This window comes from Tenrec ecaudatus, chromosome 2 (genome assembly GCF_050624435.1).
Source record: "Tenrec ecaudatus isolate mTenEca1 chromosome 2, mTenEca1.hap1, whole genome shotgun sequence".
Classification (NCBI taxonomy): Eukaryota; Metazoa; Chordata; class Mammalia; order Afrosoricida; family Tenrecidae; genus Tenrec; species Tenrec ecaudatus.
Window position 1 is genome coordinate 141,450,516 of NC_134531.1, and position 72,089 is coordinate 141,522,604.

The 72,089-nt window shown below is 44.0% G+C and overlaps 2 protein-coding genes across 2 annotated transcripts; one reads left to right on the forward strand and one right to left on the reverse strand.

Annotated features, from left to right (window-relative positions):
* The first annotated feature begins 23,268 nt into the window (after positions 1–23,268).
* LOC142441006 (F-box/LRR-repeat protein 21-like) lies at positions 23,269–40,730 on the forward strand. Its single transcript, XM_075543117.1, has 5 exons — positions 23,269–23,480; positions 32,668–33,034; positions 34,559–34,681; positions 37,829–38,000; positions 38,873–40,730. The coding sequence occupies exons 2-5, from the start codon at positions 32,669–32,671 to the stop codon at positions 39,514–39,516; spliced, it is 1,305 nt and encodes a 434-aa protein (XP_075399232.1). The 5' UTR covers positions 23,269–23,480; position 32,668; the 3' UTR covers positions 39,517–40,730.
* Positions 40,731–40,880: 150 nt separating this feature from the next.
* LECT2 (leukocyte cell derived chemotaxin 2) lies at positions 40,881–53,843 on the reverse strand. The gene is made up of 4 exons (XM_075543118.1): positions 53,712–53,843; positions 51,772–51,868; positions 46,884–47,029; positions 40,881–41,066 (listed from the first exon to the last, which is right to left on the reverse strand). The coding sequence occupies exons 1-4, from the start codon at positions 53,755–53,757 to the stop codon at positions 40,900–40,902; spliced, it is 456 nt and encodes a 151-aa protein (XP_075399233.1). The 5' UTR covers positions 53,758–53,843; the 3' UTR covers positions 40,881–40,899.
* Between the last annotated feature and the right edge of the window lie 18,246 nt (positions 53,844–72,089).

Below are 72,089 nucleotides of genomic sequence, written 5' to 3' on the forward strand. Positions count from 1 at the left end.
CCATCCTTGCCTCTGAGGGGCACTCTAGCCTTACTTCTACCCAGACAGAATTGCTGGTTCTTTTGGCAGTCCACGGGACTTTCCGTATTCTTTGCTAGTACCATAAGTCAAACCCACTGATTCTTCTTTGACCTTCCTCTGCCAGTGTCCAATCTGTGCATGCACATAAGGCAGTTGAAACGGCCATGGCACATCTCAGTCCTCGTTTGGGTTTTCGTTATACTGAGTTATAATTCACACTGCAGCAATGGGCCTTCCTCAGCTAACACTTCAAGCCCTCACTTTCAGGAAGCAAGGTTGTGTCGTCTGTGCATTGCAGGTTATGAATATGCCTGTTAGCATGTTAGGGGAGAACGAGAAAAAGATTTAACCTCAAAAGATTGCAAAATCAGTCTCAAGTCAACATCATCCACACTGGTTCAGGTGATATTTTCTGCTACCTGTAAGAAAGTGAGGAGAATTCTCTCTGGGAAAAGTAGCATTATTTAAAGAACCTATGATTCTCAAGCACCATGTCTAGCACTTATTTAAAATAAAACCTGCATGCCAAGAAACAGGACCAAAAGAAAAATAGAAAATAGAATAGACCCTCAGGTGACTTAATATTAGACTTGTCTGAGATAACATTGACATAATAAACACAGCAATAAATTCCAATAAATGATATGAGAGAATCCAGAGGACTGAGATCTATTAAAAATAAACAAATGTAAATTCTATAACTGAAAAATATATCCAACATTAGGGACTCAGTATATATGTCTAACACCAAACTGGATCTAAGGACCCTGACAGAATAAGTGGGTTAAGTGTTAGGCTGTAAACCAAAAGTTTGGTAGCTCGAATCCTTCAGTCCTTCTGTGCATGTATATACTAGAAGATTAGTAGCAATACTTTTTTTACTTACCCCCTTATGATTGATATTCCTAGAACATGGGCATTATTTAGCATCTTTGTCTTCAGACAAAGAGTGTGAACTTATTGTACAGACTCAGTACTTTTCAGGAAACACAATCCAGCCCTTCTAAGCACAGACGAACACGAGGTATCTGCTACTGGGGAGCTCTCAGTCTGACACACTTTGCAGAACCTCAATTTCTTCTCTTGTAACACGTGGAGGTTAGACTAAGTCACTTGTAATGTCTTCCTGAAGTCTGCAAGCACCTGATCTTAGGTTCTTGGCGTACCTTTTAGACATAAGGTCAACTTTTCTTTAGCAAGTAGAGTACTCACGTGCTTTGGAGGGCAGGAATCGTGAGCATCTGCCCTACTTGACTTACCTCCAGAATGTTGGCCATCAGAAGCCTTTTCCCCACCCCTCACCCCCCACCCCCGCCACACCAAACGCACACAACATAGAGCCAGACCAGACTAGCTGCTTCCTGAAGCGTCACTGCTGGCACTCCATTGCTTTGGGTCCATTACTGATCTCTCCTAAAAACACACATGACCACCGTGGATGAGCCTGCCATATGGGCGTCATCAGAAGACTTTCTGCACACTGGCTTTGCAAATAAGAGCGGGTTTCTGGGCGTCTGCAGCCGGGCTTTAGACGTGCCAAGAGGCATGTGACAGTGTCAAACTTGAAGCATTCCACACATTTGTAAGGCTTGGTCTCAGAAAGAACATAGGTCTGTACATTCTAGTGTGGTCCACAGAGAGCCCACATGACACTCACACTTTGACCTCAGGAAATCTCGTCTGGTTAACCACCAAGAGATAACTCCACTTCCTCCTCCGAACCTTCCCTGCATGATCTGTTCAGCCAGCACCAGTGTGTGCGGTAAGAACCACACGAAGGTCACTGGTGAATGACCACGAAGTGCTCAAGCTAGATCACCCTGTGCTGTTGTGACCGTCTGAAAGCCGTTTCATTTTATTCTTAAGCTAACAAACAATGCAGCTTTAGAGGGTTGGACACGTAAAGGACGTTGCAAATGTCAGAGGGTTACTTGGTGTTGTCCCCCTGCATTTTCTGTTGAATACCAAATGTGTCCAAAAGCCAGTGAGAGCTTAGATTCTTAAGTCTACAGCATCTCTGCCTCTAGTGGGGCTATATATGATATATAATATATCCCACCCACTGACCTTGAGTGGATCCTGGCTCACAGCAGCCCTGTAGGACGGTGTAGCTGTCCATGCGTTTTCTAAGACTGCAAACCTCGACAGGAACAGACTGCTGTGTCTTTCTCCCACGTGATGTCTGTTAACAACAATCACAGCACTGTTATGGAGGTTGGTTTTTTTTTTTGAGTTTTTGTGTTTTTGGTTAATACCTCCTGAGGTGTTCAAATGAAAGGTACTATTTAATCCTTGACTTCTGAGAACTATAACTTAGTAACCGATTACATGCTGTCTTTAAGCCACAAACCCTGAGCCGTGGTGGCATAGTGGTTAAGAGTTGGGCAGCTAACCACAAGGTCAGCAGTTCAAAACCACCAACTCCTGCATGGGAGAAAGATGAGATTTTTACTCCTACAATTATAGTTACATTCTCATAAACTCACAGGTGGGCACGTTCTACCTTATCCTATAAGGTCACTGAATTGGTGTCACCTTAATGGCAGTGAGTTAGGTTTTTGTGTTTGTTTTAAGCCTAAAATGAAAGAATTCTCTCTGTAAAATCGATACTTGGGCTGCTTTTCCCAGGTCCGGGGTTGAGGGGGGGTTGGGGAGGGTGGGAGTGGCTCTCCGATCCCACGAGCTGTCTTCCGACTTCTGTTCTCTCCTAACCACTGGAGTGAGTTTGTGAGATGAGAAGACATTCAGTCATTCACTGAGACTGAGTACGTGTCAAGTATTAGTCTCAGTTGCGAGAAATACAACAGGGAACCAAAGAGACAACCCTCCCTTCCCAGCTGGGGTTTGCCTTCTTGTGGGAGAGATAGCTAGGGGAGCAACCTATATCGCATGTTAGAGGGTGCTTAGTGCACAGGAGAAGATGAAGTAGATGCCATTGGAGTAAAGTCCTGAAAAAGGAGGCGTGAGTCTTTGTATTCAAGACAGCTACTGAGAAAGCAAGCCAGTCAGAGGGAAATGAGTACCAAGGCCCCAAGGGGAGAGTGGGCCTGGAGGAGCTGAGGAACAGCAGACACCGGTGAGACTGGAGCAGAGTGGGGGGTGGTGGGTGGGTAGCAAAAGATGGCATTTTAGAAGAGTCACTGATTAAGGCTCTTCTATCCTGCAATTTCCTGGGTATATAAGCACAAGCCATCTGAGAAACAGGAAGGAAGAATCCTTGGACCATCGAGAAAGAACAGCCACCGGTGGCGTGCATCTGAGGTCCATGGCTGAAGCGGTGGAGGCAGCCAAGGCCGCGGCACCGAGACCAGAGAGCACGAGGTGCTGAGGCAGAGGGGCGGACAGGCTTCCGAGTCCATGGAAGTAGTGGACCACAGAGGAACAGCTCTTGTCAAAATAGGGAGAAGAAGGATGGAGAGTGAAGACATGTCTGAGTTTGGCCTTGGGACCATTGGCCTTGGGCTGGTGGGGAGATGGGTCTCTTAGGGAGCTAGAGGCAGAACTAGGGGTTGACCCTCTACGTCCCAAAGCCTCCCTCCCCCGGACAGGAAGTTGGAAGCTGCTTCAGGCTGGAAAGCATGCTTACAATCAGGTCTTTGAGACAGGAAGCCAGTACACCTGGGTGGGACCCCATCTAGGCCAGGTGGGCTTGATTCAGCCAATGGGGTCGACCGGGACCGTTGACCACGTTTCCCAGTGGGGGCCCTGAAAAGCCAGACGCGTTCTCTCTCAGGGGCTCTCCCAGCGGCTCCTACACCGTTCAGCTCAGCCAGGCTGTGGTCCCCAGCAGCTCTCTCCCTCTCTGGCTTGTGTTCAGTTTACTGTAATGCATGAAACGACTTCCATCCTTTATTAAAAAAAGAAACCCACTTGGATCACAAACCAGGCTTCGGAGTGAACTCTTTCTTGTGTGAAGCCACTTTCTAAGGCTAACATTACTGAGAAACCTCACAGATTCTCCTTCGTGCGGCCAGGAAGCCGGGTGTGTTGTCCATGCTGTTCATTCATCGGGGGTTGACTGAGCCATTCAGGACTCTGCTCCATAGCAATTCTCAACATATCTCTATGGAGTAATAGCCAAAAGGAATTCTAAATTATACTTAATTTAGTGAAAAATGTTTTTTACATGGCCTCCACAGCTTGGAGGAATCTGAATTTGTGGAAGAACCTGGAATACATTGCGTTTGGGCCAGTTATCATCGGCTTGGCTTTAATTTCACAATGAAAAAGGAGGAGGATGGGCTAGGGAATGCTGTCTGAGAGATGCGGTGATTCATTAATGTCTGCTCTTTGCACAATTTTTGGTAGGTAATTCAAGAAAGTACAGCTAAAGAGTTATACCCAATGGATAATGCACGTCAGTGACACTATTACGAACAGTGTAATTCAAGTATAACTTAGAAATCATGTGCAAATTACTCCGTAAGTTTAGTGTTAGTGAATATCCCTAGATTTGAAATAAAAGCTCTTTCCCAAAGGGAACTGTGGGAATATAATGAGTTTGACTAGATTCTCTTCTGAAGCACCCTACAGTTCTACTCAAAGGAACACAAGACTCAGGGTGGGACTCAGGAACACGTCACCCTCTTTGTTCCTTTCTCTCTCTTTGCATGGCCTCGTGTGATTCTGACGATCACGTTGACTGTTCTGTGGAGAATAGAATGAACTGAGAGACAAAAGAAAGCTATCTTTTTGTTGTTCTGTGTCCCCGTTCCCTGAATTTTATTCATTTTGTTGTTGTTGTTGAGGATGCACAGGGCCAAACATTCACCAACGTAAAAGTCTCCACATGTGCAGTTCAGTGACACCGACTACATTCCTCCAGTTGTGCAGTGACCCTCTGTCTGCTTTTCCAGTGGCTGCTCCGTTAGTAACATGCGCTCCCTGCGCCCTCAGGCTCCCCTCTAAGATTGCTCTGCGACTGTCAATCTGATCCCATACGTAACAGTCAAGACAGACCATTTCATACTCAAGGACTTCAGGCTTATTTCTGGGTTAAGGGTTAAAAAAATATTTCCTGGCAATTGTTTCAGAAGTTCAGGAGGGTTCTCCGTGTCTCCAGGAAGTCTAGAGTCCTTGAATTTGACAGTCTGTTCTGCGTTTCATCAGGATTCTTCATCAGGAATCTTTGAACAAAGGGCTCTGTGACAGCAGCCAGGTACCATGCCACCCTTCGGGGTTCACTGCACAGGAAGGGGTTGTTGATGGAGGCAACCTGCCTCCCATTGCTTTATCTCCTTTACTTTCTGACTCTCCTTTCACCTTGCTGCTCTAGGATGTGGGTGATGCCCCGCCCTGGGGCGGCACTAGAATGATTGGGGCAGGGAGAGGGAGACTGCAATTTAAGAAACAGTGTGGATACCAACACTTCATCTGGGTTTATGGGCTTTGGTACAAATACCTTTAATTGCCAAGGGCAGCGGGGGCGGGGGGGTTGTTTTATTTTTCCTGGGAAGGAGGTTGTAGACCAAGTAAGTTTGGGAAGCCAATGCTGTAGGTAAATCCAGACCAATTGGGGTGCCTTGGGTGGCCACCTGTAAGCTTTTGAGACCCCAGTCATGATGAACACAAGCACAAAACCCATTATTAGGCCAATGACCTGGGTTGGCCCATGGCATTGTGACCCTAAACCTCCAAACCAAGGAGCCAAATCCAAGGAGGTGTTTGACTGTGCCTAGAAGCCTCCACAGTGATATATTTGTTGTTGTTGTGATTGTGGTAACTATATCGTCACCCGGCTTTTTATACATGCACAAGGTGATTACAATTACAGTAACCGGCTGTGTACGCCTACCCTTTAGTCAGTATGAATTTTCCATTACTACGAACCCCTCTGGTCCCCTGGTAATGGTGGATCCCCTTTAGTTTCTGTGTCTTTGCCCTTTCTCGTTTTTTTATACAAGTGAGCTCATACGGTATAAGAGTACATACAAAAGTACTTCTACTGGGTGTCCAGTTCATACATGCATGGGTTTTCCCCAGACAAACATGCTCAAACCTTTTTCTGGGATTCATGGATAACCACAGACAAGTTCTGTCAGTAGTGTAACTGACGTGGACCAAACTGGACTCAGCCACTTCTCCACCTGTGTGAGCCGCTTTTCTTGATATGCATCTCTCTTTATATATGCATGTGCCTTTCTCTAGAGCACCCGGCCTAACAAGGTGCCCTTTAAGTAAAAAAGGACCCATCTAAACAGTGGTTTCCAGCTGCTGCCGGGCCCCTTACATTGAAGAGAGGGAGACCAGCTCAGGAGGGCATGGCGACTGCTTTCTGGGATTCCAGACGTGCAATCGGAAAGGACACAGGGTTTATTATGAAGAAGCTCCAAGAAAAATTTGAACCGCATTGGTGAGGAGAATGCCAGGAAGCTGCATCGAGGAACCGTTGGCCGTCATGTCATCTCATACCGTGTGTATTCTGCAAGGACGGCAAACACCCTCCTAGGAGAATTCAGCGGGGCACCCTTACCCTGTCCATCCTACAGTTCTAGTCTTGTCCCCTCAGGCTTCGTTTGATTCGCCAAACTCAAAGAACATTGTAAAATAACCCAATTTTAGTGTTTCAAGGATGCCAAAGCAACTGTTTTGACTTGGTGCGATCAGGAAACACAGAATCCTTGGGGAAGGAGACCCAGAGAGAGAGAGAGAGAGAGAGAGAAAGAGAGAGAGAGAGAGAGAGAGAGAGAGAGAGAGAGAGAGAGAGAGAGAGAGAGAAGCGCTGCCCTCAGAAGGGTATGGACCTACGTGGAGTGTGTGTTGAGAATCAGTAGCTTTACATTTTTATACTTTGTTTAACAAGGGTTACTATGATCTTGTAGCAGCATTTTCTAACTTGCCATGGCATTTGTCCTTTGGGGTCATGTCACTCAACGTCATAACTTATCTTCAAGTTCTAGTGACACTGTAACATGTAACGATGCTTCATTCTCCTCCTGCTTAATTAGGCTGAGTAGTATTTTATAGTATGTATATACTACATGCTGTCTATCTATTGATCTCTTTAGATCGTTTCCACCAGTCGGCTGTTGGGACTAGTGCTGTGAATCAAACAGCTGTTTGTGTGAGCAGAACACTGGCGGACATGTTTCCTTTTGAGCCTTTGCTTTCAAGTCACTGGAGGATACACCCAAGAGGGGAGCGGATGTTCCAGGTCATATGGCAGTTCTAGTGTCCATTGTTTAGAAACTGTCACACTGTTTTCCACAATGGCTGCAGCGGTCCACGTCCTCACCAGCAATGGAGAAGGGCCCAGTTTCTCCACACCTTCTCCAGCATGTGCTAGTTCCTCATTGTTTCCTTCTTTTTTCCCAGCCATCCTCAACACCCCAAACCAAACGCACTGCCCTCGAAGTCTGGCTTCTGTGTGTGCTAGGTGAAATCCAGCGGGTTCTGACTCACAGCGACCCTGCTGTGTACAACAGCACAAAACCTTGCCTAGTCCCATGCCATCCTGACATTGATGTTATATTTGCGCCATGGCTGTAGCCGCTGTGTGTCAATACATCTTATCGAGGGTCCTCCTCTTTTCCACTGCCCCTCTACTTTATCAAACATGGTATCCCCCTCCCCCCGCCCCCACAAGGATTGGTGTCTCCTGATAGCAGGTCGAAATTATGAGGAGTATTGTAGCTGCACTTCTTCCAAAATAGCTTTCCTTATTCTCCGGGCAGGCCATCGTCCTTTCAGTATACGTGACCAGCATCATTTCAAAGGCATGGGTTCTCTCTCAGTCTTCCCTATTCAGTGGCCAACTTTCACATGCAGATGAGGTGATTCAAAATGCCGTGACTTGGCTCAGGTGTACTTTAGTCCCCCAGGGACATTCTAGCTCTTCAATACTCGTAGCTTACAAGGCTGCAAACTTTTATAGGAGCCAGATAGCCTCAACTTTCTCTTGAAGGGAGTTGGTGGGTTTGAACTACTAGCCATAACGTTAGTGGTCCAATGCTTACCAAGCAGTACCACTAAAGCTCCCTTAGCCATGCTAGTGGGCATGAAATCACTTCTCATGGTGATTTTGATTTACATCTCCCTGATGGCTAATGACAAGGGGCATCTTTCCATATCCATTTGAATATCCTCTTTGGTGAAATGATTATTCCAACTGCCCGCTCATAATAGACTGGGGTTGGGCATTTGTCTTTCTGTTGTTAAGTTGTTGAAGTTTCACATGTATTTTTGGTAATTAGATTATGGCTGGATACATGATATCTGAAGAGAATCTCTCAGTGGTCGTTTCTCTCTTCACTTTTCCCCCATTTTGGTAAACTTGATAAGCAAAAGTTTTGAATTTTGATGAGTTCCACGTATTTATTCATATAATCAGTCATTTGCTGTTGATGAAATGCATTGCATTCAATTCATGACTTCCTTTCCAAAGTTTTTAAAGTTCCATAAGGTAAGTCTGTGTGATCAATGCAGGCAGGGGGACATGAAGAGCAGGTTTTCTCTGTAGAGGAAACATGCCTTCTGTGGTTAACAGAGCAAACATATCCAACAAACATGGGGGGCCTAGGTATGCTCTTCTACTACAATTCAACTAAGACTGAATAGGAAGTTGGGAATCATCATTTGGGGGAATAATGCCAACAGTCATACATGAAATCTACGTCCTCCTTTAAGGGAAAACCAATCTCTAAATTAAAAATTTTTCAAAAGTCTGGACTTTTCCTCAAAGCTGTCTTGGGGCCCACACCATGACAAGGGCTGGGTTTGTAATCAAGAAAGTGGTTCCCAATGGGTGCATAAACATATGTGGTGAAGAAAGCTGATGGTGCCCGGCTATCAAAAGATATAGCATCTGGGGTCTTAAAGGCTTGAAGGTAAACAAGCGACCATCTAGCTCAGAAGCAACAAAGCCCATATGGAAGAGGCACACCAGCCTATGTGATCACAAGGTGTCGAAGGGATCGGTCATCAGGCATCAAAGAATAAAAAAATCAAATCATTGTGAATGAGGGAGAGTGCAGATTGGGGACCCAAGAGCCATCTGCAGGCAACTGGACACCCCCTTACAGAAGGGTCATGGGGAGGAGACGAGCCAGTCAGGGTGCAGGGTAGCAAAACTGAAACATACAGCTTTCCTCTAGTTCCTAAATGCTTCCTCCCCCTCCACACTATCATGATCCCAATACTACCTTACAAATCTGGCTATACCAGAGGATGGTACACTGGTACAGATAGGAACAGGGAATCCAGGACAGATGATCCCTTCAGGACCAGTGCGAGAGTGGCGATAGTGGGAGGGTTGGGTGGAAAGTGGTAACTGATTACAAGGATCTACATATAACCTCCTCCCTGGGGGATGGACAGCAAAAAAGTGGATAAAGGGAGACGTTGGACAGTGTAAGATATGACAAAATAATAATTTATAAGTTATCAAGAGGGAGGAGAAAAATGAGGAGCTGATACCAAGGGCTCAAGTAGAAAGCAAATGTTTTGAGAATGATGATGGCAGCAAATGTACAAATGTGCTTGACACAATGGATGGGTGTATGGATTGTGAGAAGAGTTGTACGAGCCCCCAATAAAATGATTTAAAGAAAAAGAGAGAGAGAAACTGATTTCTCTTAGATTTTGTTTGTGCATGCTTTATATACCTGCCCCATTCTTGAAAGGCTTGAATACAAATCTCCATCTTTCTTTATAATGCCAAGCTTTGTCGTTTAACACAGGAAGTCCATACAGGGAAGTATACAGATCAGACATACTGCAGCCTGTCTTAGTTTCCACATTTTAAATGATTTTATGTAACAGCATCACCTACGAGGCTCAGCAGTGAGTAGGTAAGTGCTCAGAGAAAAACAGGACCCGATGTGAGTATCAGCGTCAGCGTCGTGAGCAGCTGGCTGTGTTGCAGAGAGGAGTACGTGGTTCACAGCTTGCTCTTTTTATAGCGTTCTCTGTCCTGGATTGGTTGCCATAGTCATCAATGGGCGAAACTTGTTGACGTCTGGGTGTATGTTCCCCCCCCCGCCAAGTCTCTGTAATATCTTGGCAACGAAGAGCTGCCCTATTTCCACTTTATTGGGTCCTTGATTGGTGTGTTTGCTGGCAAGCTATTGCTATACTATATCATTCTAAACTTTGCTTCTATTAAATATGACCATATTTTTTAATTTCTCAGAGTTGTGTCACTTGATGTTTTCAATATAATTAAATGACAATACAGTATATTCTTCCTGATGAATGGTGATTTTTTTTTTCTTTTCAACAAAACACTTTGGAGTATTTTCTTTCTAAAATTTAGCTAGTCAAATTAATCTAGTATGTATTTGATTTTAAGATTTCCATGGTCAAAGGCAGTGAATAAGCATGGGAGAACTCGTCCTACACAAGGACATTGAGCTTTAGAACCTTGAAACAATTTAGTGTTCCTTGATAACAGAGAGAAACTATTTGATGTTCAGTTTTTCTTTTGTTCTAACAATGAGGAAACCTCCCGTGTTGTCTGCGATGTCTCTTTTGAATGCCTTGGAAAGGCATTGGTCACCAGGAAAGCTATAAAATGTGGCTTACACACTCACTTTCATGAAATGATTTTGAATGACTAACCTTGTTTCTCTCAATAATCCCAGAGCCGTGCTGACAAGGGAATACTATAAAGGCTTGTTCTTCATTGGGAGATCTGGTGGCACAGAATTTGAAGCACTCAGCTGGTAGTCAAAAGGTCGGGAGTTTGAACCCACCAGCTGGACAGACAGCTTCCACAAAGACCAGAAAAAAGCTTCCACAAAGCTTGGCCATCTTGCAGACCTACTGTGCTCTACAGAGCACTTTCTGAGTCAGCCTTCACTCATGGCAGTGGATTTGGTCTGGTTTGTGTTGTCTACCTTAATACAGTGATTGTAGGAAATGGTCTCTTCACTAATAAAGTATCCCTATGAAATTTTCCATTAACTATGGCGATAAATTCATTCAGTGATGTCTAAGTTGTTTTTTCTGTTTTCAACAAATGTATATGCAGACTAATTTACCTTGAGCTACATCTTTTAAAATCAAATCATTTGCAAAATTGGAAAACAAGACTCATTGTTCCATTTTATCTTGGAGGCTGTATTGTGAAGATTCAAATGGCCAGGAAAATATAAGGGAAAAGCAACAGATTAACTCTACTCTTCTTTGTTATGTTAAAACGTGTTGACTTCAGGTCCAGGAAGCTGTGCATGGGCAGGTTGCCAGAAAGCATACAAGAAGCCTGTTAATGAAATGTTGAGTCCCACACAATCCCCTTGACTTTATTCACGTTTGGAAACAGGATAATGGCTTTGAATCAATGTGGTGAGTGATGACTAAACCTGACCTATTTAGAAAAGCTTGTTTCATGATTCCCTGCTTGTGGAGGCCTCACGCTGTGCTGGAATAAGGTGCAAACTTCAGCAAGGTCTTCCATGGCTAGAGAGGTGTTAGCCGGCACCTGGACTTTAAAATGAGAGGTCTTGATCTTTGAGTGAACTTCAGTGCGTCCTTTACTCGTTTCCCTTGGGAATAGCTTAATCTACAAGGAAAATGAAGTGAAGCTGACTCTCAAAAGTCTCATGGAAGAACTCTTGCACACAAAAGTTATTTTGACCTATTTAGGAAAGAGATTACATATATTTTTAAGTCATAAAATTCAAATTCTTAAAAGGAAAGACAGCTGTTAAGTTAATTTCAGGGTTCCCATGGGGCAAATCATAACAAACACAAATCTTCACATGCTTGACAACATTCAATGGAAAACAAGTAGGAACTGTATCTGGATTTGTTTCCTAGGAAATGACAATTATACATTGTCAAATACTCATTGCCTTTCCCCATCACCTCAGTAAATAGGAACCCGTTAGCAGTGTGATAGTTTGGGTTTTTCATGCCAACACTGCACATGTAAGAAGATGTGGGTGGAGTTTAGCCTGCAATCAGGTTGCAGCTTGAAGACCTACTTTGGAGGTGTGACATCACGTTTGGAAACAGGATAACGGCTTTGAATCAATGTGGCTCTCTGGCCAGCCCTCCTCTCTTGGCCTTCCCCTTCCTGCCAGTGGACCCTGATGGAGGCCACAACCCTGGAGGTTCATCCGCCACCACTGGATCCACAAGACTTTGTATCCACAAGCCTGTTCTCTTCCTGCCTTCTGCATCATTGCATATGCCTGTGTGAGTCTGCAGAGGGACTTATGGACTAGTATCAGACTTATGGACTTGAGTTGGACTGGGCTGGGAGGTTTTCCTGATAGGTAAAGCTTCTTTATATAAAGCTCTTTCTTACACATATATGAGCGGCACTGGATTTGTTTCTCTAATTAACCTGGCCTAACACAATGGGGGAGCAAATATTAGTGATAATGTACAAATATATTTTCCTTGTTGGTAGGATATATAGATACTTTCATTGTAAAGTTGTGAAATGATATTGAACCCAATAAGTTGTCAGTGTTTTTTGGAAAGAAAGATTTGGCTTTCCACTTTCGGAAGGTAAATGCTAAAGCCTTTGAATGTCCAGTCTTTGTTAGACTCGGGGTCTGGTGTCACACCAGAGAATCTAACCATGTGATTTATAATGAGGACTTTGAGCCACTCCGTGTAGTTCAGTGGCTGAAGGGGCTGGAAACTAAAGAGTCCCCGCAGAGCAAGCCCTATCGATGGAGCCCTAACAAAGACCAGGGTCCGGGTGAACTTCTTTGATTGGAAGTATTTTCTATGTATTGTTATATATTGTTATCAATATATTGTCATCTGTTGTTGTCTATGACCACTGGGAAAGGACATCTTTAGACACCAATGATAATGATAACTTGACCAGGAACAGAAATGAGAGCGATAGCACCGGTGCAGACTTTAGAATTAATAGAAGGATAATAAGTGAGCATTCTCAGCAATGTTAGGTCAATGTGACGGTTTTGATGATTTGTCATTTTTTTGAGGGTTTCAGTGTACCAAAGAGCATTCAGAATTGGCTCAATGGCAGGGAGTTTGGTTTTTTGGTTATTAATAAAGTATTCCTACATCAATAAAAGTAATTGAATTTTTAGCTAAAATATTTCTACAAAATAAATAACAGTTTCAGATGATGTCATTGCTGAAGTCTACCAAACATTTAAGGAATACAAGGTATAATGTAGAAATAAATTATTCCATAATATAAAAAAGGAGAGAACACTCCTTCTATGACACAAGCATTATCTCATACCAAAATCTAAAGACATTACAAGAAAATTACCAGTCAATAGCCATCATGAGCATATGAGGAAAATTCTAAGGAAAAATGTTGCAAGTTGATAGAGACTGTGTGGTTGGATCAGGGCTGTGCTCTGAGTAAGGGTGATACACCCCCAAATTTCACGGCTAATTGTCTGCTCACAGCAGATCCCATTATAGAAGTGATTCCACTGTGTTAGATCACATCATAGGGGATTGCTGTGTCTTAACTGCCAAACCACTGAGAATCCTGGCCCATCCAGGTTGACACAAAACCTTAATTATCTCCACTGGTTTCCACAGAAAACATTGCCGCCTGCCAGTGTTACCCTTTGGTGAGCATTCACGAGACAAAAATCTCCATTTCAGAGGCTTTGTCCACGTACCTCTTCCTCTTACACCCTTGTCACCAGTTTCCCAATTAAGTTCTTGCAAGTTCCTAACCATGCAGCTACACCATTGGCCATAGCCCATGAATCCATATGTAATCTTATATTTGGTCATTTCTCCTTCCTAGCAATGTGAACGATCAGGTGCAGGGCACAAAGTTCCACCCATTGGGAGGATTGCCCTTTACCCTTTTCCTTCAGCCAACGCAAGTCAAGGGACCTTCAGCGTATTAACTGTTCCAAGAGAGTAAGTTGAACTGAGCCCTCTGTGCTGCCGTGTGAACTGTTATATTCCTCCTTACTGTATGTATGTATGTATGTATGTATATGTACACATACAGGAAGAGATCTGTATTTGTACCCATTTCAAAGAAAGGTGACCCAACCAAATGCACAACTTACAGACCAATTTTAATGTCACATGCATGGACAAGTTGCTGAGGTCACCCAACCACAGCGGCAGCAGTCCATTGGTAGGGAGCTGCCTGAGGCTCAGGCTGAGCTCAGTAGAGGACATAGAACAAGGGATATCATTGCTGATGCCTGAAGGATCTTGGCTCAAAGTAGAGAATATCAGAAAGATGTTTACTTCTGTTTCACTGACTATGCAAAGGCATCGACTGTGTGCACCCTACAAACTATGGAGACCCTTGAGAAGAACGGGGCATTTCAGAACACTTCATTGTGCTCCCGTGGAAGCTGTACATTAATCAAGAGGAAGTTGTGCAAACAGAATAAGCGGATTCTACATGCTTTTAAAACAAGAAACGTGTGTCAGGGCTGCATCTTCTCAGCATATTTATTCAGTCTGTATGCTGAGCAAATGATCAGAGAAGCTGGATGATATGAAGAAGAATGTGGCATCAGGATTGAAGGTAGGCTCATTAACAGCCTGTGATGGGCAGTGGCACAACCTTGCTTGATGAAAGGGAGGAGGATTGAAACACTTGCTGATGAAGATCAAGGGTTTCAACCTTCAGTATGGATTACAATCCAATGTCAAGAATTAAAAACGCTTCACAAATGAACCGGTAGGCAGCATCATGATAAATGGAAAAAAGAAAACAAACAAACATTGAACTTGTCAAGGATTTCATCTTTTTGCGTGAATCTACAATCAGTGCTCACAGAAGCAGCAGCCAAGGCCTCACAGGATACATTGCATTGGGTAAATCTGCTGCACAAGGTCTCTTTAGAGTGTTGGAAACCAAGAATGTTACTTTGAGAACTAAGGTGCAATGTCAGGCCGGGTTTACTAGAGAAACAAATTGAGAGACACTCATATATATGTAATACTGAGCCTTATATAAAAAATAGTTACATCTCAAGAAAACATCCCAGCCCAGTACAACTCAAGTCCGTAAACGGAATACTCAGATACTAGTCCATAAGTCCCTCTTCAGACTCATGAAGCCACATGCAATGATGCAGAATGCAGGGAGATCACAGGCCGGTGGGTGCAAGATCTTATGGATCCAATGGCAGTGGCGCTGGCAGCTCTCTGAGTGACTCACCAGCAGGCAAGTGAAGGCAGAGAAGGTAGATTCCCAGGATCCTTCTTAGGAAAAGGTCAGGCCCACAAGGATTCACCATTAAGCTGTGACCTGATTGACAGGCTAGACTCCCCCCCTTACACGTTTATGTATCTTCAAGTTGACATGAGATTCTGTTACTGCCACAGTGCACCTGACCCAAGCCATAGTATCTTCATGTGAAAGTTGGACATTGAATAAGGAAGACTGAAAAAGAATCAATGCATTTGAATTGTGATGATGGCGAAAATGTTGAAAGTACCATGGACTGCCAAAAACAAACAAACAAACAAACAATTCTTTCTTGGAAGAAATACAGCCAAAATTCTCTGTAGAGGCTCAATCATATGAACAATTGTGAGGATGGCATAAGATCATGTGGGTGAAGGGAGACTTTGGTCAGCGTAGGACATGGAAAAATAATAATTTATAAATTATCAAGGACTCAGAAGGAAGGGAAAGGAGGGGAGGGAGAGGAAAAATGAGGAGCTGATATCAAGGGCTCAAGTAGAAAGAGAATGTTTTGAAAATGATAATGGTAACAAATGTGCAAATGTGCTTGACATAATCAATGCTTGTATGGATTGTGATAAGAGCTGTATGAGCCCCCATGTGTTAGACAGGGTGCTCTAGAGAGACAAAACCAGATTGCTAATAATTATATATAGATATATAATACAAGAAATGAACTATTACATTATATATAGATAAATATATAATACAAGAAATGAACAGTTAAGTTATAAAGCAGTACAAATGGCTCAGTGCAACTCATTCCCGAGAGAGAGTTGTGAGACACTGGCAGTCCTTCAAGTCTTGAGGGCTGCCAGGTAGTCCTCTGTAGAGAGAGACCTAGGCTATCCCAGCACAGGCAACAAACAGCAAGGCAGGTCACCAACTTTCAGCCAGGTCATCAACAGTCAGTCACCAGCTCAAGAGATGTAAATTCCAATCATGTGGTCTTAAAGGAACCTCAACTTGCAGTGACACAGTCCACAGGCTAGGCGTCCCACAGGTAGTGTAGCCTGTAAATTGAGGCATAGAATAAGCAAGGCAGCCACACACTGGTCCGATCATTAAAGAGCGAGAGACAAGAAAGGCGAGGTTCACCGAGCCATTTATCTCTCTGCCCTTCAATTAATCCCACTTGTGTTTATTGGCCAGGCTGGCACAATATACTATCTCACCCCCAATAAAATAATTTTTAAAAAAAGATCCGATGGTGTTTTGTTTTGTTGTTCATCAGGTCATTAGGTGCCTACTTGATGGCACCTAATAACCACAATAATAGCTGTCCTCAGGGAGGTCTCTGAAAGGGACTGCAATTCTGTCGTTGTCCACTTTTCAAGTGGTGTGTGCATATCACAGAGAACCATATGTAAAAAGGCGTGCGTTTTCTCTTTTTCAGTCGACTGATCATAAGGACTCACCATCAGGCCATAGGTATAGGATGGAAGGCAAAAGGAGATCATGGGAATTTGTGCCATTTCCTAATACAACTTACACGTACCCTCGGGTCCTGCCTTAGCCCAATACTCATATTAAGTGATGTAAGGTTGCTTTGTATTTGATTTTGTGACTGTAGGTCACACATGTTCATGATGGACAGCTAAGTCTAAATGGTGACTTGGTGGCCCATGGTTAAGTATTCTGTCTCTCCTGAGGTTTAGTAACAAACCAGGAGCTGTTTATATCAAGGGGAATAGCTAATTGCAGAGGATGGTAGAGCTTTACTCCCAAAGCATAAAGATTCAATAGATGCCTGCCAAACATTCCTAACTGTATCTCTGGCTGCCATTGACACTGTATGCACCATTGAATCAGCTGGATCGAATGGTCTAAGTGATGCAGCATCTTATGTGGCAGCTTGCACCTACTGCAAAGCCTCCCCTTGCTTTGGGCCCCACTCAAAACCAGGAGCTTTCAAGTCGCTGATAGCCGAGGTAGACCACCTAAATGAGGGACAGTCCCCTTGTTTCACAGAAGCCCTCCACCCCACCAGGAAGTATGCCTCTTTTGGGCTGTGAGAAGAGCCAGATGCAATGACTTATCCTGCACTTTGGTAGAAGTGTCTCAACATGCTCTACCCACCGAGGTGGGAGGCACCTGGATTTTTTGTTGAGCTAATTTTCCACCTTCTGGGGTACACATGTCTTACCAATAAGTCTAGAGTCATTGACACTTCTTCCTACTTAGAACCCATTAGTATAATGTCACCAATGCGAAGGGAAAGGCGATCAAGCCCTCTGCAGACTCAGTTATGACATACAACTGCAGAGGTGATACACTTTGAAGTAGGTCAGTGCAGGTGTAGTTAACCTTGCCAGCTGATGGCAAACCACTCTGGTAATTCTTTGAGACTGGGTTGAGAAAAAAAAAAGGATTGGCCAGATCAGTAGTTGTATACCAGATACCAGGAGAAGTATTAATTTGTTCAATCAATGAAAGGACATCTGAAACAGCAGCTTCCATTGGAGTGACCCCCCAGTTAAGTTTCTGGCAGTCCACTGTCATTCTCCAAGATCACTCTGGTTTTTGCATGGATCAAATACTCAAGTCAGCTGTGGAAGCAATGGGGACCCCTACTGCTGCATCCTTCCAGTCCTTGATGGTGGCATTAATTGCTGCAACGCCTTCAGGAATCAAATTGCTTGGATAAACTGTTTTAGTAGGTACGACTTTTTTCTCCCCCACCCAATGCTCATTCTTATATAATAGATTTATCTCAGGGAAATTGCTCATGTGATTGTGGGTGGCGAATCCCAAGTACGTGGATCAGGTGTCTTGCAGAAGAATTCGCTCAACTCACACACCTGCAGGAGCTGAATACAAGGTTAGTAATCAGATGACAGACTACTGGATCACAGCCCTAGAGACCGGTGAGTCCCAAGAACCAGGGTTCATTACATGACCAGCTAGATGCAGACCCGGAGCAAATAAATGAGCTTTGTTGAAACAGCCATATATATTGGATGCAGTCCACACCCTGGAGGAAATTCCCTCTCCTACAGATTGGCTGATCACATCATGCGGACGATTGCATCATTGCGTAACTGTGAACTGTATTATTACATACCTATCAAGTCACTGGGAATCACTGCCAAATGGACACATATCCTTAACCATCAAAGGTTCTCCTTTGACAACTTCTTGCTTTTTTAAAAAAATACTTTTATTGGGGACTCTTACAGCTCTTATCACAAGCCATATATTTATCCAGTATGTCAAGCACATTTGCACATATGCTGCCATCATCATTTTCAAAGCATTCTCTTCACATTTGAGGCCCTGAAATCAATTCCCCATTTCTTCCCCCTCCCTCCCCCACCTCCCCTCACGAACCCTTGATAAGTTATAGATTATTATTTCCATATCTTATATTGTCCTCTGTCACCCCTCACCAACTTTTCCATGAATCGGCCCTCTGGGAGGGGGTTCTAGATTGATCCTTGTGATCACTTCCCCTTTTTCCCCCACACCGTCCCCTAATCCTCCTGGTATCTCTGCTCTCCTTGTTGGCCCAGAGGGCTTTGTCTATCCTGGATTCCCTGTGTAGCAGTGTGCATGCCCTGGTCTAATCCTATTTCTAAGGTAGAATTGAGGTCATGATAGTGGGGGGAAGGAAGCATCAAAAATCTAGAGGAAAGCTGTGTGCTATACTGCACCCTGACTGGCTCACCTCTTCCCTGTAACCCCTCTGTGAGGGGATATCCAATTGCTTTGACAACTTCTACACATATTGTTCAGTGATATTAGTTACCGTTACCAAACTGTGTGAACATTCTCTTTACATGTGCTCAGTTTGTCCCCTGTCCTGCTCAGTTTCCCTGAGATAAATCTATTATATAAGAATGAGCATTGGGTGTGTGGGGGGTGGGGATCAGACTCTGAGGATTGTTTGTTACTGACATTGAACTGACACCTATTCCAGGAAACCCAAAACATCACCGTGGCCCATCAGTCACAGGGGCTCAGGTTATTAATGTGATCTTAGCTCATGTTCATGCTCCTTTATCTCCCTATCCCTGCTTTGGAGTACTTATCGATTCATTGACTACTGGTTTTCCAGTAAGGCACCAATCTTATGGGCCGTAGCTTTTATTTTGCCCACTACTCAGCCCTTTCAAGAAAAGATGATCCCAGAAGGTAAAGCTTTGTTCTAAATTTAAAGCGGGTCTCAGGGCACTAGTCTGGGGAGTTCCTTGTTCTCTCCTCGGGCATGGGCTCCGGAGAGGCCGCTCCTGGAAGAGGACAGTTGGACTCGGGAAAGCAAAGGGGCAGAAGACAAGAAGACCCTGGATGAGGCGGGCTGACGCAGTGGCGGTCACAACGGGCTCAAACAATCAGCAATTCTGAAGATGGAACAGGCCAGACCATTGTTCTTTGCTTGCTTGTTTTTCTGTTGTATACAGGGTTGCTGTCAGTCAAAACTGACAGGATGGTACCTAACAATAGGTGTTATTAGATCAGTTAAGAATTTAAAAAATATAATTATTTTCATTCATTCCTTCTCAATGCTCTTTCTTTACTTAGATCAAAGTTTCTGACTTTTATCATTTTTCTTCTCTGTAAAGGATTTCCTTTAACATTTCTTGAAAGGTAGTTCTACAGGAGAAAACCCCCTTCATCTCAGAATGTCTATTTCTCCTTAACTTTTGAAGGATAAATTTGCTGGGTAGGCTGCTATTGTTTGGGAGTTTTCCTTCTTTGACCATTTTAAGCATTTCATTGTCTTCCTGTTTGTGCTCTCAGTGAAACCGGAATAGAAGGGAATGACCTGTACTTCAGGAGCACTGGTGGCATTGTGAGTTATGTGTTGGGCAGTTCACTGCTAGCTCAGAAGTTCAGCACACAGCCACTCCAGGCAGAATGAAGAGGCTTTCTACTCCGATCAAGATTTACAGCCTCAGCAACCCACAATTTCCAAGTTTCACCTTGTCCTCTAGGGTCATTATGAGTCTCAATCTACTCAATGGCAGTGATTTTGATTTGAAGTGTCATATTTAATGGTGAAACATTGAACGTTTTTTACCTCTTGAGATTAAGAGCAAGATGAGGGTGTCTACTCTACTATTCAAAGTTGTACAGGAGGTTCAGATCAGTGCAATCCAGCCATGAAAAGAAACAAAGGGCATTTGTTTGGGGAAGAATCGAGCTGTCTCTATTCGTAGGCCCTCTACAAATTCCAGTGGCAGTTATTAGAACTTACAAGATTTAATATGGACATACAAAAACCGATTGTAGTTCCATTTTTAAGTTTTTAAGAAACACCCAGACTACACACTGTTTTTCATAATGGTTGCACCAGACTGCATTCCCACCAGCAATCGCTGATGGTTCCAATTTCCTCACATCCTCACCACGGTTTGTTATTTCCTGTGCTTTGATTCCGTCACCCGAAAAGGAGCGATAAAGGAGTCCTTTATCGTGAGCGTTGGGCTGCTAACCTCAAGGTCAGCAGTTTGAAACCACCAGATGGTCTGGGGAAGAAAGACAGAGCTTTCCTGTGAGGACTGAAAGTCTCAGAAACTCACAGGCTCAGTAACACTCTGCCCCAGAGGGTCACGATGAGTTGGCACCAACTTGATGGCCATGAGTGAGAGCACAGGAATGGGAGAGAGATGGTGTCTTACTGAGGTTGTGAATTGCATCTCCTTGATGTTAAATAACTTTTCCTGTGTTTTGTGGTATCTTTCATTGGTGAAATGTCTACTTAGGTCATTTGTCCAATTTTGATTGGATTGTGTGTCTTTTCATTGGTAAGTTGTCACAGTAATACATATGACCATGCAGATCGCAGTCAAAAGTGTAACCACCATATCACCAGGGATTCTCGGCCAGGAGTGTCTAGTTGAACTAAAATCACTTCACCACCACAGGCCCTGAATCCATTTTGAATCTGTATGGTGTGAGGCATGCGCTTTGTTTTGTTTTTCTGTACGTGGAAACCCAATTTTCCCAACATCATTTGTGGAAGAGCCTCTTCTTTCCACACTGAGGGTGCTCAGCAATTCCACAGTTGGAAAGTACCCAAGGAACTTGAACGCGATAACCCAGACCAGACATGTGCACACCAATATTCACCACTACCCGTGTTCGCAATAGCCAAAAGACGTGAACAGCCTCTATGTCCATGGAAGATGAATTGTTAAACAAACTGCAGTGTATGCATACGATGGGGCACCAGCCAGCCAGATGGAGAACCAAGGTACTGACATGCTCATGATATGGCCGTGTCTGGAAAGCACTGTGGTTGTTGGGTGTCATCAAGCTGATCCTCACTCTGTTTTAAACAAAGTGTGTGTGCTCTGAATTATTTCCCTTGGGTCACAGCATTTAAAACCAAACCATCTGCAAAACTGGACAGCCTTGTGGAAGCAGATTGACCCCTCTTTCTCCCTGGGAAAACAGCCAACCTCCCGCTGATCAGTTCAGCTCTAACCACTGAGCCACCCTTACTCTTTAGTTATTAAGAAAATACACATTTCCCCCACTTCTCCTCCCCTTCCGGTACCGGTACTCTCATTTTCAGTCCTGAGGACTTTGTCTGTCCTGGATTCCCCGTGTTTCCAGCTCTTAACCGTACCTGTGCACACGCTGATCACAATGATCTACAGATAACCCCTTCCCAGGGGGACAGACAACAGAAAAGTAGGGAAAGGGAGACAGTGGCCAGTGTAAGATAAGAAAAAAATATATAAATTATCAAGGGTTCATGAGGAAGGGAGGGTGGGGAGGGGGAAAATGAGCTCATACCAAGGGCTCGAGGAGAAAGAAAGTGTTTTGAAAATGATGATAGGAACATATGTACAAATGTGCTTGACTCAATGGATCTATGCATGGATTGTGCTAACAGCTGGATGAGCGCCCAGTAAAATGCTTTAAATTTTAAAAGAAACTATAAATTAAAACTATGGTGCCCCTAGACATCTATTTGATTAAAAACGACTGGCTATACTGAGCATGGGTGAAGATGTGGAGAAACTGGAATTCTAACATACTGCTAATGGAGTGCAAAATAATCCAACATCTCTGAAAAAATACATCGGTGCGTTTTGGTTTTAGTTAAACATATACTTAATATAAATGGAGTTGAAGCTATATGGACAAGAGAAGTGAAACTTTGTGTCCTTAAAAGGTGTGTATCAGAGTGCTTACAGCAGCTTTATTGTAATAGGCAAGAAGCAGAAATAAGCTAAATGTCCAGAATGAGGTGGATGTGCAGTTGGTTTATATTTATACATTAGAATACTACTCAGCAATGACAAAATGGACCATGACCCCTGAAGCAACTTGGACCGACTCTAAAGTATTATGCTTGCTGAATGCAAAGACCTCACTCTCTCAGTCCCCTTCAAACATGCACACGCAGGGATAAAAATTGTACGACACAATTTGTGTACGTTTTCAGAAAATGCAGGTTGTTTATACTGTCCCAAAGCAGAGAGGGGTGGAGTCTGAAGGAAGGATTACAAAGTTCTTAGGACATCTCGGGGAGCGACGCACACCCACTCGCTACATTGCAGTACTGGTTTAAAGATGTCAACATGTATCCAATTGTGCACTTTAAATATATACTGTTTATTTTGTCAATTAATTATACCCCAACAAAGCCGTTTGCAAAATAAATAAGTCCATAAACAATAGCACGAGGAAGATCTATGTTGATAAGGGGCGTTGTCCAAAATGTACTAAATAAAAGAGGAAGTTCCAGAACAATCCTGGAGACTGAGATGTGCCTCCGCCCCCCTCCAGGCAGGGGAAGGAGGCTGTGTCCTCTCCACCTGGAGCTGCCATCTGTAGGATCAAGTTGAAGTCTGTAAGTTACTCAAGCCGCGCGCTGCGCAGACTCTGGAAAGGTGATGAGCCCCCCTCCCTCCTCCCCCCCCCCCCCCGAGTGCCAGGACACTGACATTCAGTTGAAGGCCACCTGACAGACAAGTGTTGACCTGCCACCTTCTGAGGACTAGCGCGGGAGCCGGTGCAGCGGCTGGGGTGCGCGCCCGGGCAGTGAGCGCGCGCGCGCCCCCGCAGTGGCCAAGGCCGGGCGGACCCGGCGCCCGCGGCGAGGCGGAGAGCCAGGCGCATGCGCGGCGGGCCCGAGACGGCAGTTCGCGGGCTGGCTGAGCTAGCTGAGAGGAGCGGGCGCCGGCGGGAGGTAGGCAGGAGCTGGGTCCCCAGGAGGGCCCTGGACGGGTCCCAGCCTGCCTGCTGGCTGTGCGCACGTGTGGTCAGCCAGCCGAGCCAGTGCGCCCCTCGGTCTGCAGCCTCCCCGGCCCCAGCGCAGCGGAGCCAGCTCCAGCGCTCCCGGAACTCCGGGGGCGCCTGCAAACACCTGTGGGGATTCGTCAAGGACAAGGTAGACTTTCCTTAGGGCTCCTGAGCAGGCTTTGATGTAGCCGCGGGCCGGCTCCCCCAGGGGGTGCCCCCCGGGGAGGGGTGATGCGGAGACAGGGGGAGGCGAGCAAGCACCAGCCCGATTTCTTGGGGGACCGAAGGGGTGTGGCATCCGGCCGTGGGGGCGTGGCTGTGGCAGATGGACCTCTCCTCCAAGGGTCCCTGCTGTCGGGACCCCACCTGCCACCTGGGCGCACCAGTGATGACTCCGCCGACGCGAGAGCATCCACCGGGCTGGGCCTGGGATGGCGCTTCTGTGCCTGGTGATTCGGTTGAACCCGTGTCTGGATTGCTGGCCCGCAGGGTGGACGCCCTCTCATAGCGACCCGGGGGACAGGGTCGAACTGCCTGTGTGGGTTTCTGAGACTTAACTCTTGGCGGGAGTAGAAAGTCCCGTCTTCCTCCCGTGGCAGGCTGGTGCTTTTGAACTGCTAACCGTGCCGTTAGCTATTACGCCAACTCGTATTCGTCGAATTACTGTGCCGGCCCGATTCATTCATTGTGTTTACTTTTGGAGGGCAGAATTAAGTTTAACCTCTTCTCCCAAATGTTGGCTTGTTAGTGTCTTTAGTACCAGAGGGCGTCACCAAAGTTCATGGCAAAAGGATCATGGAATTTTCCTACGAACTCTTTCTTGGTAGCCCGCTGGCAAATGTCACCGCGGAGGAAAATCAGTGATTACTGGTAGCCGAAGTGGCTCTTTCGCGACTATGTCAACTATTGTAGTGTGCCTGGCTGTAGTGCTCTGAAAGATGACGTGGATTTGCCACAAAGAAAAGTGGAGGGGAAAGTAGACTTAACCTTATCCCGTTAGTTGAGAAGGTCGATAGGCTTGTGACGACGGTGTGCTAACGTTGTCGTCGTCAGGAGCCCCGCTGTATAGAGCAGGTCGCCGATGGGCTGCTACCGTTTGGTCAGCTTCCAAAACATCAGCCCTCCTTGGGAGAAAGCTGCGGCTTTCTGCACCTTGCAGGGAGAGTTTCAGTCTCAGAAACCCACACGGAGAGTTGGACCCGCCCTGCAGGGTCACTGCGATTCAGAATCGGCTCAACGGCAGTGAGTTCGGTTTTTTGGTTTGGAATGTTGTCTTACTTCTCAAAAAAGACAACAGAAAAGTGGGTGAAGGGAGATGTCGGACCGTGTAAGACATGACAAAATAATAATTTATAAATTATCAAGGGTTCATGAGGGATGGGGGATAGGGTAGGGAGGGGGGAAAATGAGGAGCTGATGCCAGGGGCTTAAGTGGAGAGCAAATGTTTTGAGAATGATGAGGGCAATGAATGTACAAATGTGCTTTACATAATTTATGTATGTATGGGTTGTGAGAAGAGTTGTATGAGCTCCTAAAATAAGGATTTTTTAAAAAAGCAACAACACTTTTTAAACATAAAACTCACTGTCATAAAGTCGATTGTGACTCATAGGAGCCATATAAGAGGGGGGCACTGCCCCTGTGGGATTCTGGCAGTACCTCTCTATGGGAGTAGAAAGCCCTGCCTTCTGTTTGCAGAGCAGCTAGTGGAATTGGAAAATAATGTTATAAAAACAATTGATTGAATCATTTGTTTTTATTATTAAATCCCTTCATAATTCCCCTTCTCCCCATCTCCCCAATTCCGAAGGCTTCCCTTTGGAATCCCAGAGTCATAGAGGTGTTGAGAGGTGTGGAGAGCCGCTGCCCATAGAGCACCCACTTAGACGAGAGCGGGCTCTGAATCCGTGCCCCCCTCTCTGTGTATATCAAAAAGTGTTTGAATCTGCACATATTTTGAAAATTTTATCATAATTTGATTCATTTAAAATCAAATACACCATTCAAAGGTGAAAACATTTAAAAGTACATAGAGAAACCTTCCACAGAAAGCCTCTGAGAGAGAGTGGGAAACTGCTAAATCGATGCTCCAGTGCTAGAATACAAAAAAAAATGGCAGTCATGGCCCTAGCAAGGGTTTGTTTGATGAACATAAGTATTATCTTCTGACCTGCATTTCCAGTTATCTTAAATGATGTGAAACCTTGATTATGTTATTTTAATCAATTTATTGAGGGCTTGTATAACTCTTATCACAATCCAGCCATCTATCCATTGTGAACCTTGACTTTGTTTCCACTGGATTTTTATATCTTAAAAGGAATGGTACCATCAGACTTAAAATGGAGCTTAGAAGTTGTGTAAGGCCTCGAATCCCCGGCCCTCTTGTCAAGGCCATGCCTACATTGTCCTTGGACCTACCAGTGGATTCCAGACCCCGTACAGCAGTCCAATTGCCTCATGGACCGCATTAGCATAGTGCTGGTGTGCGGTGCCATCACATGCATGACACCTGCGCCGGCCTCACAATTGCTCTTGTTTGAGCACATTGCTGTAGCCGCTGCGTCAGTCCCCCTGGTCAGGGCTCGTCTTCTTCTTCAATGCCGCTGGATTTGACCAAGCAGGATGTCCTTTTCCAGGGACTGGGCATCCTGTCACTGTGTCCAAAGCAGGGGAGAGGAAGTCTCCCATCCTGGCCTCTGAGGAGCACTCGGGCTGTACTTCTTCCAAGACAGATCAGTCTGTCCTTTTGTCAGTCCTTGGTACTTTCAATATTCGTCCCCCTTTGCATGTAGCTAAATAAAATATGCGGTAGTTCATCCTGCTCATTGTCAGCTTTCTGCGTGTGTATATATATGTGTGTGTGTCCTGGTTTTGTTTCTCTAAAGAACCCTGCTAGCACAATGTTATTTCCTAAATTCTCATACACCTGCTTCATACTCTACAGCTGTGTCAAAGAGCCATGTCTAGCATGTTCATTTGAACCTATTTTGAAACATGACTAAGCACGTTAAGGGGTCTTAGCTTTTCGTTTTATCTCTTGCAATTGTTGTTGTGGGCTGGTGAAAAATTTTCCACTGACAGTGACCCAGTAGGATATTTAGAACTGATCCATACAGTTTCTAAGGCAGTAATCTTTACAAAATAAGACTGCCTCATCTTTCTCCTGAGAAGAGGCCAGTGGGGTTGAACTGCTGACCTTCCAGTTTGCTGGCAAGCACTTACCCCCTGCATCACCAGAGCTCATTCTTTGTCCTCTCCTGGCCCTCAACATTGTTCACAGTAGCTGTAAATAACCAGCTGATTCCTGCAGAAGCGAGGGAGTCATTCATCAGGTTCGGAAGGAGATAGGTTCTTCCTCTTCTCATAGGTCTGCATAACCGTGTTACTTGACTGGTATGCATTCCCCAGGATCTCCCCACAGCCTCCATTTGGCGGGGGTCGGAAGAGGGAGTGGAAGGATCTTGGCGCTGTTGAATGGAACAGCTGGGAAGGTTGAGGAAATCAGTGTTCACATTGAGCCCCAGTGGACTGGTCCTTCTTCCTGCCTGTCCTCCAAAGTTCTGCTTTCCAAGGAAGGTTTCAGGGAAACATGGAGGGTTGGCAAGTGGCAGACATGGGAATAAAAGGGTTTTGAGGACTGTGCTTTGTCCAGTCCCTCTGTGTGTTGAGTTTGAGCAGTCTTTTTGAATGGATGTGTGTTTATATTTAGTCTATGGGATAGATTCATAATGCCAAGGCCGTGATGCGTATACTTCTGTGGACTTGCCCTCATTTTCCTCCCTGCCCATAGCCCTTGCTCCCGATTCTGACAAGTCCTTGTACATGAAACTGGCAGAAGCTCCGAGAGAGTATAAATAACTCCATGGCAAATCTGTCGGCACTATTGAAGATTATATAAAATATTAACCAGAAGCATATGTTCTATTAACGACAGACCAGTCATATTCCTATGAGATCTCTAAAATCACAAAACGAAGACCTGCCTCTATTTGCACTAGTGCTTCTCCAGGCAACCACAGTATTTTTCTATTCATCAACCTGTGTTTTGTTTGTTTTCTTAGATGTTTCCTTCTGGGTGGAAAAAATATTTTCGCAATCACGATTTCTGAACAAAATCATTTAACGTCTATAACACAGACACACTGCCATTGAGTTGATCCTGGTTGATAGCAACTTAATACAGGGATTCCAGAGCAGTTTGTCTTTATGGAAGCAGAAAACCTTATCCTTCTCCGGAAGAGCAGCTGGGGAGTTAAACGGCTGATGCTGGTCCGCAGGCCCAAAGTCTCAAAACTCACTGCCATCAAGTCGGTTCTGACTCTTGGCGACCCTATAGGACAGAGTCGAATTGCCACCTGTGAGTTTCCGAGACTTCAAGCCTTTAGGGGAATAGATAGCCTCTTGTTTCTCCCATGGAGCGGCTGGTGGTTTCAAACTGCTGTCCTTGCGGTTAGCAGCCCAATTTGTAACCCACTAAACCACCGAATACTCTCAGCAGAAAAACTATTGGATGTATGTGTTCTGATTAATTTGTTTTTGTGGTATTTTACTAAACGAGGATGTGAAGTCAACTAGATGTTGGTGAGTACCCCAGGGCCGCAGGTCATTCATTTGAATTCATTCAGAGTGATCTTTAATTTGGAAGCCTTCTATAGGTAAGAAAGATTTTTAGCTTCAGAGAGAAACGATCAGTTTTAAAAAAACAATCATATATGTTTAGGCTGGAGATTTTACAAAGACTTTTTTAGACTAATAAAAAGTAATATGTCTCACGTTATTAAATATATATTACTGGTGTCCATAACTTGAATTATACACATAGTTATGATTTGTGGGTGAGTTTTATTCTCTAAAAATTAATGTTCACAAAGAAAAGAAAATTAATGAAATACTGTTTTAATAAAAATTATTGCTGCTAATACCATAATTACCCCATCATGAATTGATCATTTAATGATTCTGCTAAATAACCACTTTTATTTTGTGTTTAGGTGTGATTGGCATATGTTTCACATATCATAAAATCAATAATTAAGTCACATCAAGAAGGGTTGTACAATCATCACCACAATTAATTTAAGAGAATTTTTTCATTTTTTTACTCTTATACTCCTTGGTATAAGCTCCCCATCTGCCCTTAGCCTCCTCTACCTCACCCCCCAAGGAACTATTCATCTAGTTACGGTCCTTATAGATTGACCTATGCTGGATTTCACCTACAGAAAAACATTTCAATAAAAACTAACAATAACAAAGCCAAACAGGCAAAAAACCTCAATTGAAAACAAAGCAGAAAATGTTAAAAACGAGTGCAAATTTAAATAGGTTATGCCCTACTGGTAGAGGGCTAGATATTGACCTCATTGTGTCTTCGACAACCCACTTTCCAGAGCGGTCACCTGATAGCAAGGCTCTTCATAATCCTGGCCTATTGTCAGCGGGGATTGATCACCAGGGACTTAATCCATGCACGTTTCCCTTCGTGTTGTTTTAAAGAACTGAAGCAGCTTTAAATGGGTCAAAAGTGATACGACATGACATTGTGAGCTAACTGTGTCTGCCTTCATGGATTTTGCAGTGCTCTCTATCTGACGGCTGGGCTATCCGTGTCCCTCCTCTGGGCTTATAGAGACTCACCAGAGCCTTAGTGCATCTGGGTGCAGTGAAAGTGGATTTTGGACTTCTACCACCATCCGTAGGTTTTGCAAACAAGGTGTTCACAATTAAAGCTCCGATACCATTCCCTCCTTTAGATTTCAATTATATTATTTACAATCCTTGGGTTACGCAGGCTGGTATGCTTCTTCCAAGTGTACTTAGTTGACACCTCACTTAGATGGATGCCTCCAGCCACTATTGTTTCGGATAGCTGGCACTTTCTAGTTTCTTCACTACACTTTGCTGTAGCATCCATATCTTCAGTGATCTCTTCATGAGGGCACACAACAAGCAGGGCCATGCCATGGCCACTAACTGTCCTTAGATGGAGGCTAGAAGTTTGTGGAAGCCCAGAATGCATTCGGGCATCTATGGAAATTACCACATTGAGCAGCAACCCCTTGCTGCATGAGAAGATTTAGTACTTTGTCTAGAATGGTGGGGTCGTTTTTTAAGCAGCTATCTGGGGCAAATCTTTGGTTCACTTGTGGCTGCACTGCCTTTCTTCTGAAGGAATATATTTGGGGAAACTTTTTTTGTAACAACCAAGTGAAATTTGAACTATCCATTTTTGTAGGTTGTCAAAGAAAATAATAACAAGCAAACGTCCGTGAGTGTTCCCTATATCCAAGTCTAGAATCCAGTGTCCTTTTCTCTATCACACCTGAAGGCTGGGGAACAGCCTGTCACTATAGAATATTGCTGCTGCTGGTGGTTCTTTCCTCAAAGGAATCTGGCCTTTCCCTCATTCAAGGGGCTCTGGGTCTGTAATTGTTTGAGGGACCATGACTCTTTATTCTGGTGATTTGAGGTAAATTGCCATTCACCCGACCTAGAATTCTTCTGTTTGTACAAAGCAAGACAACGTTTAGTCTATGTCCCAACAATGTCTCTCTTAGTAATATCCTTTCAGGTAGTTGCTTCAGGGAGTACGCCAGATTAGACCATAGGTGTGACATCAGCATGCACAGTTGAACTAATCTCCTTAAGAGGGGTGGATGGGGTGGTGGTTTACTGATCATGGATTAGCAAACAAAGGCTAGTGATCTCTTCGAGTTGGAGGGGTAGTGTTGATGGCCACTGTGAGTCAATGGAGTTTAGAGACTCAGTTTTCCCATCTCATGGATTATATGCCCATATGTTCCCAACCCAATTTCAGGGTCCTCTTTCTTCCCAATTAATGTCCTCACTGTCACATCAGACCCCATTCTCGTTTGAGAATTCAGATGACCTTATAGTTGAGCCACTCTTATGATAAGACCTGAGATTTGGTTTCTGGCAATATCAACTCTATTACTGCAAAAAACAAGGCTTGCTTTCATGACACACGTGGAAACATTGAGGTCTTTTGTGTGGCACTTGAGCTGTGCCTCTGAAGCCCGCGTTCCTCTCTTTCTGTTACCATGTTGTCTCTGGTGATACGTCTTATCCTGATGAAATTGTTGAAAATACCAAGCTCACCATCACCCAGAGCCTCACTTCTCCCCTTGCTCATCTGCTTGTGGTTATTGTGGGTGTTGACATTGCTGCTTCATGGCGTGGACAAACAGACTCTGTTTACCAACAGTCGGACACTTATCAGTATTAGTAGAGGCAGCGTTTTCAGTGCCTTGAGGACTATTCAGACTTTAGAACCAATTTGGAACATGCCTCTCAGGATTTTGTTTCCCTAGAACCACTCCTGGCTTGGTGCCAAATATGTTAGGCCGGGCACTCTAAGGAAGCAGAACCGGTATATATGTGTAAAGAAATGTACACCCAGAAAGTGGCTCCCATAGTTGTACAAACAGGTAAATCCAATCTGGTTTAAGTCCATGGGCCTTAAACTTGACTCATATATTCTCTGAGGCTGATGGACTGGGAAACAGGAAGATGCTGAGACAGATCAACCCAAGGTTGGGACCTCAGATGGTGGACTCTAATGACTCCCCGGACTGGCAGGCACTATGGTGGGCTGTTGGAGGAAGCCCAGAGAGCTAGAGGACAATGAGCCAGGAGCAAGATACAAACCAACAAGAATCAAAGAATCTATCTGCAACGTCCGCTTATAGCTGAAGTAGGCCACACCCCTAAGAAACATCAGTAAAGGTATGGCCAAAGTAAGGGGTTCCATTCCACCCATCTTCTCCCAACTACACGGCCGCACACAACAGATTCTATCAGAAAGTTAATTACATTACTTTAGATCCCACCATGTGGAGAGTCTCAACTGCCAACCGCTGAGAATCCTGAGTCAAATGAATACAAAACCTATCTCCAATCGCTTCCCATTCAATATTTTTATTGAATAGATATGTTTATGGTTTTGTAGCAATACTTTTTACTTACCTTTGTGTAGGTAAGATGACAGTATGTACCTGGTGGTTCCATGGTTACAAGTTGGCTGTGATCCACAAGGTCAGCAGTTTGAAAGCACCAGCTGCTCCGAGGGAGACAGCTGGAGCTTCCTCCTCCCATAAAGCATTCCAGAGGAGCAGCACTGCCTGTCCTATAGGCTGGATAGGAGTCAGCATCAATTGACGGCAGTGAGTGAGTTGTATAACTGAAGCTGGCTCAGACCTGGAAATTCATCATTTCTTTATAGGGTACAATGTGAATTCTGATGACATTTGGCTAAAGGTCACAGAAGGAGTCTAGTGGTGCTATGGGTTAGGCATTGGGCTGCTAACGATGAGATTTGCAGTTCAAAGCCACCAGCTGTCTGTTCCTGTCATGATTTAACATCTTAGAACCCCTGTGAGTTGGAATATACTCAATGGATGTAAGGTTGGATTTAGTTTCTTTTTCATTAGCAGGTGTGTTGCTTACATCAAGACTCCATACCTGTCTTTGCTACCTTCTGTATAACTCCTGTGTCCTGGGTGGAATTTGAAAATTGTTGCAGATCACTTGGCTTTTTGTCAAAATTATGCTTTGACTTAAGTAATGAAAATGGTTCAGATGTATAATTTGGACAATTTAGTATCGTCATAGCAACTAAAACATATCTGGAACACTCCCTCTGGACTGATACCTCTAAGTGCCTTAATCTTCACACCAGCCTGTGAGACACAGCTTATTATCACAAGGATACTAGGTGCAGCTTTATGCTCGGCTTGCAGATGAGGAGTCGAAGACTTAGATTCATTTGCTCAGGTAAGATCACATGGCCACTACATGATAGAGCTGAGACTTCACCAGATCTGTGCTTCTGATTATATTTCATTGCCCTGAGGACACCCCAGGAGTTCTTAGCACAACTGGAACAGGGTGCCTCTGCCTTTATTTCCCTGTAGAAGGTGGTAAGGGTGCAAGAGTTGGAGAAGGACCTGGACTATACGTGGTCTCCTTGGGCATTCCCTCTAGGAAACCTTGCCCAGATACGCTCCCGTCTGACAGGCATTCCATCCCGCGCCCTGCTTGCGTTGTTCTACCGCACCTCACCCCAACATCCCTTGTAGCATTTGCCACTGTGTCTGACACACGTGACCTCAAGCTCTCTGAGAACAGGTTCTTGTTTATTATCTCGGAATCCCAGGTACCTCTCAGTTCCTGTCAATAGAGGAAAGTAGAGATGACAGCTAAGACTGTATCGGTGAGACTGTTTTCCACGGCCGAATGTTGCTATTCTGGACAAAAGGAAGCACATGTATTTGATGGAAACTAGACACTGAACTTGTTTTAATGTTTACAGAATGAAGAGGAACAGTTTATCTGTTGTGAATAAAATTGCCCAGTGTTCACCAGCACTCAAACAGCCCAAACTTGGATTCTCCTCCTCGTGCAGCCAGACGCAGGCGCACACAGTTCTTCTAGACTGGGGGACTTTGCCTCACCATGTAGTGTTCCACATTTTTCAGTATCTCCCTTTGCTAGATCGGGCCCGTGCATCTTCTGTATGTAGACGATGGAATGAAGTTTTTCATATTCCCGACCTTTGGAGAAAGTTTGAATTTGAATTGAACCAGTCGTCTACTTCGTATTTTAAGTCCACTCATCCCGATGTTATCCAGCAAATCATTCAAAAGCATGCTGCCCACCTGCAGTACGTCAGCTTTAAGGTAAGAAAAGCTAACACTCCATGGAAAAAGTGGCTTTCAGTTGGTTAGCCACGTTTTGGTATCTCTGGGTCCTCAATATAAGGCCCACTGCCATTGAGTTGGTGCCCTGGTGGAGTGGGGGCTACAAGGTGGGCCATGACCACACGGCAGGAGTTCGGACCCATCAGCAGCTGCTTGGGAGAAAGACCGGGCTTTCTACTCGCATTAAGAGTTACAGTCTTGGAAATTCACAGGGGCAGGTCTACTCTGTCCTATAAAGTCACTGGATTGTCCCTGACTCAATGGCAGTGAATTTGGTGTTTGCTTGTTTGTTGTTTTGTCATGGCGTTAAGATGGCTTGGTGGCGTAGTAGCTTATTGTTTCCACTGCTAACCACAAGGTAAGCTTTAGACAGGCTTTAAATAGTCTCAGAAACCCACCGGAGCAGCTCTACCCTGTCCCACGGCATTGCAGTGACTTAGAATCTACCGATGCAGTGCGTTTCGCTGGTTGGAACATTGCGTTAAATCCAACCCAGGCAGTCAGTGAAACTTGCAGGATGTACCCATCCAAGCCATGGTACTTTCCATTGTTTCATATGCATGTGAAAGTTGGATGCTGACGATGGAAGATCCAAGAAAAATGATGCATTTGAATTACAATGCTGGCAAAGATGACTGAAAGTACCATGCACTACCAAAAGAACAAGCAGATCTCCCTGAGAAGAAATGCCACCAGGATTTCGAGGCAAGGACAGTGAGACATCATCTCACATCCTTTGGACGTGTCAGGAGAGACTAATCTCTAGAGAGAACTTCCTGATTGGTAAAGTGGAGGGGCGGTGAAAGAGAGGGGGCCTTAGACAAGATGGATCAACACCGTGGCTGCAACAATGGGCTCAGACACCAGAGCAGTTGTGAGGAGGACACAGGACCAGGAGGGATTTCATTCTGTGGCTCATCAGGCGCCTACAAGGCACAGCTCACTGACGCCACTAACAATAAGGGCTAGTGCAATGAACTGGGTGCTGTGTGAGGGGAAGGTTTGAAAGTCCTGACGTGCTTAGAACGTGAGGTAGTTAGCTTATTGTGCCAACCTGGCTGATTAATTAATTGAAGGACAGAGGGATAAATGGCTCTGTGAACCTCACCTTTCGAGTTCTCAGGTCTCTTGCTTTCTGATGGTCAGACCAGGGTGCAGCTGCCTTAGCCAGTTCCCTGCTGCAGCTGGCAAGGCTCACTTCCTGGAAGACGTCCTTGAGGAGAAGCCACATGGCCTGGGTGCTGGAGCAGCCACGTGGAGACCCCTGCCAGCACTGAGATGCTTACACGTTCACTGATTCATCTTTCCTCCTGCAGTCGGCATCTAGTGTGTGCTTTGTGAGATGGAGGAGGACTTTGTGGATTGGTGTTGGACATATGAGTTTATGCCCTGAAGGGCTATATGAAATTTCACAGTTGAGATCTGTTAGATCATTATTTTGCTATTAATTTCCTGATAAGATACAATCAGTGAGTTACTGAAGGTGTTTCCTTGTCTGTTTAGGTCGACAGTAGTACTGAGTCAGCAGAAGCTGCCTGCGATATCCTTTCTCAGCTGATAAATTGTTCTATCCGGACATTGGGCCTGATTTCCACTGCCAAGCCAAGTTTTATGAAGATGTCAAAGGTAAGGATACTGTGCTTTTTGGGTGAAACATGCTAGGAATCTTAAATATTGTCACCCAAGACAACAGGATCCTTTTCCTAATGACCATCTTCTACTTTGTACCCAAAGTATTTGTCAAAGCGATTTTCTGTTGGCTAGCATTTATTTTTGTCAAATAACTCATGCATCATTTCCTTCAGGTATATCATATTTTTAATTGTAGAAATTATGTCCATATTACATATCATTAGTATGAAATTTAGATGTAACTCAAGATTTTCAAGCTCTAGTTTTCCTTGAGATTTTGAATATAAAGAATATAGGGGCAACAACGGATGTTTTCCCTCTAATTTTATGATTTTTCCACTGGAACTGAGAAGCATAACATTGAACTAAATGGGTTATACTCATAAGGATGATGTTTTGGTTCGTCTGGTAGAAATTCCAAGATAACAGAGGCATAGTAAGCATGATTGAAGTTTATTTCCTTGCAGTGAAGAAATGCACAGGCGAGAGAGTCCATTGCTGCATCAAGTTGTCGAGATCCCAGGGTTCCTCCAGTTCCCCCTATATTGTCTCCAAAGTGTCTCCCTGAGCTCCAGCCATCATGTGCCTCTTCTGGGTGGATGGATGGAGGCAATGGGGAAGAAAGGAGCGCCCACCTAGGAGACTGCCCAGAAGGACCACATAATGCTTCTCTGTATATCTCATTCACCGATGCTTCGTTCCATTACCATGCCAGATTTCAGGGAAACTGGGGAAGTCTTTACTGCATGGCAATGTGCTCAGCTAAAGAGAAAAAACAGTCTACTGGAGAAGACTGGTCCCCTGGAGAGAAGACTGGTCCCCTGGAGAGAAGACTAGTATATAGGAGAAGACTGGTCCACTGGAGAGAAGACTGGTCCCCTGGAGAGAAGACTTGTCCACTGGAGAGAAGACTGGTCCACTGGAGAGAAGACTGGTCTACTGGAGGAGAAGACTAATCTACTGAAAAAAGGATAATGACTGTTAGGAGGCCACCAGCAATTTCTACCACAGAAATTAGTAAATACCTTGTCTTCACTTAGACTTTGTATTCTAACAACCCTCCCAGAGAGACCTTCCTTAACCAAATTTTGCTAAGCAGCACTCCCTACCCCAGTGAATCTGCTCTATTACCATATGTTGTCATTTTTTATGTCATTCATTGGTACCTGAAAGAATCAATTAGTTTGTTCAACATGCCTGTCTTCCCCTCAGACCAATACATCAGCTCTTCGATGGCCAGGATTATGTCCATTTTGTGTACCCTGATTGACTTACCATTAGAATAGTGCGTGATATACACTAACCATTCAATGTCATTGTTGGTAAACTGGTTGGCAGAAACTTTCCTATGGAAGAGCATAAAGAAATCATAGCATTTTCTCTTTCACAGTCTGGGTCATGGCAGTCATTTAGCAAGCATTCCTCTTAGCCTGTTTATCTTTTTAAGAGATAAGCTGGGTAGGGGGGAAATGGGTCACTGGTGGATTAGAGTATTATAAGTAATCACATGAATGCATACTACTTCTAAATAGCGATTTCCTTGTTCATCAACCATAACATCAGATTAGTCTGAAATTCTTCTCAGATCCTCAACGCTGTCTCTAGGGTGGCACACGAGCTAACAGTGCCAACTTGTAGGGTAGCAGGTGCAGTCACCAGAGCAAGGCACCAGCAATCAGCAGCCTTCGTTGAAAGCTTGACCTGCACAGTCGCAGGAATTCTGGGGCTTCTGGGATGGTTGTGGGTTTCTTTGGGCCTCACTTTCCCCCCACGGTAGCAGAGGAATACGGTAAAAATGCAAGCATTATGCCAAGCATAAAGCATTAACTCTATTGTTTGAGAAATGGAATATGAATGCATACTGCACTGTGTCGTTTAGAACTCGCAGTGGATTGAGAGTTGCTTAAAAGAAAAGTGAACCTTTGTATGTCCTAAGGAAAGGAGAATGAGCGGGCCCGTCAGCTTCAGTGAACACGGGTCATTTTCTTTATTTTTAATGTGAATCGGTAACATTTCAAAAGAATCAATTAGCACAGATAGTCATTCTAATAGGGACACTTGGCCTCCTGGTAGAGTATAAATGGATTTTAAAGAAGGAAAAGGGATCGTAAATGGATTTGCTGTACAGGTTTTCTCCTCTTTGCCAAAAAACCTGGATGTTGAGGCCAAACTATTCAAATAAGCTTCAGTTTGTCAGTCCTCCAAATGTATAGAGATTTGGGTTTACATTCTTCAGATAATTTACTAGCAAAGGCATATCACTAAATATGTGAAATTATGTATTCATTTACTTCAGTAAATATTTATTGACCATCTACTATGTGCTGAAAATAACAAGAGTGAAAAAATAAAACCCAAAGCATAAAAAAGTCTATACATTATCAGGCAGGGGTCAAAATTTGGTCTTCATATATAACGTGCCACTATGACTCGGTTCTGTCCATGTGAAACCCACTCTAAATCCACTGCCATCGAGTTGAATTCCAGGTCAGCGAGCTGATGTGACAAGTAGAAACTGCCCATAAGCTTCCCATCTTCTTGGAAGCTGTCTGCTGCATCTTTGTCCTGCAAAGCAGCTGGTGCATTGGAACCGCTGGGCTTTTGGTTAGCAGCTGAACCATGCCAGCCTCCAAGGAAGATCTAGGCAATACAGAAATGAATGCACGTGGCTGTGTTCCAATCAAACTTTCATTATGGACACAGAAATTAGAACTTAATATAATTTTCACATGTCACAAAGTATTTGTTTTCTACTTAAATAGATAAATAAATAAAGTAGGCTGCTTTTTACTCTACAGAGTTTTCCAACCTCTGTTTTATAAGATGTAATCACACCCTTTTAGCATTCGAAACCAAATCTTTGAAAGCAAAATATAATCAGAAACAGCGTTGGATGAAACCTTGGAGAATTCTTTTCCATCATTCCACTTGCCAATTAAAAACATCTAAGCATATCTAACGATTATTTTTTTATCGAATGTTTTCCGTGGATTGACCCTACTGTGAAAAGCAGAGATCTGTTGGTTGCTGGTACTTTGCTATTATTACCACCCACTGATGCTGTTTGAAAGGAGTGTTGGATTAGAGTGTAGATTTGAAAATGATGTTTTATTTCCTTTTTTTTTTTTTGTCTTTTGTAAGTCTCATTTTGTGTCAGCTCTCACTGTGGTTTTTGTCAACTCCAAATCGCTATCCTCCATCAAAATTGAAGACACGCCAGTGGATGACCCTTCCTTAAAGATTCTCGTGGCCAATAACAGTGACACTCTCAGACTCCTGAAGATGAGTAGTTGTCCTCATGTTTCATCCGATGGTAAGTCCGGACTTGGGAAGGCTGAATTCATATTATTTTTATTTACAGTAAATTGTCTTAATTTAGTTTCTTGTTGAAAATCGCTATTAGTCTGGGTAGACTAGAGAAACAAATTCACAAACACGCTATAGACAAGAGCAACTGAATATTGAGAAAACATCCCAGCCCAGTCCAGATCAAGTCCATAAGTCCAATATTAGCCCATATTTCTGATATCAATCTATAAAGTCCTCTTCAGACTCATAAAACACATGCAATGATGATGAATGCAGAAGATCCCAGGCCAGTGGTCTGGTTGTGTCTATGTAGGTTGTCTTCTGCGATGTCTCCCAGAGACTAGTATAGACAGAGGTGTCTTCCACCTCCAAGGAGGAAGTACCAGGTTTCTCAGAAATCTCAGGAGAAGGCCATGCCCACACAGAAGTCTCATTGGCTATGATCTGATTGTCAAGCTAAACTCTACGCCTACACTCTTAGTCTTTAAATTGACACCAGATTAGGTGACTAACACAATCGCATACTTAAGAAACATAGTTTATTAAATCATTTCCCAAAGGTAGTCCTAAAAACAAGACAATTTGGATGGCTTGTCATGAACGTGTTTTAATTGCACGAAGGGGTTTCAACGAATTCATGGGAAAATGGAATGAAACGATATGGAATTTTCTCATAAGCTTTTCAATTCCCTCCTCGTATAAAATAACGGAATCTTCTCTGTGAACTTTCTGAAGCCCTCTCACAGACATACGTACACCTCGTCTGTCTCCTCAGAAACCGTCAGATGTCTCTTGCAGCAGTAAAGACCACATGTAAATGTAGACAATGGCATGGTTTTTGTCGGAATGATTAAGAATTCCCCCTGTTTTCCCCAGGCATCCTCTGTGTAGCTGATCACTGTCAAGACCTTAGAGAACTAGCCTTGAATTATTACATCCTCAGTGATGAACTTCTCCTGGCGCTGTCCAGCGAGACGCACGTTACCCTGGAGCATCTGCGCGTGGACGTTGTCAGTGAAGACCCGGGCCAGCTCCCCTTTCACACTATTAAGAAACAAAGCTGGGACGCACTCACCAAGCACTCGCCTGGGGTCCATGTCGTGATGTACTTCTTCCTGTACGAGGGACAGTACGAAAGCTTCTTCCAAGAAGAAATCCCCGTCACGCACCTTTACTTTTGTTGTTCCGTCAGCAAAGCCGTTCTGGGACGCATCGGGCTTCACTGCCCACGACTAATCGAATTAGTGGTCTGTGCGAATGGCATCCAGCCTCTTGACAATGAACTGATTTGTATTGCCAAACGTTGTAAGAACCTAACGGCCGTGGGCCTCAGTGAATGTGAACTGAGCTGCGGTGCCCTGGTTGAATTTGTCAGACTCTGTGGGAGACGGCTGACCCAGCTCTCTGTCATGGAAGACGTTCTGCTCCCTGATGATGACTATAACCTGGATGACATTCCCACCGAAGTCTCTAAGTATCTTGGGAGAACGTGGTTCCCTGATGTGATGCCTCTCTGGTAATTTGCGACCAAAGATTCTTCCCTTATCAGCATTATTAGTAACTAAGATGAATCTGTTCCTTTTTGTCTATGCAAATGTGAATTTTAGATGCGTTGTCGAAATATTTTCAGTCAATATTTTATAGTCTGCAAATTGGCTTCATAGCTTGCTACAGAAACATTTTAGGGGGAAATGATGAGGAATTTGAATAGGGAGACGCTGAGTGTGGATTACACAATTGATGGGCTACAAATTGCGAGTGGATTCTGGGGGAACCCTTGGTCCTCGTGAAGGCTTTTGTGTTCTCTTGCTTACATACGTTTCTAACACTGAGCATCTTGTTATATCATTTATTTAATCCCTTGAGACTATCTTAAGGCTGCTACTCCATCTTGGTATGAGTATATTTTATAAAATATGTAGTATGAAAACCCAAGCAAAAGCCAAATACAGATAGATACAGAAGCTAGTTTTAATATACTTACCAATATGCTCAGCACTAAAGAGGACTGTCTTGTGTGTTAATAAACAGCTTCTAATTTCCAATGTACTTAGATTGCTGTTTCATTATATTAAGGGTGGAACACGGGAACTCAGCTAAAATGAAATAATAATTGACTTTGTAAAGGTATTCACCCTGGTTGTAAATTAATTCACGCCATGATCTAGCTAAAACGATGACTTGTGCAGGGAAGTCAGCATTCACTGACCTACTACTGTGTGTCTAGAATGGTATCAGAGCCTTTGCATAAGTGATCCCCTGGGTTTTTCAGGGACACCGTTAGCACTCTTTGGTAGCTACCTCTAAGATGAAGGAAGTTATGCTTAGTCATTAAAGGCCTGCAAAGCCCTGTTTTCTGAGCATCTTCCAGTCAGCATCGCTGTGCATGTGGTTCCCTATGCTTACAATACTTGCTTTGTTCCCTCTGATCCCTTCTCAAGCTGCCACTTCCTGTAGCCAAGCCTGCTGTGACGTGTGGCCCATTTCCCGGCTCACAAGGCAGTTCTCCATTACATAGGCTGCCTGTCAGCACTCCATGACTTTTCCTTGCGGCACTTAACGGCACTGTCATGTGCCAGTGCCAGGGTACCTGTATGATGAGGATCTGCTTAGTCTGTTGCACTGTAAGCTCCATCATGCAAGATCGTGGTTACCCCATCAAAGGGATGATTAACATGGAAAGACACATGTGAGAATTGTCAAGTGACAAATGTCGTGTGTATGTGTATATATTTTTGCTGTGATTAAACATTCAACAGAGTGACCGTTGAAATCAAAAGGCTGCTTTCTTTCGTGCACTCATCATATTTTTTAATGGACGATCAACTTCTTGGAAAGCGGCACATGAATGCAAGTCGCTGAGAAGATAGCTTTGTCCCGGGATGACCTGGCCTCCCCTTCATTCACAGGTTCCCGGTGGGGTCACTGCCGTCACAGTTCTCCACGTGCACGTGTGACTGAATGCCAGGGTACACCGTCTGCATGGGCAGGAGCGTGCCCAGTCGCTCGCCCTTGCTGATCGTGCCTTTATACTTAATGGGCTTAATGTAGAACATTTTGACACAGAAATCTAAAGAAAAAGAAAAAAAAACATTTTCATTATCTGGACTTCAGTAGTCTCAAACCATGAATAAAACAACTAAGAATAGAAATTGCAACAAAGAGAGAGAGAGAGAGAGAGAGAGAGAGAGAGAGAGAGAGAGAGAGAGAGAGAGGATTGAACTCAAAAAGGGGGTTAAAGAAAATGACAGAATCATACTAGAAATGAAAACTAAAATATAAGAGCCCTGAGTGGTGATGGATTCCAATGACCTGTCTGTGGTATAAGACACAGTGATTCAAAAAGGCTGATCATAAAACATTTAGGAAGCTTCTGGGAGAGTGTAGGGTGAGTGGGTTGGAAAGGGGGAACTGATTACAAGGATCCACATGTGGCCTCTTCCCTGGGAGAGGGACAGCAGAGAAGGGGGGGGGAGGGAGACTCCGGATAGGGCAAGATATGACAAAATAACGATGTATAAATTACCAAGGGTACATGAGGGAGGGGGGAAAGGGGAGGGAGGGGAAAAAAAAAAGAGGACCTGATGCAAGGGGCTTAAGTGGAGAGCAAATACTTTGAGAATGATTGGGGCAGGGAATGTATGGATGTGCTTTATACAATTGATGTATGTATATGTATGGATTGTGATAAGAGTTGTATGAGTCCCTAATAAAATGTAAAAAAAGAAAAGAGGAGAAAAAAAATGATGAGGGCAAAGACTGTACAGATGTGCTTTATACAATTGATGTATGTATATGTATGAACTGTGATAAGAGTTGTATGAGCCCCAATAAATTGTTATAAAAAAACATTTAGGAAGCAACTGAAAATAATAAGAAAGTGATTATTATGACGCTGCTACCATAGAGGGCAGACCCAGAGGTCCTGGGACAAGATCGAGGAGGGCGATTTAGCATGCTACGACAATAATTCACAATGAAGATAAGATGTTGAGAGAATTCGTGCACCAAGTAACAAATCGCAGTAAGTGAAAGCATCTAGACAAAGCGGAGACTATGGGAGATGATGCAAGGAGAAATAGAAATCAACTGACAGCTGGAAACGTTCACGCAGTGTAGGCAAGGCACGTGAGCCAGAAATTAAATAAGGCTGGAAATTACTGCATCCCACCCTAGAAGCCCCTAGCCATGTTTGGGGAGGCAGCTCCTGAAATGTAGTGAATCTGCACCGAGATGTGCTTTAAATGTAAGCTACCCATGGGGTTTTGAAAATGTAGCACAAGAAACAAAAAGTAAAATATCTTGTTAATAAATCTATCTTAAATATTGAAATCACCATATTTTGAAGATACTTAGTTATATTAAATATTCAAGGGGGCTTTAAAAAAGACAGGGGAGCTTTTCCATGAACTTTTAGATGCCCCCTCATATTATTGAAATTAATCTCGCCTGTTTTATTTCACTTTTTAGCATAGAGAATGTGAGAGTTTCATAGGTGGTTTGTATTATGTATCTGATGGTCATGCTGGTGTAGATGGTCTAAGCCACAAAGTTAACAAACTATATCTTACAATATATGGACAACATAACGTGCCAGAACTTTACACTGAAAACTAATAAAGTAACTACTAACACAACAATAAAAGACAGCTCAAATGGAGGATGTAACATGTTCATTGATTGAAGGGTTCACTGCTTTAATGTGTCTGTTCCCAAATTGATCAATATATCCAGTGCAATTCCCATCAAAATACTGACAGGAGTTTTGGCTGGAAATTGACAAACTGATTGTGTAATTTATTTGGAAAGGCATAGGGCCAAGAATGGCTTAGAAAATCTGAAAGAAGAACAAAATTGAAAGACTTGCCCTATCAGATATCAGGCATAATAGTAGCACAATGACAGTTATGAAGTAGCAATGAAAACAGGTTTATGGTTGGGGGGCAGTCCCCACAACATGAGGAACTGTCTGAAAGGGTCACGGCACAAGGAAGGTTGAGAACCGCTAGATTCAGACGGTGTGGTGTTTGTGCAAGCCTGACAGGATGACCAATGAAACACAGCAGAAATGTCCAGACACATTCAAACCCTAGCTTGTGATTTTTTAAAATTGCAATGCAGTAGGCAAAAAAAGAGGTGTGTGTGTGTGTGTGTGTGTGTGTGTGTGTGTGTGTGCAGTTTCAAGTGATGTTGCTGAGTCAGTATCGGGGGAGGGGGGAATACATTGCGAACCTTCTATCACCCCTTACACAAAACCAGTTACAAATGGGAGATAGATCTAGATAAGAAAGGTAAAACAAAAAAGTAGATGAAAACTACTTTTCCTCCACTTGGCTCATGGCTCAGGCGGTGGATAAAGGTTTCTCCACAGAGCCATTAACAATAAGGGACAATACTACTAAATTGGGGCTACCTTCACGGAGGCTCCACATGGTCAGAAAAACAAAATCAAAAACGGAAAAGGTAATTTACAAAGTAGCCTATGCCTGCATGTGCCTATCGCATAAAAATTGTTTCCAGAATAGGTGAGACTCTCCCCGTCAATGAAAAGGCCAAATGGAAGAATGGACAAAAGAGGAGGCACTTCACCAAAGGTGACATCCAGGTTGCCAAGACCACAAACAGGGCTCATGCTGTCAGAGAGACGCCCATGACAAGTAGGAGCTCCGGAAGAGCTGCGAGGAAGTGCCTCTTCACGGCCCCGTCCGGAGCAGCTGCTGGAGCCATTCATACAACTCCTTGGGGAAGCGGCGGCATTGGCTAGAACATGCAATCCGATGCGACTCACAAGTCCACGCCTACCACTTTCTGCCATGACCCTGATTCTGAGCCTGCATGCCAGTGGCACAACTGCGTGGTGTGTTTGTGGATGCGCTGGTCCAAAAGGGATGTGATCCAAAACGGCATGGATTATCTGACCACCCCCAATACTCTCTGATCGTAGGAGGGACCACACTTTGGGTTCTCCAGCGTGTGGCTGCTCTCAATCGGTGCCCAGTGATACCTGAAGGTAATCCACTGATTTCCCCTGCCCCAATGTACAGTTAGGTACCCTAAGCGATTGCAGGTCCTTGGGTGGCACAGTGGTTACATGGTGGGCTGAATCCTTGGCAGTTGGAAACCACCTGCAGTTCCTGGGGAGAAAGATGGGGCTTTCTACTCCGGTGAACAGTTACAGTCTCAGGAACTCACTAGAGCAGTTATTCCCGGCCCTTCGAGGGTTGCTTTGAGTCAGCATTGACTCGATGGAAGTGAGTGGGGATGATTAGAGAGAATCGCAGTGTGGTGGCCTGGCTGTGCAGCGAGGTCCTTCCTCCACGGAACATGAGCTCCCTTTCTTCCAAGGGCCCCTGGGAGTTGGCTCAGGTCTCTGGCCTACAGAAAATAGCTATCATATAACTCCTCAGGAATGTGGGCACAGAAATCCATCGGATATCAGCCACGGTATCCCTCCTTGCAAATCCTCTTCCGAATGTGGCTTGAATTTCTGGCAGCCCCACGTTGATGCAACTGTGTTTGAATGACCTTCAGCAAAAGTTTACTTAGGTGGGCTATTCACGGTGTTTCCAGTGCTGCATCAGCTTATTGACTCATCTCAACTGATCTTTTATTGATTCCTGGAGACTTTTTCTTTTTTAACTTGATGCCTGCAGTACAGCTCGGGCTGTACCTTCACAACCACCAGTTCTTCATCATATGCTCCCTCCTAAAAGGGATGAACATCAGCTACCTCTGTGGGTTCAGTAACTGGGTATTTCTTCTATATGCTTCCTGAAGCAGTCGATAGTTTTCTCATAGAACCATTTAATATAGGAACTTGGGACTTGCATGCTTTCTGTAGTTCTCTCAGCTTGAGAAATGCGGAACTTGGCCACACCATGGAGAAAAAACGAACACCGATTGCTCTCACATCAGCTCTCATAGTGACTGCTCTGGGACAGAGTAGAGAGGGTTGATAAGGCTGTGAATTCTTATGAAAGCAAAATGCCACAACTTTCTTCCTTGGAGTAACTGGCAGGTTTGCACAGCCAACCTTGTGGTGAGCAACCTTTGGGTTGAACCATGGCCCTGCCAGTAGTCCTCCTGCCACGGAATGCCCCTCACACAGTGACTGCACTGAGGGCTTCTAGGGGAGTTTGGGGGAAATGGGGAGCTGATAACCAAAACGAGGAAAGTGTTCTCAAATTGACTACAGAGATGATTGCACACTCTTTTAAATATGATTGAACTATCGAGTTGTGTGATATGTGAATTATATGCCAATAAAACTGTTAAAAGGAAAAAGAATGTGGGCACAAACACAGGAGTGGTTCTTACAGTCTTGGTGAAAGGGGTGACCACCGGACCCACTTCCAGCAGGAGTGCACACATACATACGTGTATTAAACACACGCACAGAAGAGAGAGCAAAAGGGAAGAAAGGAAAAGACTCAAAGAGCACAATCCAAACAAATCCTCTGCACAGGCCATGGCCTCATCTAGCTTGAGACCAGAAAAACTAGATAGTGCCCCCCACCATCACCAACCAGTCATTGTGAGAAAAACGTAGAATAGGGCCTTGAATTCCTAAAAACAGAAAGAAAGAGAAGGGGAAAAAGAAAGAAGAAAGGAAAGACCTACTAGCCTGATTGAAACTAGAACATTCTCTGAGTCAGTCTTCAACCCTTGAACCAAAACTCACCCAGGGTTACTTTGTACCTAAATAACAAATTGATTTAAAAAGTGAGTAGCACCCATAAGTACTGTGCTTCTTTAAAAATCACTCACATGAGGCCAGGTAGTCAATATCACGTTAAAATAATTGTGGAATGTAAGGGAGTAAGCAGGGGAACTAGATGAATGGAAACAATGCAACCAGAACAGAAATCATGAGACTATTCATGCCTCAAAAAGAATGTAATCAATGTCATTAGAAAACCTGTGGAGAAGTTGTTGAATAAGAACCTAAAGCACTCTGTAAATGTTCACTGGAAACCCAAAGTGTCTTTTAAAAAGACATGTGCAAGACAGTTGAAAGCAGTGTTCTCACTCTCTAAATCAGGATGCTAGTCAACTCTAGAGACTTAATGAGAAGACGGCATCATAAAATGCAAATACATACATCTGAAAGAATGAACAAACCCTAAAGCATATGGAATGACTCTCACACATATGTGGAAGGAAATAAATATCAACAAAACAATAGTGCATCCCATTTTTATACTTTCCAAAGATGGGCAAAATGAATATACGGCGTGAGAGTTGGGATTGTGCTTGCAGGAGCTCGTGAGTAAAGGCGGCCCAAGAGCCCTGAGAGTCTGGTGCTGTTTTGCTTTTCCAGCTCCGAGAGCTCATTGCACTGCAGTATTCGCTCTGGGAGATTTCCTTGGTCCACACACACACACACACACACACACACACACACGGGCATTTTTCTCTTTGTCGCTTCCCCTCCATAGAATTAAAGGAGATAGCAAATCCAAACCCGTGCTGCCAGAGGGCCAACCCTGACTGTACATGGAAGTCATTGGTAGTATTGCCCCCCGATGCTTGCGAAAGCGCCAGCATGTTCAAATGCAGAGGATTTGACCAATGAAGTGCACCATGAGGGTGAACGTTGCTGAAAGTGCCTTTGCTTGTAGATCATTGAGGAAAGCCACATCAGCCACGTGACGGAAGATGTTCAGTCAACTTTTGGGTGTGGTGTTGTGTGCACCTAAAGCAGAGAGTTTCAGGAAAAACGGTGGAACAACTTTGAAATTGTTTCAGCTATGGTACCTCGGTTGTTTCTCTCACGTTCTAGGTTTCAAATTTTTGAAGAAGATACACGGCTTCTATGTTTGGGACCTGTAATTAAATAAAAGCAGCATCGCTTCCAGTCAGTGTCACAGGTATATATCTTTCTCACCTTGTCCAGATATCTGAACGCCATTATTGATAGCGTTTTCTTTTCTATAAGGCTTCGCCTGTCTCACAATCTTTCCAGTGAAAGGTGCGTACACAGTAGTTCCATCAGAGCACACGACATCAACACCTCGGTGGAGCCTGTGAGTTCTAGGAGGTAAATCAAAAGGAGCACCGTGAGGAAATAATACTGTGCGGAAGCTCTGGTGGAGTTGTGGTCATGTGCTAGGCTGCACGCCGCAAGGACAGCAGGCTGAAACCACCAGCTACTCTGAGGACGAAAGGTGAGCCCTTCAAGACGTGAATGCAACATGCCGGCATGAAGCAGGAACCCAATAGAGAGGTTTGAGGGTCCGGCCCCAATCCCAACTACGTGGACATTCACCCCTCCCCGCGGAAGAATTCACTTCGGAGGACAGCACTGAAGCTATAGCTCAGGGAGAGGGACATGTCTGATCAGAGCACATGGGAGCAAATGAAGGGAGAGGGAGAGGGGTAGAGGGGGAGAGAGAGCGAGAGAGAGACGCACATCCTGGCCCACCAAGCCCTGAGGATGAGATCCCTGTTCAGAGCAGCCAAAGCACAGAAAGGACCATATGGCCTGCTCCACTATGAGACATGACCTTCCTCACTGACTCATAGTGCTCCAGGGACAACACTGGAGACACGGCAGGAATTGTGACCAATCTGACCCCACTACGCGGAGGTGAAAGAAAGCAGCAAGGGGAACAGAGCAATGAAGTTCCCAGGGAACATCAAAAATAGACTCTGGGGCCAGGGTATGGCGCCCCAGCATACTCAACTGGAAAACACTCCTAAAGGCCAACAAACAGACCTTGAACTATTTACAGGCTTTTTTATTTGGTTTTGTTTTGCTCTGTCTTGTTTTTTTGTGCATATGATTGTCTCTACAGGTCTATTTAGATAAGATAGGTGGGATAAACAATCTGGAGGAGAAAACAATGGGACGGACTTTTCCAGAGAGGATATGGGAGAGTGGAAGGTAGGGGAAAGAAAGTGAGTGTTAACAAACCCAGGGACAAGGGAACAAGTGATCTAAAATCAATGTCAAGGAGGTGTAGGAGGCCTGGTAGGACTTGGTCAAGGGCAATGTAACCAAGAGGAATTACTGAAACCCAAATGAAGGTTGAACATGATAGTGGGACAAGAGGAAAGTAAAAGGAAATAGAGGAAAAAACTAGGAGGCAAAGGGTATTTATAGAGGTCTAAATAAAGGCATGTACATATGTAAATATATCTATATGATGGGGGCAAATAGATCTGTGTACATATATTTATAGGTTTAGTATTAAGGTAACAGATGGACATTGGGCTTCTACTAAAGTAATCCCTCAACACAAGAATACTTTGTTCTATTAAATTGACATTCCATGATGCTCACCTTCCCAACATGATCGCTGAAGACAAAGTGGGTGCAAGAGCAAATGTGGTCAAGAAAGTTGATGGTGCCTGGCTATCATAAAACATAGTGTCTGCGGTCTTTTTTTTTTTGTAAACATTTTATTAGGGACTCATACAACTCTTATCACAATCCATACATACATCAATTGTATAAAACACATCTGTACATTCTTTGCCCTCATCATTTTCAAAGCATTTGCTCTCCACTTAAGCCCTTTGCATCATGTCCTCTTTATTCCCTTCCCTCCCTGCTCCCCCTCCCTCATGAGCCCTTCATAATTTATAAATTATTATTTTGTTGTATCTTGCACTATCTAACGTCTCCCTGCACCCCCACCCCTTTCTGTTGTCTGTCCCCCAGGGAGGAGGTCACATGTAGATCCCTGTAATCAGTTCCCTCTTTCCAACCCACTCACCCTCTACCCTCCCAGTATCGCCCCTCACACCCCTGGTCCTGAAGGTATCATCCACCCTGGATTCCCTGTGCCTCCAGCTCCCATCTGCACCAGTGTACTTCTTCTGCTCTATCCAGACTTGCAAGGTAGAATTCGGATCATGGTAGTTGGGGCAGAGGAAGCATTTAGGAACTGGGGGAAAGCTGCATTCTTCATCAGTGCTACATCGCACCCTGACTGACTCATCTCCTCCCCTAGGCCCTTCTGTGAGGGGATCTCCAGTGGGTGACAAATGGGCTTTGGGTCTCCACTCTGCACTTCCCCCTTCATTCACTATGGTAAGATTTTTTTTTTCCTGATGATGCCTTAAACCTGATCCCTTCGACACCTCATGATCACACAGGCTGGTGTGCTTCTTCCATGTGGGCTTTGTTGCTTCTGAGCTAGCTGGCCGCTTGTTCACCTTCAAGCCTTTAAGACAGTGTCTGGGGTCTTAAAGGCTTAAAGATAAACACATGTCCATCTTCAAAAATCCTACAGCTTCTGAGCGAATTCTGACTCATAGCAGCCCTATAATGACTTTCTATAGCTATAAATCTTTACAGGTACAGACAGCCTCCTCTTTCTTCTGAGGAGCAGCTGGTGGGCTTGATCCACTGACCTTGACCTAAATAGCCCAATGCTTACGCAGCAGTGCCACCAAGGCTCTGGTAGTTCATCCTCAGTGAAAAAGAGCACGGCTGTCAAGGAGATGGTTGACACAGTGACTGCAAAAATGGGCTAAAACAGCAATAATTGTGAAGGAAATAGAAGCATTTCATTCTGTTGCACTATGAGTTGGAGCCAACCCAATGGCACCCAACAACAACAGCAGCAGCAGCAAGTACATTATTAGTCTATGGCACTTTGGGCACATGAGGCAATTGAGGCAAATACATTTTATAAATTCTGAATCCTGACGCCTGCAAGATGCATTTTGGTAAGTTGTACAGCAGCTCATCTTAAACGACATCACCTCACCCTCCTCTCATTTTCCTCTGGGTGATCCAGAAGAGTCATACTCAGCATCATTTATTGTGTGTGATATTTATGTTATTTATTTATGTGTTCTAAAGGAGTCTGGGATATTATAGTACAGTGCATGACACTCCCTGGCTTTATGAAAGTGTGTAAGGCCCCAAACACAACATAGTTCCAGATGGTGACATTTTTGAGTTGGTCTCTACGTCTCTCAGTAGTTAGTATTTGTTTCTCACTAAAGTCACTGTGCCTGCTTTTACTAGCCCTGGCTTCCTTCTGACACTTGGTGGTGCAGTGGTTATGACTTGGACTGCCAAGTGTAAGGTCAATAGTTCAAACCGGCCAGCTACTCCTTGGGGAAAAGATGGGGCTTTCTACTCCGTAAAGAGTTCCACTCTAGGCATAGTGGGGCTGGTATTTGAAATCTACTCGATGCTAATGAGTTTGAGTTTGGTTTTTCTCCCATCTAATAGTGTACTTCAGGGGTGCTCAATACAGCAATCGCAATCTACTAGTCAAGCACAAATGTAGTGTGTGTGGGTAGATCGCATAACGTTAAAACAATAGATGTAAGCCTATCATCAATCCCGTCATTTAATTGATATGCAGAGCAGCCAATCAGACGCAATCTTAGGTGTCAAACACATGCGCAAACCACTGCACTAAGTGCAGCAAAACTGACAAGCTAAGTTACCGCCAATTTTTAGACCTTGGTTTTTTTTTTTTTGTCTTAAACGTAACAAAGGGCATTAAAATGATTGGGGGAGCTGGGCCAGGCAGGAAGACAAAAACGTATCACTTTCATACGGAATGGGAGATTTTGACACTACATGCCGACATTCAGCTGAAGTCCAGAGCGCATGCACAGTTCTGGAACTTACTCTGAGAGGGAAATACCCAAATGTGAGAACATGTGCTACCTTCTTGACTGCATTATTCGGCTCTACTTATTTATGTGAGTCAACCTTTTCCCACACAAAGATCATTAAGTCCAAGTACCGTTCCACCATGACTGGTGATCATTAGGAAGTGTGCTTGAGGCTGGCTGTCAGCAGCTACTGTCCGGACTATGCATCCCTGGCTCAGTCCATTGCAAGTCGTTAGAGGAAACTCAGGTCATGACAAAAAATGTACATAGTTAATTGTGTTGTGTTGTGCAATATGGAGTCATGAGGTTATGCAAGGTACACAAACATACATTGTACATATTAAGAATTCTCAATGCACTTATGAATAAATACAAATATGTTTTGCATTTTTGTAGTTGGTAGAACATTTTGACTTGATCATTTTATAAGTAGCTCGCATGCTAAAAAAGTGTGAGCATGCTTGGTCTACTGCCTAGCAGACCAGATTATTAGAATTATGTGGGAAGCCATTTGAGCAGGTTCCTAGTGAGGATCCAAAAGAATTATCAAGGTGATATCAAATATTTTTCATATATCCAGTGCATAAACTTTAGGGTATTCGCTACTTGATTCTAAATTTTGGCATTTCAGAGGACATTTTCCATATGACTCATTTCTTGACTCCCATGGAAGGTATATAAGGAAGCTTTGCCAGCGACTTTCTCTGTCATTAGGACAGAGATGAAATGATGCAATTGGACACGAGGCTATTTCAATAGCCAGTGGCAACCACAAGGTGGTGCTGGTGCTACTAAAACCTCACCTGGGTGTCCCTCAGATCCCCCTCAGAGAAAGAAGCAGGCTTGCTGAGGGTCAGCAACTTCCAGAGTCAAAGTCCAGCCTTCACCTGCCCAGAGTGTTCAACAAGCTCCTTAATGTGTCACCTCAGTTCAAGATTCTCGTCTACAAAATGTCACGTTTGCTTGTCACCTGGCGAGTTCAATCGATGTGTGGAAACATCCTAATGACGGGGTTTGCTCCTTCTCTGTTCTTTTTTCCCAGCCCAGGGCCCACACCGGAGGCACCGTCCTTGGCACCGGTAGAATGGTTCACATGTGGCAGTTCATGCTGCCAGAAGGAGACAGTTGTGGCCACCTGGGAAACATGCAGCTGGGACACTGACAGTGTTATCCGTGAAATCCCATACCTTTTAGCAGAGTAATGTCCACAGCCGAAGGAATCACACGTCCGGATTTCGTTGTAAGACTTGCCAGCACATAGAGTGGCCCATGGTCCAGCCCATACTGAAAAGGAGCGACAGGAAAAGTAGGTTTTCATTCTCCATTCTCCCAGTGCCTTTTCAAAATTCCGTTCACAAGATAACTTTCTCCTGAATTTCTACAGTATGGGGAGCAGTCTTCCTCTAACTTGGCACTCAGATGTCAAAGAATGTTTGAAAATGTGTTTATTGAGAAGCATTCACTTCTATAATGAGGCTGCCTGCTCCCATAAAGATGCACAGTCCCGATTGCTGGGTTGGAATCAGCCTGATGGCAGTGCGCAATGTACACTATGCTTTTCCGTTATTGTTATATTTTACTCACTACCTGGAATGGGGACTATGATGTTTGCATTTAGTCAAATCATCAAATGGCATGATATATATATGTATACATATACGCACACATACATTTTCAGAAATGCAAAGGTAATGTTTGAATACTTCTTTATTCTTATCCCTGGGAATCAAAGGCAAACAAATGCTTGAGTTGAAGGAGAAGCAAACTGTGAGCTAGCAAAGCTGATGTTACATTAAGTAAAGTATTTACTTGAGTATAAGCTGCCCGAGTATTAGCCGAGGCACCTAAGTTTACCACAAAACTGCATTAAAAATGTGCTTAAAAACTCAGCTTATACATGAGAAAATGCGGTAAATTTCTCCCATGTTTGTAAACATGGAAGGGGAAGATTCTTAGAAATAAAATGTCAAAACAATTTAGCTAAGATTGGTAGAGTAGGGAAAGGACCTTTCCAGAAGAGCACAACCTCATCTTTGTCCCAGAGAATGATTGGTGGGTTTGAACCGCCGACCTTGAAGTTTCACAGCCCAACACATAACCCATTATGCCTCCACAGCTCTCCTTGAGAAGGAGAATAAACTCGCAGCGAGTCCGTTCTATGGGTCAACTCTGACTCATAGCAACCCTCTAGGACAGGGAAAAGATGCTCCCTGTGGGTTTCCGAGACTAACTCTTTGCAGGAGCAGAAAGCTTCAGCTCTCTCCCGTGGGAAAGAGAATAGATAGAATTAAAAGAAAACTTAAGAAGCAATACATTGTAGAGGAGGGACTAGCTCTCTCAGTGTTTTGTACAGCTTTTAAGCTGTGTCTTGTCTCGTTAATTTAGTAAGCATTGCTAAATGTTCAATTGAATTAAGTGTCCTGGGTTTGAAATAAACATTCACAGAGACAAGCAGTTAGCTAACACCGTTCATTGCAAAATAATCAGACAAGACCCTGCTAATTTGGTTGTGGGCTGTATCCTGTTCAGCGTCATGTGAGCTATGAAGAGATGCTATGGGTTAGAGCTATGAGCTTAGTCTTTAGTTTCACAAGTGCAGGTGGATTTCAAAAGTCTTATACCTTGAAGCTAAACTTCAGGCCAATGCTTGGATCAAAACATAATACCAGACTTTGGCAAACTAATATTTAAGCATTTGGAATCGAGACGCCTCTTATTGTGTTCAGTGATGTCCACATGTTTGTGTCCCACTGTAACTTTTAAGTGAGCGCTGCCCTATGTCCTGGGTCAGCAATGATCTAAACCAAGTGCCCACACGCTGCTTGATGGCCATTGCTCCTTCATGGAACCACAAACTTCTATTTTCTACTTTTGACCAAAATTGAAGGGCTTTTCTTAGCACCCTTCCATTCATGTCAATATTCTCCTCATGGAAGAACCAAGATATTCAGGGTGGTATGTCAGCCGCCCTCCGACCCCCACCCTATAGCTCCTTCCCTTTCCTCTCCGAGTACGTTAGCACACCGCTTCTGTGGCAACTGTGCGATTTAAATGGCTTCTAACTTGGAACCCTTATGTCGCATTTCTAAAACTCCACCAAGACTCTCAGAGAGCACAATGGGCTTACCAGGAGAGATGGAAACAGCCAAAAGGAGGACTCTTGTGAGAAGCATTTGGCTTGGATTTCCTTTGTGCGGGCTCGTCCTCTGGCAACCAGAATTGCTCCCAGCGCACTTCGGAGGAAGGCTCAGGTGTTAGTTCATACACTAACTCTTGAGCCTTGGAATTTTGTGTCTCTGATTTCTTTCCTTCAGTATTAGGCACACACACAAATAATAAAGAGAACAAATGAGGGAAGTCAAATTGTAATATTCCAAGAATAGCTCTTCGATTCACAAGCAGGACTTCATAAAGCATTCAAAACCCTTTGATCTGAAGAAGAAGTCGATATGAATCGGAAAGCTGACTAAATATTAACAGAAAGTGATAAGGCTGGGTACAGATCGACAGTCTCCTGGGCTGTGGCAGATGGGCAAGGTTTCCCCGTGAACTTCACATAGGACAGCGCTTGTTACTTTCAGAAACAAGAAGGTACATAGTGCAATAGTACACTTGTTGCCATCATCATTTTCAAAACATTTTGTTCTTGAGCCCTTGGTATCAGCTCATTTTCCCCTAGCTCCCCACCCTCCCTCCCTCATGAACCTTTGATAATTTATCATTTATTATTATTATATCATGTCTTACACTGACTACTTTTCTGTTGTCCATCCCCCTGGGAGGGGGTTATATGTAGATCATTGTGATCGGTTTCTTACCCCCACCTCCTCATTACCCTCCTGGTATCGCTACTCTCAATATTGATCCTGAGGGGTCTATCTGTCCTGGATTCCCTGTGTTTCCAGCTCTTATCTGTACCCGTGTACATGCTCTGGTCTAGCTGGATTTTTAAGGTATAATTGGAGTCATGATCGAGCGGGAGTGGGGGGAAGGATTAAGGAAGTAGAGGAAAGTTATATGTTTCATTGATGCTATACTGCACCCTGACTGGCTCGTCTCTTCCTTATGACCCTTCTGTAAGGGGATGTCCAATTTTCTACAGATGGCCTTTGGGCCTCCACTCAGCTCTCCCCCTCATTTACATCGATATAATTTTTGTTCTGGTTCTTTGATGCCTGATCCCATAGATACCTCATGATCACACAGGCTGGTGAGCTTCTTCCATATGGACTTTGTTGCTTCTCAGATAGGTGGCCACTTGTTTATCTTCAAGCCTTTAACAGCCAGACACAATATCTTTTGATAGTTGGGCACCATCAGCTTTCTTCAACACATTTGCTTGTGCACACATTTGCCTTCAGTGATCATGTCCCTGGTCTTATTTTTAACAATATAGTTTTATATTTTCTTAAAACTTCTTCAAAATAAGCCCCCATGGTTAGCCTGTGTCTTTTGAGAAGTCTATTAAAATTACCTCTTTGGGGTCCTTAAACACAGTCACCAAAACTTTATGAGCTGGACTCATCACCTTGGATTTAATGAGGCCAACAGAGCCCCTTTGACCCATAAAACTGATGGGGAGGCATCCTCAGGAGACAAAAAAAAGTGTACTACTGTGAGAACCTGTCTGCAGGCATTGATTTGCAGAGACAGGTGGAAACGTGTTCTGTTTGGGCTAAATTAGAACCCTAGTAGCACTACCTCTTTCACTTATCTGTAGGGTCCCTATGTATCGTCATCTACTCGATGCCTATGAGTTTGACTTTTCTGGTTATATCGATGTATCTATATCTATCTTTACACCTATCCATCTCTATCTCTACACCCAAAACCCATAACCATTGGGTCAATTCTATCTCATATCATGAAATAGTGTATTGTTTGCTTTCAGACAACATAAATAACCCTAAGAAATACTGTTCAGGAGCTCTGGTGGCATAGTGGTAATGTGGTGAGCTGCTAACCGCAAGGTCAACAGTTTGAAATCACCATGTGCTCCATGGGAGAAAGATGAGGCTTCCTACTCCTGGAAAAGTCACAGTCTTCAAAACCACAGGAGTTTTGCCTGTCCTATAGGGTCGCTATTGCCTGGTCTTGGCACAAGGGACTCCATTTTGAGTTTGGTGCCTCCACCTTAGCTCTCAGAACTCACCCCTCGCTGGCCTCCCCTCCCCTCCCTGAAAACCACAAATTCTGAGAACCAAACATCCCCAGAGCCAGGACGTTCTTTGAAGATATGGTCACTCCCACGACGTTCTTTGAAGATATGGTCACTCCCACCGTCCTTGACATATAGATAAGATTAACGACCTTCTCCCTTCTGAAGCACCTGTGTGCACAGATCCTCCCCAGCTTCGATCCTTCCGAACAGTGCCTGCCAGCAGTGGGCACAAAAACGCTGCCAGGATTTTTTCCCGGCGCGGCTTCAATAGCTCAATACCCTGACTTGCTGAACCCGCCCGCAAGCTTCTCAATAAAGCCTGCTTCTAAAACTTTGCCAATTGGATCTTTGGTTCTGTTTCACGCCCCAGTAAACCTTACAGCTATGAGTCAGCATCAATTTGATGGCAGTGATTTAGAAAAGCCATCCAAAACTAGCTAGAGGACCTTACATATTCTGCAAGGACATGTGAATGTCCCCCGTGACTGAGAAGGAGAGAGAAGTGCCCTTAGTGTAAGAAAAAGGAAAATGAGGTTCAATCCTAGGGCCACAAGAAAGCATCTCCTGCCATACCCCATTAAAACAATGTTCCTATCATGTATTTGAGCAAGCCATATCCCCTTCAAAAATCAGACGAATGCAGAAATAGCCACTTTGCTTTCCACATTAATGGGTTGGTAAGATCAACAAAAGTTAGCTTGTGTTAGATTGAAAAGGACTGGAAAATTACTATAAACACTTATTAGTGTGTGTTTTTCCTATCCATAAACAAAATCCAGAACAGCTTATCCTGAAAGTCAGTCACTGGCGGTACTTCTCCAGTTAACATCAGAATGAATGTTTGTGTTGTCTGATGATGCCTCTCATGTGGTGAGGGAAGGGGGCTAATGAGACAGGGTGGTAGAGGCAACCCTTCGTGGCTCTCTTCCTGCTCTGCCTTGGCCTGGCATCTCACAGATGGCAAGGTTTGCATGTGAAAGGATGGGAATGAGTCTGCCCTCCTTGCAGACAGACATCTAGGAAAGGGTATGTTGTTAGGACCCTCAGGTTGAATCTGACTCATGGGAACCCCATGGGCACTGTGACCAACTGCTTGTGATCCATAGCGTTTTCATGGACTGGTTTTTCTGAAGTCGATCACCAGGCATTTCTTCCCAGTCTATATTAGTCTAAAAATGCCACCGAAACCTTTTTAGCATCATTGTCATGTGCAAGCCTCTACTGACAGATGGGTCATAGCTCTTCTGAGGTGCATTGGCCAGGAATCAAACCGGGTCTATTACAGGGAAAGCAAGAATTCTATCACTGAAGCACTGTTTCCCACAAGATAGAGAATACTTTTGTGGAATACAGGAGGGTTCGAGAGATGTTCTGAATTTTGAAAGACCTTGTAAAATATGTTTTTATAAGTAGTGTGTTTTAATACTGCCTGATATCCAGGTCCCTTCAGGTCAAGGATGCTATGAATTATACTCAGGTATAGCCAAACATGTCATAAAATCTCATCATCTAGGAAAGGAATAGGTCACTGGAACAGAATAGATTTGGAAAGAGTCGGACACTTCAGGGAAGATGGCGATGGAGTAACACATACCAGAGGGGCCCCACAGAATTCAGCCCAGGAGGGTTGCTTAGAGGGAAATTCAACACTGCTGTAATGGAGGAGGGGCATCATAAAGATAAGTAGGCACAGACCCACGAGGTTTTGAGGGCCTGGGGGCTTTTGGCTTACCTCAGTGGAGGCTGGCTGCAGATTGACCTTGGCCCCGCCACTGTCTCTACCAGAGCCGGGACCATTTGGAGCCTCTAGGGGCTTGGTCTCAACACAGCCACAGTTTGCACCACTCCTCTGAGAGGGAAGCTATGGGAGGATAAAGTGGTAGGTTAATTCCATAGTGAAATAAGCTGTAGGCAGTTCAAAGAAGCATTCCTACAAGTCTCCCAGAGAGAGCCAGTGCTCTTCGACTCCCTGGAAAATGGCACCCAGCTCCTCTAAAACAACGCAACACAAACAGCCATCAGCCCTAACAACCTCAACGAAAAATTAGGAGAAACAAAAGCCAATGGCAGAAGATGTCCTGAACATAATGACATGCATAGAAAAAGCAGACATTGAGCTGCCACAGAAAGAAATTTTCAGAATGCTACTTGGAGTCATGCAGAATATGAGGGAAACAATAGAGAAAAAGGATGGAATGATAGAGGAGATAAAAGCCATAAACCAAGGGAAATACAGGAGCTTAGGGAGAAGATAATAAAAACCAGTAGTAGAAACACGGACCTCAAGAATGGACTGGAGGAAGCAGAGAACCGTGTCAATGACTTGAAGGAAAGCCAAGCAGACTTTAACAAACGCAAACAAAAATCTAATAAGATCATCAGAGAAGCTGAAGAAAACTTAAGAGCTATGTGTTATGTTATGAAGTGGAACAGCATTAGAATTATTAGCTTATCGGAGGAAGACACAACAAAGAAGTCATCTGCAACAACAGTGAGAGAATTCTTGGAGGAAAACTCCCCCAGCTTAATGAATGAAAGCCAGGCAACCATTCAGGAGGCTGAAAGAACACCAGCTAGACTGAATCTCAAGAAGAAGTCACTAAGGCACATACTAGTTAAACTATCCAACTTTGAGGAAAGGGGGAAAATCATGAGAGTAGCTAGGGAAAAACAAGCAATCACATATAAAGGTTCCCAAATAAGAATATGCTCAGACCTATCAGCAGAAACTATGAATAAGAAGAGAGAGTAGAGTAACATGTTCTAAAAATTGAAGGCAAACAATGCAAACCCAAGAATACTCTACTCAGCCAAATTATCGATCAAGATAGATGGAGAAGTAAGAGTCTTCCCAGACCAGGAAAAACTCAAAGAATACGTTAGAAGAAACCCAGCCCTACAAAAGCTCCTTGCCGACCCAGTATGGGTGAAGAACAACACTCACGAAGCATAAATAAGAGACTGCCACATAGACCACCTCAGCCAAAGGGTAAAAAGAGAAAACAGACCTCAAGATAGCATTGACTTAAAGATGGAAAGAATCCAAAGGCTGCTGAGGTAGTTTAAAAAAAAAAGGCAAAGGGGCATAGGGAAAAAGCTACGGTATACAAACATTCCTGGGGTGAGGACTAGGTAATATGGCAGGGACCAGACCAAATACAGGGATACATGTGATAGACAACTAAAAAGGAGGTGGGGAAAGTAAAATAATAATAATAATAAGAAGAAGAAGAAAAGGGTATTGGGGGCACAGGGCACTCACCCACCCAAGGAGAGGGTATTGTTTATATCTACACAGGGAAAGAGGAACCAGACTTCAACCCAGTGCTCCAAGATGTGAATGCAACATGCGGGCATGGAGTAGGGAACCAGTAGAGAGGTCTGGGGGGCCAGCTCCAACCGCAACTACTAAGTGGACACCTGTCCCTCCCCTCAGAAGAATTTATTTCAAAGGACGGTACTGAATCTACAGCTCCTAGAGAGGAACATATCTGATTGGAGCCCATGGGAGCAGATGAAGGGAGAGGAGGAGAGAGTGGAGCACATCTTGGCCCACCAGACCATGAGGTCGATGTTCCTAATTAGAGCAGCTAGTCGACAGAGAGGACCACATGGCCGGCCCCACTGTGAGACATGACACCCCTCACTGACCCATAGCCCTATAGAGGACAAGACAAGAGACACAGTGTGGGAATTGCACCCGCAGATCCCACCATACTGAGGCAATACATTAAGGGTGTGCCACAGAACAGCAAGGGAATGGAGCGGCGAGGTCCTCAGGAAATGCTGAAGGTGGACTTTGAGGTCAGGGCATGGTGCCACAACAGACTGGACTGGAAAACACTCCTAAAGGCCAGCAAACAGTCCTTGAACTAATTACAAGCTTTTCTTTCTTGTTATGTTTTGTTGTCATTGGTTTGCTGCTGCGGTTGTTTTGTTGTATATTGTTGCTTGGTTTTGCTCTGTCTTGTTTTTGTGCGTGTTATTATCTCTGCAGGTCTATCTAAATAAGATAGGCTGGATGAACAATTGGAAGAGAAAACAACGGGATCGGCAGTTCTGCGGGGACATGGGCGAGGGGGAGGTGGGGGAAAAGATAGTGGTGTTAATAAACCCAGGGACAAGGGAACAACAAACAATCCAAATTGGTAGTGAGGAGGGTGTGGGAGGCCTGGTTGGGTATGATCAGGGTAATGTAACCACGAGGAGTTGCTGAAACCCTGGTGGGGACTGAGCATGATAGTGGTTGGGATAGGAGGGAAGTCAAAGGAAATAGAGGAAAGAGTTGGGAGGCAAAGGGCATTTCTAGAGGTCTAGATAAAGACATGTGCATATGCAAATATATTTATATATGAGGATGGGGAAATAGATCTACGTGCATATATTTATAGATTTAGTATTAAGGTAGCAGAAGGACATTGGGCCTCCACTCAAGCACTCCCTCAATGCAAGAATACTTTCTTCTATTAAATTGGCATTCTATGATGCTCACCTTCCCGACAGAACCGCTGAAGACAAAGAGGGTGAACAACCAAATGTGGTGAAGAAGGGGTCTGAAAGGCTTGAAGGTAAATAAGCGGCCATCTGGCTCAGAAGCAATAAAGCCCACATGGAAGAAGCACACCAGCTTTTGTGATCACGAGGTGCCGAAGGGATCAGTTACCAGGCATCAAAGAACAAAAAATCATATCATTGTGTGCTCATCTCCCCGATATGACCGCTGAAGACAAATGGGTACATAAGTAAATGTGGCAAAGAAAGTTGATGGTGCCTAGCTATCAAAAGATATAGCATCTGGGGTTTTAATGGCTTGAAGGTAAACAAGCGGTCATCTCGCTCAGAAGCAGCAAAGCCTACATGGAAGAAAGACACCAGCCTGTGTGATCACAAGGTGTTGAAGGGATCAGGTATCAGGCATCATCTAAACAGAAAATCTTACCATAGTGAATGAGGCTGGGAGTGCTGAGTGTAGACCCAAAGCCCAATTGTATGCGACTGGACACCCCCTTACTGAAGGGTCTTGGGGAGGAGAAGAGCCAGTCAGGGTGTAATGTAGCAACGATGAAAAATACAACTTCCTCTAGTTCCTAAATGCTTCCTCCCCCTGCCACGCCCCCCACTGTCATGATCCAAATCCTACCTTGCAAGTCTGGCTAGACCAGAGGATGTACACTGGTACAGATGGGAAGTGGAAACACAGGGAATCCTGGGCAGATGATCCCCTCAGGATCAGTGGTGTGAGTGGCGATACTGGGAGGGGATTGGGAGGGTGGGTTGGAAAGGGGGAACCGATTTTAAGGATCTACATGTGACCTCCTCCCTGGGAACAGACAACAGAAACGTGAGTGAAGGGAGATGTGGGACAGAGCATGATATGATAAAATAATAATTATCAAGGTTTCATGAGGGAGGGGGAGTGGGGAAGGAGGGGGAAAATGAGGACCTGATGCCAGGGGCTTAAGTGGAGAGCAAATGTTTTGAGAATGATGAGGGCAATGAATGTACAACTGTGCTTCACACAATTGGTGTATGTATGGATTGTGATAAGAGTTGTATGAGCCCCTAATAAAATGATTTAAAAAAAAGATTTGGAAAGAGGCATAAATACAGACAGTATTTAGTACATGGTATAATTGTCACTTCAGCTGACTAGAAGAAGACGACTTATTCCATAAATAGCATTGAAACATAATTTGGCAAGAAAAAAATTGGATCCTTTGGTGAATAATATTTTTAAAAGCATTTAATTGGGGGCTCTTACAGCTCTTATAACAATCCATATATCAGTTTTATCGAACACACATGTACATATGTTGCCATCATCATATTCAAAACACTTTCTTTCTACTTGAGCTCTTAGTATCAGCACCTCTTTTTCCCCTCCAAACCCCACCTTCCCACCCACATGAACCCTTGATAAATTATAAATTATTGTTGTCATATCTTACACTCTCTGCTGTTTCCCATCACCCACAGTTCTGTTGTTCATTGCAATCAGTTCCCCATTTCTCCCTTTTATCCCCCCACCTCCCCACTACTTTCATGGTATCACTACTCCCATTACTGTTCCTGAGGGATTTATTGGTCCAGGATTCCATGTGTTAAGAGCTGTTATCTGTACCAGTGTACATGCTCCAGCAAGGTAGAACTGGGGTCATGGTAGTGGTGGGGAGGAAGCATTAAAGAACTAGAGGAATGTTGTGTGTTTCTTCAATGCTGTGTTGCACCGTGGCTGACTCATTCTTTCCTTGTGACCCTTCTGATAGGGGATGTTTAATTGTCTACAGATTGGCTTTGGGTCTCCACTCCAACCCCCCTCATTCACATCAATATGGTTGTTTGGGGTCTTCTGATACCTGATCCTGCAGACACTTTCTAATCACACAGGCTGGTGTGCTTCTTCCATGTGGGCTTTATTACTTCCCTGCTAGATGGCCGCTTGTCTCACTTCAAGCCTTTAAGACCCCAGGTGCTATATCTTTTCCTAGCTGGGCACCATCGGTTTTCTTCACTACATTTGCTTATACACCCATTTTGACTTCAGTGATTGTATCGGGATGGTAAGCATCACCGAATGCCAGGTTATTAGAACAAAGTGTTCTTGCTATAAGGGAGTACTTAAGTAGAGACCCAAAGTCCATCTGCTACCTTAATACTTAACATTTAAATGTATGTACATAGACCTATATCTCTATTGTTATATATTAATATATTTACATATGTACATGCCTATATTTATACCTCTATAAATGTCTTTTGCTTCCTAGTTCTTTTTACCGTCCTCCTGTCCCACTATTAGGTCCGACCATCATTCAGCTCTCAGTAATTTCTCTTAGTGGATAATTTCTCTCTTGATTTTTAAGAGGTAGCTCTGTTGGTTAGCTTGATATATATAATATATTCTTTAAAAAGTAGTTTTTATTGGTATATGTTTCATACATATTACAATTTAATCACTCAATCATATTAAGATGACTTGTGCCATCATCATCACAATCAATTCCAGACCATTTTATTCTCTATTGTACCTATTGTTGTTAGCCCCCCATTCCCCCACCTTCCACTCTCATGTCCCTAGGCATTTATTAATCAAGTTAATGCCTCTATAGATTTACTCAACCTGGATTTCATAGGCAGAAAATCCTACAAAACACAAACAGTAAGCAAACAAACAAAAAACCCAACCACAATGACTAGACAAAACAGAGAAGAACCCCAATAGAAAAGAAAGCAGATAAAAAGATATAGCATCTGGGGGCTTAAAGGCTTGAAGATAAACAAGCAGCCGTCAAGCTGAGAAGCAACAAAGCCTACATGCAAGAAGCATACCAGTCTGTGTGATCATGTGGTGTTGATAGGATCAGGTATCAGGCATCAAAGACCTAAAGCAAAAAATCATATCATTGTGAATGAGGGGGAGTGCGGAGGGGAGACTCAAAGCCCATCTGTAGGCAATTGGACATCCCCTTACATAAGGGTCACAGGGAGGAGACGAGCCAGTCAGGGTGCAGTATAGCACTAAGGAAACATAATTTTCCTCTAGTTCTTTAATGCTTCCTCCCCCCACTATCATGACCTCAGTTCTACCTTACAAATCTGGCTAGACCAGATCATGTACATGAGTAGAGATAAGAGCTGGACACATAGGGGATCCATGACAGATCCTCTCAGGACTAATTTTGAGAGTAGTGATACCAGGAGGGGAAGTGGAAGCTGGGGAGAGATAAGGGAAACCAATCACAAGGATCTACATATAAAACCATCCCAGGGGGATGGACAACAGAAAAGTGGGTAAATGGAAGCATTGGTCATTGTAAGACATGAAAAAATTATAATAATTTATAAATTACCAAGAGTGCATTTGGGAGGGGGAAAATGAGGAGCTGATACCAAGGAGTCAAGTAAAAAGAAAATGTTTTGAGACTGATGAGGGCAACAAATGTACAAATGTACTGGACACAATGGATGTATGTATGTGTTGTGATAAGAGTTTTATGAGCCCCCAATAAATGATTTAAAAGAAAGAAAAGAATGCAGAAAATATGAAAATCTGAGACAATTGGAAAATGGGTCAAAAGGGAGAGCAAATCATAAGGTGTTACATTTTAATATAACTACATCTGCCATAGTCAATTCTACATGGCTCTTTGTCTGTACTATGTTCACAGAGGATTCACTGAAGGCGAAATCCACGTGGGGACCCTCCTACTGTCAGCCATAGCCTTCTGAAAACCTGGTGCATACAATTTAAGCTCTGATACTACTTCCTCCTTTGGATTTGGATTATATTATTTACAATTCTGGCATCACATAGACTGGTGTGCTTCCTCCATGTGAACTCAGTTAGTGCCTCTCTTAGATGGCTGCTTGTTTTAAAACAAGCCTTTAAGACCCTAACACTATTCTTTCTGCTACCTGGGCACCATCTGATTTCACACCACTCTTTCCTATAGCACCCATATCTTCAGTGATCTCTTCTTGAGGGTAGGCAGTGAGCAGAGCCATGTCCTGAGAATGAATTGTTCTTAGATTAGGGCTAGAATTAAGTGCAAGCTCCCAATCCACTCATGTATCTAAAGTTTGTATAGGTTTCTGGTTCACTGTAGAGACATCATTAGCATTTTATCATAGAGAACTTTATAAACCATTCCCTTGGGGGATAAGGTGATTTTATCGATAGTGTCATTAACTTAGCCAATGTTGTAATACATTGTTTTTGCCAAAATTAACCCCAAAGGGGGACGAGGGGAGTAAAATAGAAATCCCTCTCTACATTTTGAGTGCACGTGATTATCTGTTCATTTTTGACGAATCTCTCTTGTGAGGAGGAAAGGATGATGAGAATGTGTCTTATTGGTGACATGTTGTCAGGAGAGACCAGTCCCTGGAGAAGGACCTCGTGATTTAGACAACGGGAGGGGCAGTGAAGAAGAGGAAGGCTCTGATGAGGTAGATTGGCACAGTGGCTGCAACTCTGGGCTCCGGCAGGGGAACAGCCTGGGCTGGCTCGGAGTGGGCAGTTTGCTCTGTTGTGCTTAGGGTCACCTTAGAGCGGCACCCAGGCGATGGCACCTGACCACACTGAGGAAAATGTCAGCGTTTCGTTAAATGAGCCTTTTGGTACATCAATTTATCACTAGCTATCCTTAAATGGGCACACTACTAGAAATTAAATGCAAGGAAAAATGAACGATTTTAAAAGAACATTAAATACCAGAAGGGTCAAAGTCATGGACATAGGCATAGGTGCTTCCATTTGGATGCATTTTTACATAAAATCCTTTTTGCATCCCCTCACTATGGGAGCAATGGGAAAAGAAGAGTGGGAATTACTTTTTCAGTATGCGTGACCTTTAATATGACTTTTCCTGCATTTGGAGGCCTTTGTGAAATTCATGAGGCCAATGTACTTTGCAAAGGGTTGTTGGCCTGGGTGACCTGACTGAGCACATTGGACTCCCTGCCCCTCTCCTCCTCCTCTCTTCCACTGGAGAGCATTGACCTAGAAATAGCAGGGTGAGATAAGTCTGTGAATTATTAACTGGTGCATTCAGAAGCATGAACTAATTCAGACTGCTCTACTAAAGCCTGAACTGTCATGTCAGAGACAAAGACAAATTAAATACGCACATTCTGGCTAGTGGAAGCCATAGCTTACTGACTAGTCCCCCCTTGTTATTGTTCATCTTCATTTTGAAAATGTTTTTTTTTTAATTCAGTCATTCCTTCCACTTGCTCCAACCCCTCTCACTTACAAAAACCAAAACCAACCAACAAGCAAAAAATCCTTTGCTGTTTAGTCAATTCTAACTCACAGCTATGGAAAGAATGGAAATAATTAAACGTGTAAAAATTAGTCACCACGCCTTTGAGATGTAAAGTAGACAAGGGGGATTTAACTACAAATCCTACTCTAGGGAATCATTTCTAAGGTTTTGGTGACTTATTATAAAAGAGAGAAACCTAAAGAGCCGCTTCCCAAGGAGCCATTACATTTGTTATCGATTGACTAATGGGGAAGGGCGGGGGTGGGTCGCTTGTGATCTGGTTTATATGAAATTAAAATATAAGGTACTGAAGGTGAAAAACTTTGTCTATTTATTAGATACAACTTTGTATATGATATCTAATGAAGTACTTCAAGTTTTCTAGCTAGTGGCCCCTAAGGGAACACTATCTTAAGTCTACATGGCAAATATACAGTACACATATCATTACTTTCCTGACTGTACCCAAGGCAGGCATTACTAATCAAGCAGGATATCATGAAAATTTTCTATGAAAACTTTCTCAACTGCTAATGGGCTGAAGTTAGGATATTGACTCATATCTATTTGTTATCCCTGAACGAAGTGAACGTTTCAGGTTTTTTCAGTGCCCCAGACTCAGAGAGAGTGACTCAGCTTCACTCAACATCTAGCGGCCAAATAATCTAACATAGACATATATAGACAGATATTATTTTCAATGCAGATGATTCCTCTCTAACGGGACGATGCAATATTATCTGGGGCGGCTCTTTTCTTATAAGAACCCTTGGGTGAAATGTGTACTGACCACAACATTAGAACAGAATGAAGTGAAGAATTTTAATGATTTTTTTCCAACAAACTTTGTGGACTAGTCTGAGATAGTTTTCTCTCCCATGATTAGTTTGGACTGGAAAATGTTTCTCCCTGGATCTACTACCCTCTGGCTCCTTGATTCCCTTTCTTACTCTCTAGTTACTTGTTTCTTACCGAAAGATGCCTGGAGGTGGACCAGGTTACACAGCAAACCACGGAATAAACATGATGACACGCTAGATCAACTGTCTTCTGAATTTACAAGTGGAGCTAAAGAGAGAACAGTAAGCATTATTTTAAATATATTCCTCTACTCCTCCATTATGGCCTTCACTTATATTAAATATTTATTTTACTTGTACCACTTTAATATCCTTGTCATTTATTTTAGTTACTTTCTTAGTGGTTGCTCAAGAGATTTCAAGTATCATTTTAATTGATAAGAATATAGTTATATCAAGCGTCTGGGGTCTTCAAGGCTTGAAAGTAAACACGCAACCATCTAGCTCAGAAGCAACAAAGCCCACATGGAAGAAGCACACCAGCCTGTGTGATCACGAGGTGTCAATGGGATCAGGCATCAAAGAACAAAATATCATATCATTGTGAATGAGGGGGAGAGCGGAGTGGGGCCCCAAGCCCCATCTGTAGGCAATTGGACAGCCCCTTACGGAAGGGTCACAGGGAGAAGAAGGGCCAGTCAGGGTGCAGTGTAGCAATGATGAAACATACAACTTTCCTCTAGTTCCTAAATGCTTCCTCCACCTGCCCACCACCAACCCCCAACATGATCCCAATTCTACCTTAAAAATCTGGCTAGACCAGAGGATATACACTGGTACAGATAGGAACTGGAAACACAGGGAATCCCGGGCAGACAATCCCTTCAGGACCAGTGGTGATAGTGGCGATACCATGAGAGTAGAAGGAGGGTGGCTTGGAAAGGGGGGGACCGATTACAAGGATCTACTTACAATCTCCTCCCTGGGGGATGGACAACAGAAAAGGGGGTGAAGGGATACATCGGACAGTGTAAGATATGACAAAATAATAATTTATAAATTATAAAGGGTTCCTGAGGAAGGGGGAGTGGGGAGGGAGGGGGAAAATGAGGAGCTGATGCCAAGGGCTCAAGTGGAGAGCAAATGTTTTGAGAATGATGAGGGCAACAAATGTACAAATGTGCTTTACACAATTGATGTATGTATGGACTGTGATAAGAGTTGTATGAGCCTCCAATAAATGATTTTTAAAAATAATAAAAAAGAATATCATTATATCAATAACATCTTAATAATTTTCAACGTCAGTTACAATGCTATCTTATTGCAATAGAATGCAAAAGCTTTGCTCCTACATAGTGCTGTTCTGTACCCCCCACCTTGGTACCTCTGTAATTGTTAGGGCCCATTGAGGCGGTCCCAGTCCATAGCAACCCCATGTTCCTATGTAGAATGTAACTGTCATTCTTCTATCTAGTTAGTATGATATATGGCAGAAACGCAAAGATCTTATTAAATCAGTATTTGCTTTCGGAGCTTCAAACCATTAACATATTACAAAAGGTTGTTCTTAAGAACTACTGTAAACTGATTGTGATATATCTTCCTGAAATTCGGTTGACTGAAAGACATTATTGATCACCTACATTGAGATTCACACAGAAATAAAACAAAATCATTACAGTGTGATTTTAAATTAGACATGAGCATTTCCAAGCAAAGGCTTCACTGTACCATTGAGTGCAAATCTGAGATCATGGGAGACTTGACATCTACCCATTATCTAAATCATTCTCCCCAGATGGGAGTCTCTTGCTTTTGAAATCTTCCCGAGAATTTGGTGTGGGCGTTGACCATTTGATCCTAAGATTGTAAAATGCACCAAGCCCCAGTCAATAGCCAATCCTCGCTCTATCCATTGCATGCAGAACCACAGTGGGCAGATTTCTTCACTCAGTTTCACCATCTGCTAATACTTTGACCCATGGAAAGTAAACAGCCCAGGGCCACCTAGGGAAAAACAGACTTAGGTTACCTCCACCCATGGCAAGCAGATGTATTTGGACCACTGAGCCCTGAACCCTGAAATCGCACCACACACAGACACGGTCAGAATACTGCCAGAGGTTACGACACACACATTCTTGGCGTCAACATTCTGGTTGACTTAGACCAGCTGAGCATCGTACATTGAATGATATTGAGCTGTGAGGGGGAAGAAATGATGCTTTCTTATGTGGGGTATATACTGACTCTCCTGCTACTGACACCTCCTTAAAAACAAACAAACCTAGCAAGGCGAATAAGTTTCAAAATCAGTTACCATACTAAATCACTGTTCAACAACTCAGTGCACAGTGTGTGCAGGGCACTGTGTGAGTATGAAGGTGGGAGGGGAGGAAGCAAGCCAGAAAGTGGCAGTGGATGGATAAGCTGGGCGGGAGCAACCCTGTAGGCGACAAGGAGAGTGACGGGTGCCCAGGAGAACTAAGAGAGGGGAAGGGAATGTTGGTAGTCCTGATTTCTCCTGTAGCAGGAGGAGCCAGGGAAGCATTTCACAGGGCTTTGTAAACCAAGCCTAATCCCACCATCAGCTTGTTTCCAACTATAAAGATGGAATTTAGAAATTGATTTGACTCTGGGGAGATCTGAGTCAGGAATATTTCTGTTGGATGCCACAACATAGAGTAGGGAAGTAATTGTTGAACATTTAACATCTGTGCATGGACAAGGAATATTTGTGCTTGTTTCTAGTTTCTGGGATATCCTTTAAGACTCTTTATGAGAAAGTACACCAGAGATATAAAACATTTCTTCTGATAATGATCAAGAGAAAATATCAAGAGACAAAACTTGGTTGGACCTGATAGTTTAAAGAGAGAAAGCATGACCTTCAGGATTAATCACCTGAACTTCCGCCAGACCATGAGCTAAGCCAAAGTACTCAGGGATCACACGAACCATCCTGGTCCAAGACCATCTTCCAAATCCAGACAATTTCTTTCGATTGCTGATATTGATTTCTCTCCGCAGTTGACAAAACATTGCCCATCCTAGTACCTTTACTTTAAAAACTCAACTCAAACCCATCACTATCAAGTCAATCCTTACCCATGGGCACCCCATATGACAAGGCATGGCCACCACTGCATTCTGTGAGTGTCTGAGGCTGTAACTCCACAGGAGTAGAAAGCCTCGTCTTTCTCGCTTGGAGCAGCTGCCGGTTTCAAACTGCTGCCTTATGATTAGCAGTCCAACATGTAACCATGATGCCACCAGGGCTCCTAAAGTTTGTCTTTGGTTGACATCCCAGATGGCACTGGAGCAGAGGCAGGGTCTGACTCGCACCCATTGGGACAGTCAGACTTTGGGAAATTCATTGTGGATGGAAGCGGAGTCTACTAAGGAGAGTCAAGGATGTAAAGTGTTGGATGAGGAGTGTGACAAGAAAGAAGACACCAGGACAGCGATGGAGTCAGGTTGATACCCCCACCTGTCATCAGCATGGTTTGCGTTTTGGTGAACACTCTACAACTTTTTGTATTTTACCAGTGCCCAAGCACCCAGACGCAGAAGGGTGACCAGCAAAGCAGCAGTAGGCGGTGTGCAAGGGCAAGCCAAGGCATTCCAGTTAGACCCGGGCCACCTGATTTCCCACAGTACAAAGCCCAATCTTATTACAAGTTATTGCCTAAGAGCAACTCAGATCGAAGAGGGACACCTAGTCCTCAGGAAACAAAAATCGCCCAGTAAATGACAGTGCTTCTGTGAATCAATTTGAAATACCTTTTCATGACTAAAGTCTCACTTCCCCAAAACTTCATCAGAAAGAGTCATGTGAAAACATGGCTTCGTCGAACATGGGTGGGTTCCAGAGCACTTGGGCACTGCTGGTGCTGCCAGCCCAGCACTGCTGAGCCCCCCGGACGGCCCTCCCCCACCCCACCAGGAACCAGAGTCAGGGACCTCCCCAAACAACAGCCACACCAATGCTGGAGGCCTTCCAGAGCCGACTTCCTGCATCAGATGGTAGGCCCCACCCCTGGCCCCCTCGTGGTGAGGAATTGGGATGATCAAGTTGAATAGCTACTGCTTGCCTCTTGCTAGGAAGCCCCAGAAGTGCCCTGGGCCACTCTAGAGAAGGAGGTTGTGCCCTGGGCACTGGGGAGTGACCATGGTGATGTCTGTGCGTGTCCTCCGAAGTCCCACGTTCTCCAGGGAGTAGTACCTGGAGACGGGCTTTCAATGCTGCGGGACACCGGGGGACTCTGATACGCAAGGGGCCCCTCCACGCCGTCCACCCTGGGTGCAGCCTCATCAGGAGCTAGCATGCTGCTCCCATGGTCAGCATTGCCGGGCCCTCGGCCTCTGTGACTCCGTTACTGTCTGGTGCCAGCCTACGGGTGTTGGGTATCACCTCTTCCCACACAGCTTCACACAAGGGCTTCCAGGACAAACAGGTTCATGGAGCCTACGCTGTAGATTTTCCCGAGTTTCTTTTTTAAATAAACTAAGCGCCCCGCACGGTGGGGTTCCAAATCCGTCTCTCTTTTATGAATGCAGGGACTTCCTATCTTGGTGTATTTCTTTTAAAGAGAACAATGCATCTTTATTGTCTTTGGTGTTTCCTACCTTGTTTGTTTCTGCTCCTTGCTTATGCTGAAGCTCAGCCACGTGAAGTGGAGATTGCTGCAGCTTAACTCCTCCGACAGACTCGCCCACATCCATTCTCCTATCCCCACGGAGGAGCTCTCCACGATGACTTCCAGGTCCCCACCACGTACATAGGAGGGCCGAGTCTGAGTGGGAAGGGTAGAGTGTCTCCTGGTGTGTGGCATTTCCTCTGACACAGCAAATCTTGTTTTCTCTTCTGGAGGGAAAATGGGAGCGCGAGAAGACCTAGTGTGTGAGTCTGGGAGGACTAGAGAAAGCAAATCCATAGACACTCATCTGTGTGTACGAGAGAATTTTATAGCAAAGAGCTATAAATTGAATATTGAGAAAACACCCCAGCCCAGTCCAGATCAAGTCCATAAGTCCGATACTAGCCCATATATCTGATACCAGTCTATAAATTCCTCTTCAGACCCATGAAACACACGCAATGACACTGAATGCAGGAAGATCACAGGCCAACAAGTGGAAAGTCTTGTGGATCCAGTGGCAATAAGCAATAGCAGGGGTCTCCACATGGCCCTTTGGCTCCAGAGCTCTGGCTACATCCATGTAGCTCCATCAGGCTCCTCGTTAGTAATCCCTTACAGGGAGTGAATGAGTGAGTGAGTGTCCAGCCTCCAGAAAGCTATTTATCTCCTTAGTGCCTCCAAATGAGGTCATCAAGTTGCGACCTGATTGACAGGCTACATACACACAACAGCTTCATTCTTAGTACTCTGAAATTGACAACAGATTATGTAACTACCACACCTAAGGTGAAGGGGTGGTTTGGAGCACCAATAGAGAGGCAATGACATGAGGAGAATGATGGTGGCGTGTTCAGGTACAGGCACTGCCGTCTTCTGAAATAAGTACAGGTGGGTGTGGAGGAAGAGACCTTAAACTTGAGATAACATAGCATGTGCCCTGGCCACAGCAGCTGATGAATGGGGAAGGAGCCAAGAGGGTGCCAGGTGTGGGAGACGTAGGACACCAGGTCCTATGACTTTCTCTAGTATTATCTGGCTGCCAGGAGTGAGGGAGAGCAGAGGAAATGATGGTTCGCTAAGGGCCTGAATAGGGTAACCAAGCTTGATGGGATGAGTGGACCATGAATCCGA

Coding starts and splice junctions, on each gene's coding strand:
- LECT2 (XM_075543118.1), bottom strand. CDS start 53,757: ATGCTTCTCACAAGAGTCCTCCTTTTGGCTGTTTCCATCTCTCCTG. Junction 51,869..53,711: donor GGCTGTTTCCATCTCTCCTG/GTAAGCCCATTG, acceptor GCTCCTTTTCAG/TATGGGCTGGACCATGGGCC. Junction 41,067..46,883: donor CGTTCAGATATCTGGACAAG/GTGAGAAAGATA, acceptor CTTTTTCTTTAG/ATTTCTGTGTCAAAATGTTC.
- LOC142441006 (XM_075543117.1), top strand. CDS start 32,669: ATGAAGAGGAACAGTTTATCTGTTGTGAATAAAATTGCCCAGTGTTCA. Junction 33,035..34,558: donor TGCAGTACGTCAGCTTTAAG/GTAAGAAAAGCT, acceptor TTGTCTGTTTAG/GTCGACAGTAGTACTGAGTC. Junction 34,682..37,828: donor GTTTTATGAAGATGTCAAAG/GTAAGGATACTG, acceptor GTCTTTTGTAAG/TCTCATTTTGTGTCAGCTCT.